Here is a 70,039-nt window from a genome sequence, read left to right on the forward strand (position 1 = left end):
GACCCTTCTTCAGACTGAAGGGTCTCGACCTGAAACTTCGCCCATTCCTTCCCTCCCGAGATGCTGCCTGACCTGCTGAGTTACTCCAGCATTTTGTGAACTCTCTTCGAGGAGTGTGTACAGTCCTTATTGCTGCTGCAAGTAAGCAATTTATTTGTTCCGTTGTTGGTGGCAATTAAACACTCTTGATTTACGGCAAGAGGTCTATAGATTGATAAAGTGCCCCACTATGTCTTCAACTGCATTTTTGTTGTTTTTCCGATTGGCTATACAAACTTAAAAGTTTAATTCACATCCAGATCAATAAAGAGACATTAGCTTAGAAATTAGGACCATTCACACCAAGTTTAAGGAAATGTTAAAACGTCTTGGATTAAATTTAAAACTACAAAAGTGAGATTGACATATGTGTTTTGCAGGGGTATTTAGGATTGCAGAACAAAGGTGGATAAATAGAGCACATATACACCCATAGCCTATTTGAATGGTTTGAGAACAGAACAAGCTCCTCAGTTAACTGTTTTCCAATGTAATTAGTCCAACTGCTGTTGGTATTGAAAAGTCATACTATACGTAGACTATCAAGCCATGCACAAGTACATGCAGAAAAAATATCAGAGTGCAGAATATATTGTTACAGCAATATAGCTATAAAGTGCTATAGATAAAAAAAATGCTTTCAAGCTTTTGAACTGTCTGCCTGATGGGAGAGGGGGAGAAGAGAGAATGACCAGGGGTGGAAGGTGAGGGGAGGGGGTGGTTCTTTATATTTTTGGTTGCTTTCAAGGCAGTGCAAAGTGTAGACAAAGTCAATGGTGGTAGGCTGGTTTGTATGTTGGAATGGTCAACACCCCTTGCAGTCTTGGGCAGAGTTGTTGCCAAACCAAGTTGTGATGCTTTCTATGCTGCATCTGCAGAAGTTGGTAAGAGTCGTTGGACACATTCCTTAGTTTTCTGAGCAAGTATAGGTGTTGGTGTGCATTATTTGCCATGGGTTCAATGTGGTTGGTCCAGGCCAAGTCGTTGGTGATATTTATACTTATAAGCTTGAATCTCTTTGTCATTTCCACTATGGCACCTCCTTTCCTGAGGTCAATAACTAGGTCCTTTGTCTTGCTGCTATTGCGGGGAAGGTTGTTGCCTTGACACCTTGCTACAAAGCTCTATCTCCTTCCCGTATTCTCTCTCATCATTGTTTGAGATCCGGCCACTACGGGTATCATTTGCAAACCTGTAAATGGAGTTAGAGCAGACTTTGGCTGCACACCCGTGAATGTATAAGGTTATTATTTAATTGATGTCTCTACTTGTGTAGTGATCCCTTAAATCAAATACAGCATAAGTCGACTTAATATGTCTTGTTACATGTTCCTAGTTACATGTCTTGTTAAGTATTTAACAAGGCATGTAACTGGGACTGAACTAGACAACAAACATCTTTTATTGAAGACCGTCAACAGTACCGGTACCCCCTGTATATGGGCGAGAGCAAGCGCAGGCTCGGCGATTGTTTCGCTGAACACCTCCACTCAGTCCGCCTTAACCTACTTGATCTCCTGGTTGCTTAACACTCCCCCTCCCATTCCCAATCTGACCTTTCTATCCTGGGCCTCCTTCATTGTCAGAGTGAGGCCCAGCGCAAATTGGAGGAACATATTTCGCTTGGGTAGCTTACGCCCCAGCAGTATGAACATTGGCTTCTCTAACTTCAAATAGCCCTTGCTTTCCCTCTCTCTCCATCCCCTCCCCCTTCCCCATTCTCCCACCGGTCTTCCTGTCTCTGACTACATTCTATCTCTGTCCCGCCCAATAGTCAATAGTCAATTTATTTGTCACATACACATAAATGCGCAGTAAAATGAAAGATTGTCCACCGTCCAACAATAAGACCAATAAAAATAAGCAATAACACACACAATCATAAACCAACACCAAACAAAAAGAAACATCCATCACAGTGAGTCTCCTCCAGTCACCTCCTCACTGTGATGGAAGGCCAGACTGTCTTCTCCCGCGGTCAGGCTGTTGAAGTTGCCACGTAGGGCAGTCGGGGCTCCCGACATTGAAGCCCCTGCCGGGCAGAGAAAATCCCGCGACCTATTCCAGGCCGCGCCGGACGGTGAAAGGTCCGCAGCGGGCCGACCCAAGCCCCGTGATTCGGGGCGGGCGAAGACGCTGCCGCTGCCGGAGCTCCCGATGTCGGCCCCCACCCAGGGGCCTGCGGGCTTCCGACGTGCCCGCGGCCGAAGCCTCCGGAGACGAGTCGCAGCCACTCCCGCAGCACCACCACAGCCTCCGAAGGCAGCCAGCTCCGCAGATGGTGAGTCCGGTCCGCGGGCTCTGTGAACCAGAGCCCAGGTGGTCCCAGGTGGAGGCCGCCAGCTCCAGGTGCATGGCCGGTGGTAGGCCGCAGCGGGAACGGAGACATGACACAGAAAACAAAGGTGCTGCCTGACCCGCTGAGTTACTCCAGCATTTTGTGTCTACCTTCGATTTAAACCAGCATCTGCAGGTCTTTCCTAAACAGTACCGGTTGGTACAATAGGGTATGAAAAGTCTCACCATAAGATATAATTCTTAAATGTGCATGCACACTCAGGTTACACTACACTACAGGAGCAAAGAGGTCCTTCTGCAGTTGTACAGGGCCCTAGTGAGACCGCACCTGGAGTACTGTGTGCATTTTTGGTCTCCAAATTTGAGGAAGGATATTCTTGCTATTGAGGGCGTGCAGTGTAGGTTTACTAGGTTAATTCCCGGAATGGCGGGACTGTCGAATGTTGAAAGACTGGAGCGACTAGGCTTGTATACACTGGAATTTAGAAGGATGAGAGGGGATCTTATCGAAACGTATAAGATTATTAAGGGGTTGGACACGTTAGAGGCAGGAAACATGTTCCCAATGTTGGGGGAGTCCAGAACAAGGGGCCACAGTTTAAGAATAAGGGGTAGGTCATTTAGAACAGAGATGAGGAAAAACTTTTTCAGTCAGAGAGTTGTGAATCTGTGGAATTCTCTGCCTCAGAAGGCAGTGGAGGCCAATTCTCTGAATGTATTCAAGAGAGAGCTAGATAGTGCTCATAAGGACAGCGGTGTCAGGGTGTATGGGGAGAAGGCAGGAACGGGGTACTGATTGAGAATGATCAGCCATGATCTCATTGAATGGCGGTGCTGGCTCGAAGGGCCGAATGCCCTACTCCTGCACCTATTGTCTATTGTCTACATCAAACTACCCATTTGTCCTGTAATAGGATTACAAGTATAAACTGACTTGTTAGTTAGCATAAATAAACATGTTGGTTAAGTGTTTGAGTAACTGGACAATATTGTAGAAGTCGAAATTCTACGCCTGAAGCAATGTGTTGTACTATCAAAGGTTTCGATTTCAATGGGATAGATAGCGCTCCTGTGCCATCACAACTGAGTTCCAGAAGGTATAAGATGTCCTCAAACGGGCAGCACAGGTGACCCGGGTTCGATCCTGGCTGTGGGTGCTGTCTGTACGGAGTTTATTCGTTCTCCCCAGTGATCTGTGTCGATTTTCTCCGAGATCTTCGGTTTCCTCCCACACTCCAAAAAAAAGTACGTGTTTGTAAGTTAATTGGCTTGCTATAAATGTAAATTGAGCTCAATGTGTGTAGGATAGTGTTAGTGTGCGGGGATCGCTGGTCGGCTTGGACCCGGTGGGCCGAAGGGCCCGTTTTTCCGCACTGTATCTCTAAAACTAAAACAAAGTCTGCTGTGAGAGATTTCTTGATGTGGCTGGAGAAGTATTTAGGAGGTAAAACGAATGAATTATTACCCAAAAACCCATTCAAGATAGAATAGAGACACCACACTTACCAAGAGAAGGACTGCTGGAATATTGCATAATTTCATTGGACACCCATTCCCAACTTTACTAACTGTTGGGCGGAAAGTGGGAAGATTCCACAGTGGCACTACTTGTTTAAAGAACTCGTTTTAAGATTTGTCCTGGACTCTCCTACAAGATGACTGTTTCTTTCTAGTTCACCCCCAAGTTATCTTCAAAAAGGAAATCGGCCTTTGAACGTTAGTGCACTCTTTGTCCGTTTACATCAATTTTCACTGTTGCCAACTCAGTTTCCCTCTTAATCAAAACTTCCCTCACCTACCCCTAGTTATCTTCAAAGCTTCTTCATCCACCCTGGAGAATTTTGTTTTAAGTACCTTGCCCACCTCAACTATGCAAACTTCAACTGTGTCCTGTCCTTTTTCCATATCCTGCGGGTTTTGGCTCCAGTGAACTCTGTTCTCTGTTCACCAATTCATCAACCTATCAACCAATTCATTGCTCCTCTCCCTGAACCAAATAAACCTGCAAACTCGCATTGAAAAGCATCTTCGAATAATTACATTGGACGCAGTTTCTAGCTACTTTCGGAGTTTGCAATTTGTTAGTTACTTCACCCTGGAAAAGTTTGGATGCTTTTCAATGCGAGTCTGCAGGTTTGGAGAAGATGCACTTAACTGTAGAGAGATTGATAGAATTAGATCATGTCCAAACATTTGAAAGCTTCATGGATACAATCTTATGTCCTGTGAGCACATCAAGGGACAGACAGTATTACAACAGGCATCCTGGGCACTTAAGAGAATAACTGACTATTTATACTTGAACTGCAAGGGAGAGGGTCCTGAGCCCAAGAACCAAAAATGTTGCAAACATTCAAGAGATCAGGTGGCATCTGTGAAAAGACACTTTTAATGTTTTTGGTCTGTGACTTTCATCAGTACTGTACTGGGAAAGAGAGAAAAACAAGTTGGGAGATGGGATGTGTAAAACAACGGTATCTCTGATAGGGTGTGCGTCTCTCCTCCACTTTATCCATTTTGTTTCAATGATTAACCATGCATTCTTTTAAGCCCCAGACAAGATTGCTCATCGGAAGCAATTTCCTCAGTTTTTTCAAGCCAGCGATCAAACTGGAGAACTTTTGCTGTATTATCTCAAAACCGAGTAATTGCTTCCAAACATGCAATGATGGAAACTGATTACGACACCCAGTCCTGCAATATTTTCTTTTTTTTGGACTGCAATTGCAACAAGGTTTAACAAACTGAAACGGCTGCTGTATTTTCATGTTAATTTTGGATTTCATTTATAAAATCAGACAAATTCCACTGAACACCTACATCGAAGATTTTCACCATTTAAAAATATGCTCTTTTGCTTTTCTTCCTTTTCTCCTGAAAATCTGTCTTGAGTGAATTATTAAAGTTCATAATTAGTGTTTGAACATTTTGAAAGATTATACCTAATTGGGAGATAAATAGATATGTAAAGGATCAATTGTGCCTTGAGTATTTTTCCAAGAGAAATGTCTAACTGGACATTTATGAATTTTCAGATGCCAATTTTGTCGTGAGATACAATGAAATCTGAAGTTGGAGTGAAAGTGTTGACCTGAAATTGGATGAGTGACAGAAATATAAAAAGCAATAGTGAAAAATAGTTATTCAGATGGCCAGTGATACCCACAAAGATCAATATCAGGTGTACAACGATTCATCCTATTTAATAATGATGTAAGTTATTTTCAAAAAATGGCAAGTTACATATCCCAGAGGTTAATGACACAAATGAAGGTGGACCTGCATGCAGTGTGGATGGAAGCACAAAATCATAAAAGGATATTAAGCAAATAAGTATAATCATGATTAATGGATTTAAATAAGTGGTTTATTATATTGTTTACAGTGTACACTGTTTACTTATTCTGTTGTGGGGCTGCATGTGAGAATTTCATTGTTCTATCTGGGACATATGACAATAAAACACTCCTGACTCTTAAATACAAAGGCAAGATCTAATTTGGACGTAAAAGAAAGATTGATCAAAGTTCTTTCTAAATAGTGCAGGTCAATGAGTACTGAAGAACGTTATTCCCTTATCATGTATCTATACACTGTAAATGACTCGATTGTAATCATGTATTGTCTTTCTGCTGACTGGTTGGCACGCAACAAAAGCTTTTCACTGTACCTCAGTACTCGTGACAATAAAACTAAACTGATTGAGATCAGAAACGGAGGGTTAATTAACATGCCATAAGAGGACACTGAAAGTAATCAAAAAGGATAGAATGCTGTCTAACCGCCCAGTGGACTTGGAGATCATTAAACCGCAGGGTATCGAGTTGCGTGCAGTATCTTTCGGAGAGCCACCTTACATGCAAAACTATTCTCATTTTTTTGTGCTGATACTTCAATGCGTGATATTTATAGAAAAATGTCACAACACATTTGCTACATTATGTTAATCACCACAAGATGTTGAACCTTGAGGGTCTCCATCCAGGTCATACTTCTTTGAAAATCTGGTTGGCGTTTTCGAAAAAAGCGGTGGGCAGAAGCTTGGTCAGATGTTGATTTTTATGTATGGAGTGAGTCTGAGCAATATACTATGCCAAAAGTTAAAATATTGATCTTGATTACCGATTGTCCCTGATATTTCCTTCCATAATTTGATTGTTGACTCTCTTTATTCATTATCTTCTGGTGTTCCAATAACCTAAAAAAAATATTCCAATAAAGGGCTGCCTTCGAGTGCCAGAGTTGCTGCCTTAGAGCACCAGAGACACAGGTTCAATCCTGATTATGGGTGCTGTCTGTACGGAGTTTGTACGTTCTCCCCATGACCTGCGTGGGTTTTCTCCGAGAGCTTCGGTTTCCTCCCACACTCCAAAGACGTACAGGTTTGTAGGTTAATTGGCTTGGTGTAAATGTAAATTGTCCCAAGTGTGCGTAGGATGGTGTTAGTGTGCGGGGATTGCTGGTCGCCATGGACTCAAGTGGACCGAAGGGCCTGTTTCTGTGCTGTATCTCTAAACTAAATGGCAACTTTACAGTTGATGTTGCAGTAACCATGATTTGAGAAATTGCACAGGTTTTGGTGATCACAACTGTCCAGAGGTTTGACTGTTGCATTTAATGTGTCTCCAAAGCGCCACAAAAATTCAATGTTCCAGTCACAGTGAATATGACAATTAAACGCTCTTGATATGGGATGTGAATTATTTGCACAGCCTCTCAAAATAAACTCCCAAACCACCAACAATGACAAAACTCTTGCTCATTCTTGGTTATTTCACAAGTTTGTAGTGTCTAAGCTTCCAAATCATCAGAACAATTTAACCCCAAGTTCAGTTTAAGATTTAGTTCAGTTTATTGTCACATGTACCGAGGTACAATGAAAACCTTTTGTTTGCATGCTATCCAATCAAAGAGTATACATGAATATGAACAACGAGCAGATTTGTTTTGACAGTTATGCTGTATATTAATGCATTTTGGGAGAATTATAAAATAAAATTGGAAAGAATATTTAAAATGTGGATCTTAATACCTAGTGCATGTTGGTGCAGTGGTGGCTCGGCATTCTTAGGCTCCTATTTTCTACTCAAAATCTACAAACGAAAAATACAAAAACACATTATATAGCTTCTTTGATGCAAGGCCTATGGAACTAAGAACAAAGCAATAATGACAACATAATATGGATTTAGTGATGGGGAATAAATGTTGATTGATACACCAGGGAGTAGTTTCCAGATCTACTTCTAATCACAGTGGGATCTTTTCCATCGTTTAAAGGGACACCTGCGTCCAGCTTTGAAGGGTCTCGACCCAAAACGTCACCCATTCCTTCTCTCCAGAGATGCTGCCTGTCTCGCTGAGTTACTCCAGCATTTTGTGTCTATCTCCAGCTGTGAACATCGCATTCAAATACCTCAATTTCCAATAGAAAAAGCGGTGCAAATACCATAAGTTAAAGTCTATTTTGGGGCGGAGGGGCTCAAACCTACAACCGTCTGGAACAGGCTCAAGGCATGCACAATTAAATCATTTTGGGGGATGTTATTGGTTCCATATGTCTGGAAATGCTAATACGGCAAGAGTTCCACCTGAAAGAACAAGTTAACAAGAATGAAAGGAAGCGGTAATTAAATTTAACTTGAAAGCAATGTTTCAAAACAAAAGAGGCAGGCGATCAGCCTCTCCGTGCTGCAAACCAGCCGCTTCTCTTGCCTTGCCCGAAAGGAGGGAGAGGTGCAAAAGCGCCATTATGTAATGGAGCCGCGACTTGGCGCCTAGAAGCAGCTCACTGACAGTGCAGCTCTCACTCTCCCGCCCACAGAGGCGAACAACTCCCCTCTCTGCCGAGGAAAGACAGAAGGGGAAGGAAGGGAGGTTCTCCAAAAAAAATCCCCAGACAGAGTCCTCCACTCCGGGATCATTAAAAACAAACTAACCCAACTGGGATCAATTTTCTTGCCGCTACTTAGTTTCGCTTTAAAAAAAAAAAATACACACCTCAAACAGCGGGGAGAGTACGCCTGTGCGAGAGAGAGGGAGGGGAGAGAGAGGGAACAGGGTTGCCTGTTGCATGGCGGGAGTTGTAGTCCTCGCACGCGGAGCCCCAGACGCTGCCGGGCGGGCGGGCGCTGGCGGCTGGGACTACGACTCCCGTCGGGCCCCGCGCGCCCGGCGCAGGCGCAGTGTCTCGGCGGGCTCCTGTCTGTGGCCGCGGAGGATGCACGGAGGAGATTAGACGCGGGCGAAGCAAGCGGCCGCTGCCTACGGCGCTGCAGAGCCGCGGGGGCCAGGTACACGCTCTCCCGTTCCTCTTGTGTCCGGCGGGTTGGGGTCGCCCAAGCCTGTGGGGTGGGGGTGGGGGTGGGGGAAGAGAGAGAGAGAGAGAGAGAGAGGGAGGGAGGTGTGGAGTTGGAGCACAAGGAATAGCGGGGGCCAAGCAAGTCCCGGTCGATACAATGTATCCAAGGGGCCGCCGTGTAACAAAGCGATCGCTACATTGTTTCGGATCCACTCTGGTCTCCAGTAACAGGGCGAATGTATCATTGTCCGCCTTGTTACAGCTCCAGTGTGTCGAGCTCGGGTAACCCTCCCGAGCCGTTGTTAGTCTCAACGACTAACCCGCGGGAGGTGGCTGTCCAGCCCGCCATCTTTTGTGGCCGCTCGGGAAAAGTGGGGAGGGAGAGAGGGGGAGAGAGAGAGAGTTGTTGGTGGTGGTGGGGCGGCGGTGGTGTTGGGAAGAAGGGAATAGGACACAGACGCAACTCGCGCTGCCGTGGAGGGAGGGAGGGAGGGTTTCCATACCACCGCCTGCTTCCTGGAGAATTGTAATCCGACTGGCCGTGGCGGGCGGGAAGTGGGTGGTCGGGCAATAAATAAATGAATGATGGATTCGGCTTGTTTGTATCCGGGATTGGTTACAAACAAACACACCTCGGTGTTTTTGGGAGGAGCAGAGGCTACTTTCTGCTCACGGCGAGCTCCCAGCATTAAAAACGGCATGAAACAAGACTTCCCTTGTTCCGATTGTTGTGGTTCCCGACCGACCGGATTGGTGAATAAAGCTAAAGGGAAGTTCCAGCGAATTTGAATGTTAGTAACCTTTTAAAGAACATCACACCGATAATCAATCCCTTTCCGTTTGTTGTGGGCGGGGCACCTACTTGTTTACTAAATTGTCCAAAGATAGACGCAAAAAGCTGGAGTAACACGAGCGGGACAGGCAGCATCTCTGGAGAAACACTCCTAGTGGGAAGCGTGAAACCCATCGGAGTATTTGGTATTGGTTCGGATCAATGCCAATAGCAAAGTGAATTGAAGCAGGAACTTTTCATTGCCACTCTAAAAGCGAGGATTCCAAAACTCACCTGGGCAGAAACAAACTGGTTTCAATCTGCAACTCGTTTACGATCTTATTGGTAAATATATCATTGTGAATCATTTATTTTAAAAAAAAGCTCTCTTCACTCTGCCCACCGCTCTCCAAATTGACGCTCTCTTTAACTGCTTGATTAATCTGGGCATAACTCCACGATGTTTATCTAAAAAGTTCAAGAAACGAGCTTACTTTTTGTTTAGAACGATGACAGATTGTAAGAACAGGTCCTTTCAATCGCTCTACAGTTCGTATGCATCTTTCTTGTCAAAGTAGGAAAGCAGCACATTTTTATTTCAAGCCGTTTTATCTTTCTTGATCAGATTCACGTTAACCTTGCAACTACTAGTCTGTGTGATCATTGAATACAAGTGGACTAAGGGAGGGATTGCAGTCCTTGTGAAGAGGATGGTTCCTTCTTAATGCAACTGGTGTCCAATAGTTTATCGACGGCAACGCCTTTGATTCACATCGGATGCAGTCCTGATGCTGTGTCTAATTGGAAAAACTCAATATACAAACAAACTTGTAAACTAAATCGGGAGATACAAACTGCATTCATTGCTTCAGATTCCGATTTATGCCTCCCTAGCCCAGACTTAAAAAATGTTGCACTTTTCCACTTTTATCTGTGAAGAAATGCCCCCTGATACCAGCTCAAAATAGCACGCTGTAATCATAAATGGGAGATATTGGAAATGCAACCGCGGGAGGAGAGACAGAATGAATATTTCAGGTTAGAGACCCTCTTCAGCAGCTAGTTGTAATTATAAGATTGTGTGTCCTGGATCACTCCTCCCCTCACCAAAGAGTTTCTCCCTCTATTATCAGTGATTTTAAAATAAAGTTATGCTGTTTAGAAACTTTTTTTTGGAAACATTGTTGAACCCAAAAAAAAACATGAGCAGTATTTTAACGACCCGCATCTAATAATTTAGTTAATGAGCAGAAGATGTGTTGTTTTTGTTCTGCTTTATGGAGCACGAAGCAGAACGGGGAGCCCTGGGACTTGTTTTGCATCCCGAGAGTACCTAGCTGACACCTTGCTTACTGACTTAGTTTGAAGGTTTGTAATGAATAAATCAGAACTCTACAGCGCTCATGTGAAACCATGAGTTTTTAAAGCTTTTGTTTGGGGATCGCATTCTAAGATTCCGAGTTCAATAGGACCTCAGATAATTCGGCATCATTAGCCTGGAATGTGAGCCGGGGGTCTAGAGTTGCCAGCAAGGTGTGTGGCCAAAGCCCAGAGACCGGACGGTGGGTCGTGTGTGGAGAAAGCCAGGGTTGGACCCTGGAACACAAGGGGTCAGGAATTGTGGATACCCTTATGGGTATCAGGGTCTGCATTCGCTTCTATATATTTTTTCGTGTCTTTTAATCTCACCTAGTTTGCAAAAACAATTATTATATCGTGTCGGAAGGAACTGCAGATGCTGGTTTAATCCGAAGATAGACATAAAGAGCTGGAGTAACTCAGCAGGACAGGCAGCATCTCTGGAGAGAAGGAATGGGTGACGTTTCAGGTCGAGATTATATCATTGGGTAACGTGATAGAAGAGAAATCAAGCTCTGTTTTGGTGATAGACACAAAAAGCTGGAGTAACTCAGCGGGTCAGACAGCATCTCTCGAGGGGATCAGCGTGAGAAGATGTTGCAGAACTCATCGGAGAGAGGAGAACTTCTTCAAAGTTGGTATACCTTGAGGAGGTTTAGCAGTGGAGCAGCCAGAATGTGTAGGAAGGATCTGCAGATACAGGTTTAAACTGAGATGCTGTCTGGCCCTCTGTGTTACTCCAGCGTTTTGTGTCTGTTTTGGTGTTAATAGGAGTAATGTTCAACCGCCTGGAACATCTGCCATTCTGGCATTAGCAGTCCCAAGAGTGCCGAATTATTAGAGTTTCACTGTATTTGGTTTTTAAGGTTTGGTTGGGATTTTGGAGAGGAGTGCAGATTATTTGTTTTTTTTAAAATCAGATATCAGAGAGGAATTTGGTTTGTCTGATGTTTTGTGGTTTACGTGTGTGTGTGTGTCTTTGCAGAGTAATGGGTAGCTTTATTGGATTTACATTAGTTGGTAAGCAACGGGTTGCATCTTTTTGGATATTTGATGTGTTCTAGGTGGTATCGTGGCTAACGTGGAGCTTTAAAAAAATTGTAATGAATTTTGTGGGGTATTGGATGGGTGGTGATGACTTTTGTGCTGCATTTGCCGGATGGGTTGTGGTTGTTTCTCGGGTGTTTGGTTTGTGGATATTTGAGTTATCAGGGTATTTGTGAGGTATTTGCATTGTAGCAGGGGATTGATATGTGAATAATTCTGACACTGCTTTCAGAGTCAAAGAGTGATACAGCGTGGAAACAGGCCCTTCGGCCCAACTAGCCCTCACGGCCAACATGTCCCAGCTACACTTGTCCCACCAGCCCGCGTTTGGTCCATATCCCTCCAAACCTGTCCTATCCGTGTACCTGTCTAACTGTTCCTTAAACGTTGGGATAGTCCCAGCCTGAACTACCTCCTCTGGTAAATTGTTCCAACACCCGCCACCCTTTGTGTGAAACCTTTGGAGCATTTTAAATGATAATGACGAAAGACGTCAGTGATAAACAACTTGCATTGTTACAGGACTTTTAAGATAAAACTTTCATGGTAATTCATTAGATCATTATTTTCTGGTTATGAGAGCTACCTTCAGACTAAAGTTAGTGTCATGATGTTATTGTATCATGTATGGCCGTAGAGCACTGCAACATGTCCTTTGGCCCAAGTTCATGCAACCAAGATGCCACATCTAAGCCTGTGTTTGACCCACTCCTTTTAACCCCTTCCTATCCATGTACCTATCCAAATATCATTTAAATGCTGTTACTTTACACGTCTCAACTACTTTCTCTGGCAGCTTGTTCCATATGCCCACCGCTCTCTGAGTGAAAAGGTTGCCCCTCGTGCTCCTATTAAATCTCTCCCCTCTCACCTTAAGCCTATGTTCCCTGGTTCTTCATTTCCCCTCCCCTGGGTACAAGATTCTGTGCATTCACCTTATCTATTCCACATGGTGTAGACATCAATGGCTTTTTCTTTGTTGGATAACAGCTTTAGTTTATGCTCTGTGAATGGTGTCAGTTCTCATATTTCCTAATGGACCTGTTGCTTTGTCATGTGCATTGAATGCCTTGTGAGATCAACAACCAGCCTGTAACATACTCTGAAGGTCCAGATATCATGAAATGCACTCCTGAAATCATTTATCTTTGATGCCCCTCTGACTCTTGACACAATGACCTGGATTATTTTGGTGCTTAGAAAACGTTGAATCTGATGGTTAAATCCAGTGTTCATTTCTAGATTTGTTTTCAATGTGTCCACCTTTCAGCAGGGAGCTACTTATTTCCAGGATTCTAATTGGGGTTTTTGGTCAAAGTTTTGAATACATCATGCATTGTTCAAAATGCTAATGGAATGTTCAGCTCACAGCTCACCAAAACAAAGAATTTCATAGTACCTAGGTACATGTGACAACAAAGTATGATTGAATCATTGAATTTGATGCATAAAGATGTCTGGTGTAAATTGGAAATAAATATAATGGAATAGGCAGAGGGAAATTAATGACTGGCATGTCTTACTTTATCGTTGAGGTCCAGACTGAAAGTAATTGAAAATGGCAATAGACAATAGGTGCAGGAGGAGGCCATTCGGCCCTTCGAGCCAGCACCGCCATTCAAGGTGATCATGGCTGATCATTCTCAATCAGTACCCCGTTCCTGCCTTCTCCCCATACCCCCTTACTCCGCTATCCTTAAGAGCTCTATCCAGCTCTCTCTTGAATGCATTCAGAGAATTGGCCTCCACTGCCTTCTGAGGCAGAGAATTCCACAGTTTCACAACTCTCTGACTGAGAAAGTTTTTCCTCATCTCAGTTCTAAATGGCCTACCCCTTATTCTTAAACTGTGGCCCCTTGTTCTGGACTACCCCAACACTGGGAACATGTTTCCCGCCTCTAACGTGTCCAACACCTTAATAATCTTATACGTTTCGATTAGATCCCCTCTCATCCTTCTAAATTCTAGTGTATGCAAGCCTAGTCGCTCCAGTCTTTCAACATATGACAGTCCCGCCATTCTGGAAATTAACCTAGTAAACCTACGCTGCACGCCCTCAATAGCAAGAATATCCTTCCTCAAATTTGGAGACCAAAACTGCACACAGTACTCCAGGTGTGGTCTCACTAGGGCCCTGTACAACTGCAGAAGGACCTCTTTGCTCCTATACTCAACTCCTCTTGTTATAAAGGCCAACATTCCATTGGCTTTCTTCACTGCCTGCTGTACCTGCATGCTTCCTTTCAGTGACTGTTGCACTAGGACACCCAGATCTCGTTGTACGTCCCCTTTTCCTAACTTGACACCATTCAGATTTGCGGGCGAAGAACAATTTTAGGTAGATAAATACAAAAACAACTAGCATTTAAAATGCTCCGTCGAATGGGCAAAATATGAGTCTTTCACCGAAAGAGTATATGTGCGATGGATTGAATAACCTCTGCTGCAATACAATGATGGTGCTTTTTTACTTCACTATGGTTTATGGGAGGTTTTTAGGTTGGAAACTATGTCTAACAGCCCCACAAGGGGTGGTGAGTGTTAGAAGCAGGATCATGACAGGTTGTGTAGGAAGGAACTGCAGATGCTGGTTTGCACTGATGATCGACACAAAGTGCTGGAGTAACTCAGTGGGACAGACAGCATCTCTGGAGAGAAGGAATGGTTGAAGTTTCGGGTCGAGACCCTTCTTCAGTCGACCCGAAATGTCACACATTCCTTCTCTCCAGAGATGCTGCCTGTCCCACTGAGTTACTCCAGCATTTTGTGTCTATCTTCATGACAGGCTGAATATCAAAGTGAAAAGTTGAGTTCCTCAAGGATAGTGGCACGAGGGACTGAAAGGGCTTTATTTACCTCGCTACATGTTCTTTTACCCGTTCAAATGCTGAGTATTTATTCTGTACACTCAGCCGCGTACACACCGATGGTGGTTGAGTGCAGATGGATGCAGTTCCAAGTACCAGCTGTCAATTAAAAAATTGAACCTCTGCGCTCTGCAGTTCAAAACTGTGAACTTTTATTGCTCGCCCTTCTTTTGCCCTCGAGCAGCCTTTTTGAACTGTTCCAGATTATTCTGGGTTAGATCATAAGACATTGGAGCAGAATTAGGCCATTCAGCCCATTGAGTCTGCTCTGCCATTCGATCATGGCTGAACTATTTTCCCCTCTCAACCCCATTCTCCTGCTTCCCCCCCCCTCCCCCAATAAAATTTGACACCTTTACTAATCAAGAACCCATCAATCTCCATTTAAAAAATACCTACCACCTTCTTTGGCAATGAATTCCACAGATTTGTCACCCTCTGGCCAAATAAATTCCTCCTTGTCTCTATTCTAAGACGTACAACACAGATTCTTAGGAAGATTGCATCTTCTCTGCACTGTTTTTCCAATCCTTTTTCTCTTTGGGCTTTTCTGTCTTTTGCCCTCTCTTCCATAACCTCTTTCCTGTATTTCACACCCCTGATGCCTGAATCACCTCAGATTAATGAACATCAGAGACGAGAATCTGGGGCTGAGATCCATCTGGTTGGGTTGGCTCTAATTCAAGGAAGACCTTTGAACTGCCTTTACTCGGACGTTATCTTGCACTCTATAATATACCCCTGTATCTGTACACTGTGGACGGCTTGATTGTAATCGTGTATTGTCTTTTCGTTGGCTGGATTCCTTTGGCATCCGTCCGTCTGCGGGAGACGATGGTGCGGTTTGGCATTGTCCTGCTTGGAGAGGGGGATCTTTCATCTGCGGTTACGTTTCTTAGTGTGACTGACTAGGCCGATCCGTGACGGGCAGACCCTTCCACAGTCTCCACGGGCGAGGTGGTCTCTGGTCGTTGTTCTGGGGATCGTGGCTGCCGTCTTTGACCACGCTGCGTCGTTGGCACCTGTGCTCCAGGGTCTTGAACCACATGCTCGGCTGGAGGTCCTTCCTCCACCTGCCACGGTCCTCAGTCGACGGGATAGCACGCAACAAACAAGATTTTCACTGTACCTCGGTGACAACAAAACTTAAACAAAACTAATTCCGGATGAATCTGTGTGTCTTCATTTCCTGCCTTGCCACAGACTTTGGGTCATTTTCGTCACGGTATTTCATAATCTTTTTAATACATGACCCCAATCGAAAAATTAGCATAAATTGGGCATGTGAAGTAACCTGCTAACAAATTTCATCACATAACCAGCTTGGTTTCCCTGTCAGTTCTTGTTGATAGCTGTGTGTTGCTGGCTGGGTGATTTATGGTGTATTAAGTAAGACAGGTCAGGATGGTCTCATCAACTTCCTTGTTGCTTTGGTCCTGGTTCAGTTTGTAAAGCCAGCAGTAAAGAGGCTCTAACTGCAAGCAACTGATGCCAGCACGGACTAACTTTGCACTTAACTAGTGGGCCTGGGATTTGCACATCTTTGGAGTTTACTGAGAATCGTGATCGTCACCAGAGTCAGTCACTGGCTTATGTCTGGCTCCAAGCTTGCTGCAAGCAAAACAATTCATTCGATTGCAAAGTGATTATTAATACTGTACCTTGGACAAAATTTCGTCCCAGCATCTTCCTTGCAGCAGATGAACTTTCGATGTCATGCTCAGTGCAAGCTGTTACACAAAAATTACCAGTTCAATCCAGTGGCAGCACAGTGGCGCAGCGGTAGAGTTGCAGCATCACAGCGCCAGAGATCTGGGTTCGATCCTGGCGACTGGTGCTGTTCACACCCCTGCAACAGTCTGTTCGAACTCCTTCCATCGGGCAGATGATACAAGGCCTTCTACGCCCGCACCTCCAGACTCAGGAACAGCTTCATCCCCAGGGCCATAGCTGCTATGAACCGGTCCTGTTGAGCCGGATGGTCACATCGCACAGTGATCCAGCACAGATCTACTTACACTTTATTCTGTTTTAAAACTGTTACAATTTGTTTCATTGGGTTGTTTAAATTAATACTGACTAGCTAATTAATTTATTGCATCGTATGGGAGGTGCATTCCCAATCTCGTTGTACCCCTGTACAATGACAATAAAGATGTATTATATTGTATATGGCCTTTGTACGTTCTCCCTGTGACTGCGCAGGTTTTCTCCGGGTGCTCCGGTTTCCTCCCACACTCCAAAGACGTACAGGTTTTCAGGTTAATTGGCATGGTATAATTGTAAATTGTCCCTCGTGTGTGTGTAGGATAGTGTTAATGTGCGGGGATCGCTGGTTGGAACAGACTCGGTGGGCCCAAGGGCCTAATTCCGTGCTGTATGTCTAAACTAAACGAAACAATCTCCAAAGGAACAACATCTCGCGTTGATGCTCGGTGCGAGGCAGCCTGTTTCACTTCACTTGGCCTCTTGACATCTGATTCTAACGCGACTTTTTAAAATATTTTGCAGGTTGCACCGTGAGCGAGAGATTGGAGATGGGATTTGAATCGACTCTGGGGACCGCTGAGCAAAAGAGAGAGTCGAGAGGTTGCCATTGAAGTGTAACGCGTCGCGGTGCCCACAGATGTCAGCAGTAGCTCCAGCTCCTCAGCCACTGGCCTCTGTTGGGACAGCTCTCGCTTCGTTTCCAGAGGTTATGAACCCCAACAAGCCTGGGCGAGTGACGAACCAACTGCAGTACATGCTGAAGGTGGTGGTGAAGACACTGTGGAAGCACCAGTTTGCCTGGCCTTTTCATGTACCAGTTGACTCGCAGAAACTTAACTTGCCGGTAGGTCACGGCTTGACAGAGACAGCGCAGTCGCCCACTGCAAAAGTGTCTTGATTAAACGCGACGTTTTACTTATTTTAGCTTCAGTGGTTGCTGGCGGGTTGGCCGCGTATGGGTGCGGGAGTCAGCGTGAGTTTCATCGTTCCGACCCCTCCAAGGTCTGCATTGCGCTGACAATGTCATGTGGGGGGGGGGGGGGGGGGGGGGAGATGGACACAGAGCGCTGGAGTATATCAGCGGGTCAGGCAGCGTCTCTGGAGAAAAAGGATGGGTGACGTTTCGAGTCGGGGGACCCTTCTTCAGACTGAAAGTAGAGGGGAGTGAACTAGAGGAAAGAAAAGGAATAAACTAGGGCGAGATGACCAAGGAAAGGTGGAGCCCACTGTTGGCCGGAAAAAAGGTGATAACAGGGATTCAGGGATGTGAACAGTGGAACTAGTAGGACATCTAGAGTGAGGGAAGGTGGGGGTACTTGAAATTAGAGAAATGAATGTTCATACCACTGGGTTGTTAGCTGCCCAAGCAAAATATATTCCAATGAGCGTGTGGCCTCACTCTGACAGTGGAGGAGGCCCAGGACAGAATGGTCAGTATGGGAGTGGGAGTTAAAATGTTAATGATACTGGGAGATTGCTTATAGAGGAGGAACCACCTGTGACTGCAGACATCAATGCTGTGGTTATGAAAGGGCGGGGTGATCCACTTATTGGCATCGTCTTGTGTCCAAAGGGAAAACAAAGCCAGGTGACCACTCCTGATCCCAATCTAGTATCCCGTTAGCAAAATAGAGGAGAAATCTGGCAGAATTGGTCTTCCTGGTCACCGTTCAGTAACTCTTGCCTCAGAGAATGGGGACATAAGCCAAGATCAATGTCCAGTGATCTCCTGGTTAGAGAGGATTATCACCTTGTCGTGGTGGAGAAGCTTGTGTGATCCTGAGATCCTGAGAGCGATGCCGTCTGGAGCTATGCTCCTGGTAGGGTCACCCACGGCGGTAAGGTCGAGGGGGTGGTCCCTGAGAAAGAGCAATCCAACCAAGACCTCAACGGTGGAACAGGCGGAGGATGATGGCTGACTTTAGTGGAGAGTCACGGCGGATGAAGGCTGCAACAGAAAAGGGTCCTCGGTCGTCTTGGAGTCCATGCCACTGGATCCTGACCCAGATCTGTCAAGGACCGTGTGGTGGCTGTCTGTGCACCAGTCTCCCCACGTTAAACAAAGTCACACACGGGCGTCCTTTCCGATGGAGAGGACAGTCATACTCGCTTTGAGTGACCGCCGATGATGATGAGATAGGAAGATTCCTGTTTCTGATCACCATCTGGTAACTTCTAGCTCAGCTGGAAAGGATAGTCCAGTGACTCTAGCTATGAAGTATATGTGGAGACAGGTTGAAGAATAAACCAGGGATGGAGACAATGAGATAGATGGGTGCTGTATCCTTGTAAAATACTGAAAAATAATGAGTCTGCTGGTGGACAAGGTGATCAAATAATAAAAAAAATATCCTTGCATTAATAACAGATAATAATGTGACGGGAAGGAAATGCCAATGTAGTTGCACATCTGATGGGGAAAATTGATTTGGAATTTTGTGATGATCTCTGGGGTCTTGGCTGGGAAGGGCAGTGACCCCAGAAAAAGCTCAGTCGTGGTTCTCAAGCTGCTGCAAAGTTGAACTTTGGTGAGAGGCTTCATACAGGTGTGGCTGTACCAAGAGATGAGGTGTTGAAGGTTGGTTTGACAAGGTGGGGCGATCTCACAGCAGGCTGATGGGAGGATGGTGGCTATGGACTGAAGGGTTGAGATACATTTTATTGGGTGTCCTCAAAACAGGAGGTTAGGATCCTCGATTAGTTTGCTACAAGGCATCTTCGCAGAATGTCCAGTGAGATTGTGGGACATTGTAGCACGAGCTTGGGTTAAAATTCAAACTGGGTTTTTGTGGAGAGCTATTGGAAAGTTTATGGAGAAAAGTGGGAGTTGGAATGACTAGCTTTAGTTGTGCATCTTGGATGATGTGACGTTGCCGGCCAAGGACATCACAATGCCAACTAGTAACTAGTAACTAGCACTGAGGAAACACTCAGCCCATCGAGATGGTAGATGATCGCGGTACCCATATAGTTCAAAGGTGCTTTTATTATCACGCACAGTGAAATTCTTTACCTACATCCAGTGCAGTAAAGTATTGCCATACCGAAGCACATTAGCAAAGTGCACAGGAATAGTCTACTTGTTTTGGCGCCATTTTCAAAGTCCAGTCTGCGCTCCAGGTCTAATGAGTGTTGCCCGATCCTGGCAAGCCCCAGGCTTCTGCCGGCCTCCAGCCATTGCCTCCCTTGGATGTGTGGTTTCTGAATACCTATGTTTACAATGAAAGTGTCGACTCCTTAAATGAATATCTTATTCCTCCTCGAAAGGAGATTGGACCCAATGAACCAATGAGAAGTTTGAGTTGGCACAAAATATGTTTACATAGCTGTGCAAGGGTGACAATCGCGTTGAATAATGGTATTTATTCACAAAATGCTGGAGTAACTCAGCAGGTCAGGCAGCATCTCAGGAGAGAAGGAATGGGTGACATTTCGTGTCGAGACCCTTCTTCAGATTGATGTCAGGGGGGCGGGACAAAGGAAGGATATCGGTGGAGACAGGAAGATAGAGGGAGAACTGGGAAGGGGGAGGGGAAGAGAGGGACAGAGGAACTATCTAAAGTTGGAGAAGTCAGTGTTCATACCGCTGGGCTGCAAGCTGCCCAAGCGAAATATGATGTGCTGTTCCTCCAATTTCTGTGGACCTCACTATGGCACTGGAGGAGGCCCATGACAGAAAGGTCAGACTGGGAGTGGGAGGGGGAGTTGAAGTGCTCAGCCACCGGGAGATCAGGTTGGTTAAGGCAGACTGAGCGAAGGTGTTGAGTGAAACGATCGCCGAGCCTGCGTTTGGTTTCGCCGATGTAAAGAAGTTGACATCTAGAGCAGCGGATACAATAGATGAGGTTACTATGCCTCAGTACATCGTTAGATGTGGAGGCTGGTTGGTCAGTATCTGTGGGGTTAATGCATTCATGTACAATAAGTGTACAGAATCATGAGAGGAATAGATCGGGTAGATGCACAGAGTCTCTTGCCCACAGTAGGGGAATTGAAAACCAGAGGACACAGGTTAAAGATTTAATAGGAACCCAGGGGGTAACATTTTCAACCAGAGGGTGGTGGGTGTATGAAACGAGCTGCCGGAGGGGGTAGTTGAGGCAGGTGGTATCGCAACATTTAAGAAAAATTTAGACAGGTACATTAGTTAAGACAGGTACAGAGACGTGCAGGTTTGTAGGTTAATTGGCTTGGTAAATGTAAACAATTGTCCCTAGTGGGTGTGGGATAGTGTTAATGTGCGGGGAACGCTGGGCAGCGGGGACCCGGTGGGCCGAAGGGCCTGTTTCTGTGCTGTATCTCTAAATCTTAAATCTAAAAAACTAGAGGGATTTAGGCCAAATGCAGGCAGGCGGGACTAGTGTAGATGGGACATGTTGGTCGGTGTGGGGAAGTTGTTTCCACATATATGACTCTACGACTTTAATAAGCGTTCTCAGTTTTCTTGCAGGATGTTATATTATTTTCTGAATATTCTTACTTCCAGGATTATCACAAAATCATCAAACAGCCCATGGATATGGGCACGATAAAGAAAAGGTTAGAGAACAACTATTATTGGAGTGCGAGTGAATGCATGCAGGATTTCAACACTATGTTCACCAACTGTTATATATACAACAAGGTAATGCATCACAATGTATTTTATAGACATATCCTTATTTCCCATTGATTATCTTCACGTTCTTTTCTTTCTGTATCCGTCCCCTGTTGAGTAGGCGTTAAGAGTCTTCTGCCGATCCACTCGGTGACTAACATTCAATATATTCAATTCTGGATTATTTCGCTTTAGGGGGAGCTTAGTTTAGTTTAGAGATACAGCGTGGAAACAGGCCCTTCGGCCCACCGAGACCGCGCCGACCAGCGATCACCCTGCACACTACCCTACGCACCCGCGACAATTTCCAATTTTTTTAAAACCCAAAGCCAATTAACCTACAAACCTGTAAGTCTTTGAAATGTGGGAGGAAACCGGAACTCCCACGCGGTCACGGGGAGAACGTACAAACTCCGTACAAACAGCGCCCATGGTCAGGATCGAACCCGGGCCTCTGGTGCTTTAAAGCAGCAACTCGACCGCTGTGCCCTGTCCTTTAAAGAGAAGGAAAGGATAAATTCACTAACTGTGAAAAGTCTCCCTTGGGCTTCCTGAGCATTTCACACGAGAGAGAGAGAGAGAGAGAGAGAGAGAGAGAGAGTAATGAATAATCCATGCCAGTCCATTAAAACCAGAGTGCTGGGAATATTCACTCTGTACCATCGTCTCAGAGGGGGGAAGCCTCTTGAAAGTTGCTAACCTTCTGTTTTCTTTCATTTGCTAACAGATTGGCTACATCTTTCTAGAATATGCCTTTCTTATTTTGCAGTAACAAAAAAAAAAGCAGCACGTTTGTTGATTTCTGTCTGACATTCTGGATGGGGTGAATTAATACACTTAAGGATACTTCTCCAAAGTGGAGAGCAAATTAGCGGTAGATCTTGGTAGAAAATCATGAAGGATTTTTTTTTTAAGTGGCAAAAGGCAAAGAAATCAGAGCGAGGATTAAACCAAGTGGGTAGGAAAATAACTGCAGATGCTGGTTCACATCGAAGGGAGACACAAAATGCTGGAGTAACTCAGCGGGTCAGGCAGCATCTCAGGAGACATGGAATGGGTGGCGTTTCAGGCCGAGCGAGACCCTTCTTCAGACTGAGAGGGTTGTCAAGTGGGTTGTTACAATCTGGTGTGCAATTGTTGAATGAATGATGGGTTTAGTTTCAATAATACGGATTCAAAGTAATTTGGATCCATACTTAAAATCCAGCAAGGAACGGGATGAGGTTGAATAGTAGATCCTAAGGGCTTGTAAACATGTAAGAAAGGGGAACAGGAGGAGACCATCTGGCCATTTGAAATTAATCTGTCATTCATCAGACACAGCTGAATTTTCACCATGTTTTTGCGCTGTTTCCACATCCCAGAAAATCTGTCAGTGTCTGTTTTGGATTGTCAAGGAATTGACTTAAAGAGTCACTGCTGGAACCAGAATTCGAGGATTGCGAGAGGTTTCATTAACAGGGAGCCTGACTCTCTGTGATATCATGTTAATAAAACCTCACAACCTCCAAGTCTGGTTCCGGCAGTGTTTCTTTAGGTAAATTCCCCGACAATCTGGCGTAGTCGGCGGGATCCTTATTAAACGGGATCCAAGAAAGTGGTTTTAAAGAAAAAACTACAATGTAAAAATTAAATGTAAAATTTTAAATGTTACAATTTAAAGTAGTTTAAAAGAGAAATACAGAAAGAAAGAAAAGAAAAAAAGTTACATGGGACGCTCAGCCCCATTGCGTTTCTTTAAGTATATTACATGACATGAATGAACGTAATGACTAAGTTCCACAGCTATTCGTGTAAAGAATTCCCAACTTCCGTCAGGAAAAAAATCTCTATTTTGGTCTTAAATGACCTACTTTATTTACAGACTGCCTGTGCTGGTCCCAGATTCTGTGGCCGGGAAATATCCTCACTGCAAGTGACCTGTAAAGCCCTTTCAGAGTTTTATGAATTTCATTGTGCTGAACTCCTTTAGGTTTAGGTATTACTAGACCAAGTGGACCCGTAGGGCCCAAACCTCTCCTGCATTGGTGCAGCACACTCTCCTCCCCCCTCCTCCTGCCCCTCTCCTCCCCCTCCCCTCTCCTCCCCCTCCCCTCTCCTCCCCCTCCCCTCTCCTCCCCCTCCCCTCTCCTCCCCCTCCCCTCTCCTCCCCCTCTCCTCCCCCTCTCCTCCCCCTCTCCTCCCCCTCTCCTCCCCCTCTCCTCCCCCTCTCCTCCCCCTCTCCTCTCCCTCCCCTCACCTCCCCCTCCCCTCTCCTCCCCCTCTCCACCCCCTCCCCTCTCCTCCCCCTCTCCTCCCCCTCCCCTCTCCTTTTTTTCTTTTAAAATGTTTCTGCAAGTTTCTGCCTATTAAAATGGCGCCATGACATGCTACGGTTTTTAGGGTTGAGTGGTCTATCTTGCTCTGCTCTATTATCTTTGATAAGAAGACAAAACTCTGCACAGCATTGGATCGTGTCACTAAGGTCCGACGCAACAGCGATAAGACTTCCTCTCTCCCATAATCAAACACTCTTTACAACGGAGTATATATATTATGTGCCTCCAAATTGTTAGTTCCACTGCTTGTTGCCTTGCAGAAACTTGTGTTCAAGCAGATGTGACCATTTAGCACTATCTGACTTCTCGCCATTTGACAAATGGGAAGGTCCATGCTAAAACCATTTACTGTGTAATAAGGTAGTATGAATCTCAACTGCACGCTGCACCCTCCATGTTCACAGCCTGCTCCTCCCTTGCAGCCTGGTGATGACATTGTGTTGATGGCACAGACCTTGGAGAAGATATTTCTGCAGAAGGTTGCTCAGATGCCTCAGGAGGAGGTGGAACTGATGCCCTCGATACCGAAGGGCAAAGGCCGAAAGCACCCAGGTATGCTGAAGTTTACACATGGAGATTAAATACTTGAACATAGAAGTTGGGAGGTCATGTTGGGACTATATAAGACGTTGGCGAGGCCACATTTAAAAAGTATTTTGTTCATTTTTGGCCGGCGTGTTAGAGGAAAGATGTTGTCGAGCTGGGAAAGGGTGCAGGGAAGATTTACGCGGATGTTGCCAGAACTGGAGGGCTTGAGTTATAGGGGGAGATTGAGCAGTCTGGGACTTCATTCCTTTAAGCGTAGGAGGTTGAGGGGTGATTTAATCAAACTTGATCTTATAGAGGTATACAAAATCATGAGAGGATTAGATCGGGTAGATGCACAGGGTCTCTTGTCCAGAATAGAGGAATCGAGAACCAGAGGACTTAGGTTTAAGGTGAGGGGGGGAAAGATTTAATAGGAATCTCAGTGATAACTTTTCCACACAAAGGGTGGTGGGTGTATGGAACGAGCTGCCATAGGAGGTCATTGAGGCAGGTACAATTGCAACATTTAAGAAACATTTGGACAGATTCATGGCTAGAATAGGTTTAGGGGGATATGGGCAAACCACAAGCAGGCGTGGCTAGTGTTGATGGGGCATGTTGGTCGACGTGGGCAAGTAGGGCCGAAGGGCCTGTTTCCACACTGTGTGACTCTATGATTTGGCAATAATGTTGCGCCCTTGGGATCAAGTTAAAGGCAAATGGCCCTTTGCCTCTGGTTTCTCCACCATACCAGAAAGTTTCATCATCCCGCCCCGGTCTCATCAGATCACAGGGCATCCATAAGCATTCAAACCCATTGCCTAACTCAGATACGTAACTTTGATCTTGTTTTGCTGTGTAAGTTATAGTTAAGGTTTTAGTTCAGTTTAGTTTGGAGATACAGCGTGGAAATAGGCCCTGTGGCCCACCGGGTCCACACCGACCAGCGATCCCTGTTACACTAGCACACACTAGGGACAATTTACCATTTTTACTGAAGCCGATTAACCTACAAATTTTTGTACGTCTTTGGAGTGTGGGAGGAAACTGGAGGACCCGGAGAAAATGAATGCAGGTCACGGGGAGAACGTACAGACTCCGTACAGAGAAGCACCCCAAGTCAGGATTGAACCCGGGTCTCTGGCGCTGTAAGGCAGCAACTCTATCGCGGTGGCATGGTGCTCGTGTGTGGCCTTCTGTGGGGTGCCAGTTCTGTTGGCCATGCATAGAGGAGCAGATGGTAGGTTGGTTCTCAGTGCCAGGCATTGACTGGTGGTGAGTCAGTTCCAGCAATAGGGATGCGGTTCCCAGTCCTGGCTTCGTGTTTGTTCCTCCTGATGGGACAGCCTGATTTTTGACACTCGACCTGGCTTGGAACTCTATCGCGGTCGGCATGGCTGGGCATCCGATCCTGTGCTGGGACGAGCAGGCGAGGTCAGTCTTGGGTGTTTCGATGAGATACTATGTCTGACTGAGCCACAACACTGTGTGTGGAAACACACTTACAATGATTGTGCAATGGGTGTGTAGTGAATAGACAATAGGTGCAGGAGTAGGCCATTCGGCCCTTCGAGCCAGCACCGCCATTCAATGTGATCATGGCTGATCATTCACAATCAGTACCCCGTTCCTGCCTTCTCCCCATACTTAAATGTTTAGTTTAGAGATACAGCGCGGAAACCGGCCCACCGGGACCGCGCCGACCAGCGATCCCCGCACATTAACACGATCTTATACCCACTAGGCACAATTTTTTTTTACATTTACCAAGCCAATTAACCTACATACCTGTACGTCTTTGGAGTGAGGGACGAAACTGAAGATCTCAGAAAACTCACGCAGGTCACGGGGAGAACGTACAAACTTCGTACAGACGGTAGCCGTAGTCGGGATCGAACCCGGGTCTCCGGCGCTGTAATCGCTGTAAGGCAGCAACTCTACCGCTGCGCCACCCTAAGATACTCGGAGGACATTGTTCTTGGGGTCAATATTGAAAGGCTCCAAGTGCCAGAAGGTGTGATGTGTATTTAAAACTCTCCCTGGTTTTGGTCTGGGGGTTGCTCTGCTCTGTAACCCATTGTGCTGGCGCTCGTTCTCCACAGGAATGCAGCAGGTGGCAGCAGTATCTTCGGCCAGCGAGCCCACGCCTTTCCCAGAGGCTCCTCCCGAGGCCTCTCCAACTCCCATCATCATCTCCACACCGGTGCCGACCACCCTGCCAACCCAGGTCACGGCAGCTCCTGCTCAGTCTTCCAGCCTCATAATGTCGGTGATCCCACCACCAGTCCAGCCTGTTACCAAGGTAAAGCCCTTGCCTTGTTCGAGAGTCTTTCAGCGCTTGTACAGCGATGGGTTTGAACAGGTCCTGTGTCCAGGCAGCCCGGGGCTTGGACACAGCCTGGTATTTAATAACATGCACTGAAGAATATTTCTGTAAGTTATGTAGTACTGAACTAGGTAGAACAAAAGCCTTTCACTGTACCTCATTACACGTGACAATATACTAAACAATAGATCTCGTTAGCACCCATTTTGTGGGATTTAGTGTGTACGCAGATACTGGTTTAAACCACAAAATGTTGGAGTAACTCAGTGAGCCAGGCAGCATCTCTGGAGAGAAGGAGTGGGTGACATTTCTCAACCCGGAACATCACCCATTCTTTCTCTCCGGAGATGCTGCCTGTCCCGCTGAGTTACTGCGGCATTTGGTGTCTCTCTGGGATTCAGTGATGGGTCTGACCATGTGTTATGTACTCTGGCCTCTGGGTCAAGTCCATCATCTCGAGCCTACAATCCTGGCTTATTTTTGCAGTGCAGAACTGAGGGACTGCTGAACAGTGGAGGGGTGAAGGGTGTGAGTGATTGCTGGACTTGATGGCAGTTTTTATTTGAGAGGAATAGATCGGGTAGATGCACAGAGTCTCTTGCCCAGAGCAGATGAATCGAGGAACAGAGGACACAGGTTTAAGGTGAAGGGGAAAACACTTAATCAGGATCTGAGGGGTAACTTTTTCACACAAAGGGTGGTGGGTGTATGGAACAAGCTGCCAGAGCAGGTAGTTGAGGCACGGACTATCCCAACATTTAAGCAACAGTTAGACAGGTACATGGATGGAATAGGTTTGGAGGGATTTCGACCAAACGCGGGCAGGTGGGCAGGTGTAGCGGGGACATATAACAGAACTTTATTGTCATTCGGTATAAATACCGAACAAAATTTCAGCAGTCACAAGACACAGCAAAAAATAAAAGAAAAGAACACAGGACACACGACCCCAACACAAACATCCATCACAGTGACTCCAAACACCCCCTCACTGTGATGGAAGGCAACAAAACTTCCACTCTCTTCCCCCCCGCACCCACGGACAGGCAGCTCGAGCCCTACCGAGGCAACCGACACGCACAGCCCCCGCAAGGGGATGGAAGGCCCCGCGGCCGAGCCGCCCCGGGCACCGAAACGTCCCGCGGCCGCACCGGGCGATGTTAAGTCCAGCGGCCGAGCCGCGCCGGGCGATGGAAGGCCCCGCGGCCGCTGCTAAGTCCCGCGGCCGAGCCGCACCGGGCACTGAAACGTCCCGCGGCCGAGCCGCGCCGGCGATGTTAAGTCCCGCGGCCGAGCCGCACCGGGCACTGAAACGTCCCGCGGCTGAGCCGCACCGGGCACTGAAACGTCCCGCGGCCGAGCCGCACCGGGCACTGAAACGTCCCGCAGCCGAGCCGCACCGGGCACTGAAACGTCCCGCAGCTGAGCCGCACCGGGCACTGAAACGTCCTGCGGCCGAGCCGCGCCGGCGATGTTAAGTCCCGCGGCCGAGCCGCACCGGGCACTGTTAGGTCCCACGGCCGAGCCGCGCCGGCGATGTTAAGTCCAGCGGCCGGGCCGAGCCGCGCCGGGCGATGTAAAGCCCCGCGGCCGATGGAAGGTCCCGCGGCCGAGCTGCGCCCCGGGGAAGAGACCTAATAAAAGAAAGGTTTTCCCCCACCCTCACACCCACACCCACACATACACAGCCAAAAACAGAAACAAAGACCATCCCAACACCGACACAAACAAAAAAAAGAAAAAAAGACAATCAGACTGCCAGAGAGCCGCAGCCGTTAGGTGCAGCCACGTGACCAGGTGACATGCTGGCCGGTGTGGGCAAGTTGGGCCGAAGGGCCTGTCTCCACACCGTATCACTCTATGACTCTATGCAATGCACCTGTCACATTCTATGTGTTAGTATAGATTGACCGAGAGTCCATCTATTTCTTGCTGTGTCTTTTCTGAGAATATTCATGTTACAGTGTAGAGGAAGCTTTAGTCTAAAGTTAATCTGTGCTTCCCATGCCCGAGGTCTGGCGGATGCAGCAGCTCATTCCTGTGCGGCATTTATCTGAGGAGTTTTTTAATAGTTCATTCGGGAATACAAAAATGCATTTGTCAGTTTGAACCCCTGCATTACATTGACAGAAATTCAACCGGACTGAATTCACAAATCAACTGCCCAAAAAATTAAGATGTACAGAACAAATTTGTTACTCTGGAATTTATGTGAGGGAAAAAAAAGTAAACAAACACAATTCATTTTTACTTTTTAACTCGCGTTTCCTGACACAGCTGCGGAGTCCAGTTACGTAAGGCAGGGTTCATCTGTGTGTAGCAGTCTTATCAAATGGACAGAGAATACAATTATTGGCAGTTGTTAACTTGGAACGGTAGATAATTGTGGGGAAAAAAGGAAAGTGCAGATGCTGGAATCTCGAGCCAAAACACAATGCTGCAGGATCCTCAGTGGGGTTGTTGTGGCTTTGGGTGGCAGTGGTTTGTTAATGGACACTGCTTTTGATAGTAACAGTAGGCAGTATTTCTGCCTACGATTAGTAGACTGTTCGGTGAACTTTTGTAACTTTGTCGATGCAAAGACTTGCCGACACTTGTGTACTGCCTGGGTCGGGTCTGCCGCATGATGTTACCGGGTTGCATGCCAAAACAAATAATTTTTAATGACAGACTTAGGTACATGCGACAATAAAGTATCGTTGAATGACAAAAGCCCCTCTTTGTGTTTCAGAAAAAAGGTGTGAAGCGGAAAGCAGACACCACGACTCCCAGTACCTGCGCCATCACCACCACGACCACCAGCAGCTCCGAGTCCCCTCCCCCCTCCTCGGAGTCCAAGCCCGGCAAGTTGGCGTCGCGGCGGGAGAGCGGGCGGCCGATTAAGCCGCCAAAGAAAGACCTGGAAGAGGTGGAGCTGCTGCAGCTGCCCTCGGGCAAGAAGGGGAAGCTGACAGAGCACCTGAAGCACTGCGACAACATCCTGAAGGAGATGCTGTCGAAGAAACACGCGGCCTATGCCTGGCCCTTCTACAAGCCCGTGGACGCTGAGGCGTTGGAACTGCACGATTACCACGAAATCATTAAGCATCCAATGGACCTCAGCAGTGTGAAAGTACGTCAGCTACCCTCTTTGTCCGCCCGCCCGCCCTCTGGAGTGCCAGAGATTGAGGGGAGACCTGACAGAAACCTGGTAGAGGTTTACTATTATGTTCATAAGTTCTACGAGCAGAATTATGCCATTTGCCCCATCAAGTCCACTCCACCATTCAATCATGGCTGATCTATTTTTCCCTCTCAACGCCATTCTCCTGTCTTCTCCCCATAACCCCTGATACTTTTGCTAATCAAGAACTGTGCCTTAAAAATACCCAATGACTTGCCCTCCACAGCTTTTTACAGAGTCTACAGATTCACCAGTTAGATTTTTTTTCTGACTAAAGAAATCCCTCCCCATCTCTTTTCTAATGGTACGTCCTTTTATTCTGAGGCTGTGGCCTCTGGTCCAAGACTCTCACTAGTGGAAACATCCTCCCCACATCCACTCTAGCTTTTTTTTTGGATGGGATCAAATCAAATCAGATAATGCAGTGCGTAAAAACAATCAAACCAAACTCAAATATAATAGGTAGAGTGAAGAGAAAGATACAAAGAGCAGAATATAATTCTCAGCATTATAGCGCATTAGTTCCAGAATTTGATGGTGCGTGCTTTTATGCTTCTGTATCTTTTGCCTGATCCGAATTTTAATATATAAAACTATAAGAGGCATGGATACAGAAGAAGCTGTCAGAACATTTCTCCCAGGGTGGAATTGTCAATGACCAGAGGGCAGACCTTTAAGGTGAGAAGTGCAAAGTTTGAAGGAGATACGGGTGTCAGATGTGTCATGGGGGGGGGGGGGGGAGGGGCAGGAGAATGGGTTTAGGAGGAAGAGATAGATCAGCCATGATTGAATGGCGGAGTAGGTTTGAATGGCCTAATTCTACTCCTATCTCTGATGATCTGCGGGACAAGGTTTATTGCATAGACAGTGGTGGATGCCTCCAACATGCTGCCACGGGTTGGACAAACTGGAATTGTTTTCTCTGGAACGTTGGAGGGAGGTTGAGGTAAGACCTAATAGAAGGATATCAAACTTATCAGAGGCAGAGATAGGGTGGACGATTGGAATCTTTTTCTCCACGGTTGGGGCTGCACGGTGGCGCAGCGGTAGAGTTGCTGCCTTACAGCGAATGCAGCGCCGGAGACTCGGGTTCGATCCTGACTACGGGCGCCGGAGTTTGCACGTTCTCCCCTTGACCTGCGTGGGTTTTCTCCGAGATCTTCGGTTTCCTCCTACACTCCAAAGACATACAGGCTTGTAAGTTAATTGGCTTGGTATATATGTAAATAGTCCCTCGTGTGTGTAGCAGAGAGTGTGTGCAGGGAATCACTGGTTGGCACGGACTCGGTGGACCGAAGGGTCCATTTACACGCTGTATCTCAATACTAAACTAAAGTTGGCATCATGTTCGGTACAGACATTGTGGGTCAGGGGGCTTGTTCCTGTGCATTGCTGTTCTACGTTGTACGTTATGTAGGTCGGTTTAAGTGATGGCAGAGGTGTGTGGTTGGAAACTCATCCCAGGCTGTAAAAGCACTGGAAAGACTAGTCCAGCCACAAATCTGCCAGGCTGGAGTTGGTGGCTCAGGAACAGGGTTTGTCATGGGGATGGAAGACTGAGAGGGATGGAGTTTTGTTCGGTACGGTCACTAAGGAAAATAGAATTTAGGCAGATAAATGGGATTGAGACAGAGGTCAGATATACTCTGACTGAAGATAGACGCAAAGTGCTGGAGTAACTCAGCGGGTTAGGCAGCATATCTGGAGAGAAAGGATGGGTGACGTTTCGGGTCGGGGCCCTTCTTCAGACCGGGTGACCCGAAACGTCACCTATCCTTTTTCTCCAGGGATGTTGCATGCCCCGCTGAGTTACTCCAGCACTTTGTGTCTATTTTTGGTATAAACCAGCATCCGCAGTTCCTTTCTACACGCGTTCTGACTGAAGGTCAGAAGAGATTCAATTAGATGAGCAGCTGCTTGGTTGCAGCTCCACAAGCAGCTTGTTCCATTCACACACCACCTTTTGTGTGAAGAAGTTACCCCTCAGATTCAATAGACAATAGGTGCAGGAGGAGGCCATTCGGCCCTTCGAGGCAGCACCGCCATTCAATGTGATCATGGCTGATCATTCTCAATCAGTACCCCGTTCCTGCCTTCTCCCCATACCCCCTGACTCTGCTATCCTTAAGAGTTCTATCCAGCTCTCTCTTGAATGCATGCATTCAGAGAATTGGCCTCCATTGCATTCTGAGGCAGAGAATTCCACAGATTCACAACTCTCTGACTGAAAAAGTTTTTCCTCATCTCAATTCTAAATGGCCTACCCCTTATTCTTAAACTGTGGCCCCTTGTTCTGGACTCCCCCAACATTGGGAACATGTTTCCTGCCTCTAACGTGTCCAACCCCTTAATAATCTTATACGTTTCGATAAGATCTCATCTCATCCTTCTAAATTCCAGTGCATACAAGCCTAGTCGCTCCTGTCTTTCAACGTATGATAGTCCCGCCATTCCGGGAATTAACCTAGTAAACCTACGCTGCATGCCCTCAATAGCAATTCCTAATCACCTTAATCTTTTCCCGTTCACCTTAAACCTATGTCCTCTGGTCCTCGATTCACCAACTCTGGGCAAGAGATTTTGTACATCTAAAAGATCTACATGAACCTTGATTTACCAACTGATTAATCTTTTTGTATGTTTTGTTTTTTTGTTGCATTTTCTAGTCTTTCCAATTTTGCAGAAATCAGTTTTCCTTCTGTTTTTCTTTGTGACTGTCTTCAAACTAGAATGTTAAAACCAGAATTTACACATTTGACTGAAGAACCAACGGGCTAACTTGTAGTTTTGCCCACAGTTTATTCTGGGTTTGATTCAGCCACATGTTTCCTTTAACAAGACGTGGAGGGATGGTAGAATCCCAAAGAATATCCTGTAGCTGCCCTCCGAAAACCCTTCTTGAATTGAACGGAAGCTGGAGATCCTTTATTCTGCTGGAAGTTGTAGGATGTACGGAGCTGTACGGAACGAGCTGCCAGAGGAGATAGTTGAGGCAGGGACTATTGCAACGTTTATAGACAATAGACAATAGGTGCAGGAGGAGGCCATTCGGCCCTTCGAGCCAGCACCGCCATTCAATGTGATCATGGCTGATCATTCTCAATCAGTACCCCGTTCCTGCCTTCTCCCCATACCCCCCTGACTCCGCTATCCTTAAGAGCTCTATCCAGCTCTCTCTTGAATGCATTCAGGGAATTGGCCTCCACTGCCTTCTGAGGCAGAGAATTCCACAGATTCACAACTCTCTGACTGTAAAAGTTTTTCCTCATCTCAGTTCTAAATGGCCTACCCCTTATTCTTAAACTGTGGCCCCTTGTTCTGGACTCCCCCAACATTGGGAACATGTTTCCTGCCTCTTAACATGTCCAACCCCTTAATAATCTTATACGTTTTGATAAGATCTCCTCTCATCCTTCTAAGGAACATTTGGACAGATACATGGATAGGACAGGTTTAGATGGATATGGGCCAAACGCAGGCAGGTGGGACTAGTGTAGATGGGACGTGTTGGTCGCTGTGGGCAAGTTGGGCCAAAGGGCCTGTTTCCACGACTATGATTCTGCGTTTTGTAATCAAGTGTCCACTTGGGAATGTTTAATGGTACTTCCTTTTGCAGAAAAAGATGGACGGTCGGGATTACGGTGATGCCCAAGGATTTGCTGCCGATATCCGGTTAATGTTTTCCAACTGTTACAAATACAACCCTCCGGACCACGAAGTGGTGGCAATGGCCAGGAAACTGCAGGTATGGTTGCCTTATATTGATGGTATGATGGCTGTGGCCATCACTTCACTGTGAAGCAAGCTTGCAATCTTGCATTCCACAAGTGTAGCATGCCCACAATCAATCATGCACCGTAATGAATAGACAGACAACCCAGTATCCATTTTACCATTACTTTGCTTGGGCTGCATCCAACCCAGCGGGATGATTTCTCTAATTTCAGGTTATCCAAGTAATTTTAAGTAATCCTTACGTTCCCTATCCCTCCCTCCCCCAGCGGTCCTACTAGTTCCACTGTTCTCATCCTTGTCTCCCTTCATCACCGCCTCTCTCCCGAGCCAACAATGGGCCATGCTGGAGAGAAGGAATGCGTGACGTTTCAGGTCGAGACCCTTCTTCAAACGGTCAGAAGAAGGTTCTCGGCCGGAAACTTCACCCATTCCTTCTCTCCAGAGATGCTGCCTGTCCCGCTGAGTTACTCCAGCATTTTGTGTCTATCTTTGGTGTAAACCAGCATCTGCAGTTCCTGCCCACACACAACAATGGGCCATTATGGGCCCATTCCTTGGTTATCTGTGCCGGCCCTGAATTGTTCTGGCCTTTTCTTGCCTCCATTTCGCTCCCCTCCCCTCTACTTTCAGTCTGAAGAAGGGTCCCGACCCAAAATGTCACCCATCCTTTTTCTTCAGACATTCTGCCTGACCCCCTGAGTCACTACAGCACTTTGTGTTTATCTTCGCCTATTTAACGTTTCCTTTCAGAAAGGTGTCCGTTGTAAAATTCATCTGTCTTTGTTTTGTTAGCAATTGGCAATCCCTTTGTCCCAATCACCCTCCCTGGCCAACTGTACCTCCATGTCAGGGGTTATGGGGAGGAGGCAGTCAAACGGGGTTGAGAGGAAAAGATAGATCAGCCATGATTGAATGGCGGAGTAGACTTGATGGGCCTATTTCTGCTCCTATGACGTATGAATTTTGACATGCCCCCGTCTCGTAATCCACGCCCCTATATTTTCCACTGACGGCACACAGACAACTCCGAGCTGTTTAGTTAGAGATGCTGCTTGTAAACCGGCCCTTTGGCCCACCGAATCCACGCCAAACATTGATCACCCGTTCTTCGTTATCCCGTTTATGCATCTACTCCCTACACACAAGGGACAATTTTACAGCGGCCAATTAATCTACAAACCCCCCCCCCAACGTCTTTGGGGGGTGTGAGAGGAAACCGGAGCACCCGGAGGAAACCCACGTGGGTAACAGGGCGAACATGCAAACTCCGTGCAGGCAGCACCCGAGGTCAGGATGGACCCCTGGTCTCTGGCCCTGTGAGGCAGCAGCTCTACCAGCTGTGTCGCCCTTGAGCTGTGTCCCTGAGACGAATGAGTAACCTTTCACCCCAGTCTGACTGAATTGTTTTGAACGTAGACACGTTATGCTGGAGTAACTCAGCGGGTCAGGCAGCGTCTCTGGAGAGAAGGAATGGGCAACGTTTCACCTCTTCATGCCCCACCGAATTAATTTCCACTTACCTCGACCCCATCCTATCCCCCCCCCCCCTGGTCCAGTCCCTCTCTGCCTATGTCCAAGACACCTCATGCGCTCTTTGTCTCCTCGATGACCCGGTTTCCAGGCCCCCACTCCCTCATCTTTACTATGGATGTCCGGTCACTCTACACCTCCATCCCCCACCAGGAGGGGCTTAAAGCCCCCCGTTTCTTCCTCCACCTCACCCACTCCTTCTCTCCAGAGACTCTGCCTGACCCGCTGAGTCTCTACAGCATTTTGTGTCTACCTTCGATTCCTACTCGCTATGAATTGTTTTATCCCGTTTTAGGACGTGTTTGAAATGAGGTTCGCCAAAATGCCGGACGAGCCCGCGGACGTGTCGCCGCCGCCGTCCCTCCCGCCACCGGTCGTTGCCAAACCCAAACCGACGTCGAGCGACAGCAGCCGGGAATCATCGTCCAACTCCAACAGCTCCGATTCGGAAGAGGAACGGGCAAACCGACTGGCGGAACTGCAGGAGCAGGTGAGTGTCATCCCCGCCGCACGACACAGATCGCGGTGGATAGACGTGCATGTGTTCCCTCGCGCTTATCCATGTAGCTACGGCGCCACTCAGCACACCGAGAATGTTCCTGCCGACAAAGCTGCTTCGGGGCATGGGTACAAGTCTATTGCAGAGACCCCTCTGCAGTTCAGGGCCCCTTGAGATAGACAATAGACAATAGGTGCAGGAGGAGGCCATTCAGCCCTTCGAGCCTGTACGCGCCGCCATTCAATGTGATCATGGCTGATCATTCTCAATCAGTACCCCGTTCCTGCCTTCTCCCCATACCCCCTGACTCCGCTATCCTTAAGAGCTCTATCCAGCTCTCTCTTGAATGCATTCAGAGAATTGGCCTCCACTGCCCTCTGAGGCAGAGAATTCCACAGATTCACAACTCTCTGACTGAAAAAGTTTTTCCTCATCTCAGTTCTACAATACAATACAATACAGAATTTTATTGTCATTCGGTACCGAGATACCGAACGAAATTACATTTCCAGCAGTCACAAAACACAACAAAAACACACAGGACACACGCCCCCAACATAAACATCCATCACGGTGACTCCAAACACCCCCTCACTGTGATGGAAGGCAACAAAACTTCCACTCTCTTCCCCCCACGCCCACGGACAGGCATTCGAACCCTACCGAGGCGACAGACACGCACAGCCCCCGCAAGGGGCTGGAAGTCCCCGCGGCCGAGCCGCACCGGGCGCTGCTAAGTCCCACGGCCGAGCCGCGCCGGCGATGTTAAGTACAGCAGCCGAGCCGCGCCGGGCGATGGAAGGCCCCGCGGCCGAGCCGCGCCGGGCGCTGAACCGTTCCGCGGCCGAGCCGCACCGAGCGATGGAAGGCCCCGCGGCCGTACCGGGCGATGGAAGGCCCCGCGGCCGAGCCGCACCGGGCGCTGAAACGTCCCGCGGCCGTACCGGGCGATGGAAGGCCCCGCGGCCGTACCGGGCGATGGAAGGCCCCGCGGCCGAGCCGCGCCGGGCACTGTTAGGTCCCGCGGCCGAGCCGCGCCGGCGATGTTAAGTCCAGTGGCCGAGCCGTGCCGGGCAATGGAAGGCCCCGCGGGCGATGGAAGGCCCCACAGCCGAGCCGCGCCCCGAGGAAGAGACCTAAAAAAAGAAAGGTTTCCCCCCCACCCCACCCCCACCCCCACACATACACAGCCAAAAACAAAAACAAAAACCATCCCAACACCAACACACAAACAAAAAAGGAAAAAAGACAAACAGACTGCCAGCAAGCCGCAGCCACACAACCCCACACAGCCACACTAAATGACCGACCCCTTATTCTTAAACTGTGGCCCCTTGTTCTGGACTCCCCCAACATTGGGAACATGTTTCCTGCCTCTAACGTGTCCAACCCCTTAATAATCTTATACGTTTCGATAAGATCCCCTCTCATCCTTCTAAATTCCAGATCTTGGGATAACACGGTGGCGCAGTGTTAGAGTTGCTGCCTTACAGCGCCAGAGTTCCGAGTTCAATCCTGACTTTTGGTGCTCCCAAAATCCCTCATTTTGTTTTTAAAGGAGCGAAGTGATAGATCAAATAGGATTTCAGCTTGGCAGTACTTCTGAGCAATGGCCTGTTTGAAGGTGCATCACACTTCCCTCTCTACTGTCCCAGTGGCAGTGCAGTGCTATCTCAGTACTGGCCCAGTCCCAGTGGCAGTGCAGTGCTACCTCAGTACTGGCCCTGTCCCAGTGGCAGTGCAGTGCTACCTCAGTACTGGCCCTGTCCCAGTGGCAGTGCAGTGCTATCTCAGTACTGGCCCAGTCCCAGTGGCAGTGCAGTGCTATCTCAGTACTGGCCCTGTACCAGTGGCAGTGCAGTGCTATCTCAGTACTGGCCCTGTCCCAGTGGCAGTGCAATGCTACCTCAGTACTGGCCCTGTCCCAGTGCACCTCTTCATCAGCAGCATTCCTGCTAATAGTGTAGTCCTTTAGTTTAGTTTAGTGTGTAGATACAGCGTTGAAACAATCCCTTGGGCCCACCAAGTCTGCGCCGACCAGGGATACCTGCACACTAGCACAATAGGGACAATTTGCAATTTTACCAAGCCGATTAGCCGATGAACCTGTAAGGGAGGAAACCAGAGCTCCCAGAGAAAACCCACTCGTGTCACGGGGAGAACGTACAAACTCCGCACACACAGCACCCCTAGTCAGGATCGAACCCGGGTCTCTGGCGCAGTAAGGCAGCAACTCTACCGCTGCGCCACCTGGTAATACACAGATAGAATAGAATAGAATGCCTTTATTGTCATTGTACGAACAGTACAACAAAATTAAAAGTGCTACATCTGAAACAGTGCGACAGTGCAAACCTTTCAAAAACAATCGCACAAACATAGGAACCAATACAATAAGTACCAATATCAATAAAAAACAATAATAAATAATAAATGAGTTTTGCACCTAAAATGCTGTATATTTAAAAAAAGTGCAAAGTAAGTGAAAGTTACATCAAATCAAGTATTTCCATTCACAGTTCTTATGGCCCAGGGAAAGAAATTGTTTTTAAGTCGGTTTGTTCTGGTCCTTAGGCTCCTGTAGCGCCTCCCAGAGGGCAGGAGAGCAAACAAGTCAAGTCAAGTTTATTTGTCACATACACATACACGATGTGCAGTGAAATGAAAGTGGCAATGCCTGCGGATTGTGCAAAAAAAGAATTACAGTTACAGCATATAAATTAAAGTTAATACAGAAAAGACAAAATTTAGTCCCTGGAGTTATAAAAGTTCACAATCCTGATGGCCTGTGGGAAGAAACTCCGTCTCATCCTCTCTGTTTTCACAGCGTGACAGCGGAGGCGTTTGCCTGACCGTAGCAGCTGGAACAGTCCGTTGCTGGGGTGGCAGGGGCCCCTCATAATCTTGCTTGCTCTCGATCTACACCTCCTGATGTATAGGTCCTGTAGGGGGGCGAGTGTAGTTCCCATGGTGCTTTCTGCTGAACGCACTACTCTCTGCAGGGCCTTCCTGTCCTGGGCAGAGCTGTTCCCAAACCAGACTAATGTTGCTGGACAGGATGCTCTCTAAAGCCCCAGAGTAGAAGCAATGAAGGATCCTCAGAGACACTCTGAATTTCCTCAGCTGTCTAAGGTGGTAAAGGCGCTGCTTTGCCTTACCCACCAGTGCGGCAATGTGCGTTGCCCATGTCAGATCCTCTGTGATGTGGACTCCCAGGTATTTAAAACTGCTCACCGTATCCACAGTAGACCCATTTATCTCCAGTGGCGTGTACCTCCTTGGATGTTGAGCCCTTCTTAAGTCCACAATCAGCTCCTTAGTTTTAGTGACATTCAAGAGGAGGCTATTGTCCTGACACCAGAGTGCCAGATCAGCCACCTCCTCCCGGTAGCCCTTCTCATCGTTGTCGGAGATCCGGCCCACCACCACAGTGTCATCAGCAAACTTGATATCCTGGGTGTGTTTATATCCTAGGTGAGTGCTGTCCTTAATTATATTTCTGGCCCTGTTTAGACAACGCGAGCTGGAGATGTCCTCTAGAGAAGGCAGAGATGAAACAGATTGCTACCCTGGGAGCCTTATCAGTAATGTGCACACTTACATCTGGTGTTGGGGTGAAGTTACATTGTGCCCCCATCAACAGCTTCTCTGGGGCTGTAGAGAGCATCCTGTTCGGCAACATTACAGTCTGGTTTGGGATCAGCTCTGCCCAGGACAGGAAGGCCCTGCAGAGAGTAGTGCGTTCGGCAGAACGCACCATGGGAACTACACTCGCCCCCCTGCAGGACCTATACATCAGGAGGTGCAGATCCAGAGCAAGCAAGATCATGAGGGACCCCTGCCACCCCAGCAACGGACTGTTCCAGATGCTACGATCAGGCAAACGCCTCCGCTGTCACGCTGTGAAAACGGAGAGGATGAGACGGAGTTTCTTCCCACAGGCCATCAGGACTGTCAACTTTTATAACTCCAGGGACTAAATTTTGTCTTCTCTATATTAACATTATTGATATGCTGTAACTGTAATTCTTTCTTGTGCACAATCCGCAGTCATTGACACTTTCATTTCACTGCACATCGTGTATGTGTATGTGACAAATAAACTTGACTTGACTTGACTTGGCTGTTTTCAGAATTGCCATTGACGTACTATGTGCTGAGCTGGGGTCCTGTACTGGTATCAAAGTTTCACGATTAGTTTGCACGTTGAGGGTAGTGATATTATCTGCACATGTTTTCCCCGCAGCTGAAAGCTGTGCACGAGCAGCTGGCAGCGTTATCCCAGGCTCCTGTCAGCAAGCCGAAGAAGAAGAAAGAGAAGGAGAAGGAGAAGGAGAAAGAGAAAAAGGAGAAAAAAAAGAAGGAGAAACACAAGGTGAAGGTTGAAGAGGAGAGAAAGGGGAAGTCCTCACAGGGGACGAAGCAAGTGCAGTCCAAGAAGCACGGCAACAAGAAGCCAAGCAGTGGGAATGCTGTACCCAGGTGGGACGCACGTCATCGTCTGTCATTGTGGACGCACACACACGTGGCAAGGCTAGATAGTATTTCTGCATAAGCCCAGGGTTAGGCCCTGTTGTAGCACTGTATATACTGGGCAGCACACTTTGGGAGGGTCTTGGAGAGAGTAAAGGAGAGATTTGCAAGGAATTGGAGAGGGGTGGCAAGTGGGGGTTAGTGGAAGGAGAGTGGAGAGGGCGAACAGAGTGGGAGAATGATGGGGGGGGGGGCAGAGTGGGTGGATGGGGAGGGTGACAATGATTGGGGGGTGCAGCGTGGGTGGAGGGGGAGGGGAGCAGAGTGGGAGGAGGGTGATGAGGGCTCAGAGTGATCATGTGATCGGAGCAGAATTAGACTATTTGGCCCATCAAGTCTACTCTGCCATTCCATCATAGCTGATCTATCTCTCCCTCCTAAACCCGTTCTCCTGCCTTCTCCCCAGTGGGAGAATGATGGGGGGGGGGGGGCACAGTGGGAGAATGATGGGGGGGACAGGGTGGGAGAATGATGGTGGGGGGGGGGGAGAGAGTGGGAGGATGATGGGGGGGGGGGGGAGAGAGTGGGAGGATGATGGGGGGGGGAGAGAGTGGGAGGATGATGGGGGGGGAGAGAGTGAGGATGTTGGGGGGGGGGAGAGAGTGGGAGGATGATAGGGGGGGGAGAGAGTGGGAGGATGATGGGGGGGGGGAGAGAGTGGGAGGATGTTGGGGGGGTGGGGAGAGAGTGGGAGGATGATGGGGGGGGGAGAGAGTGGGAGGATGATGGGGGGGGAGAGAGTGAGGATGTTGGGGGGGGGGAGAGAGTGGGAGGATGATAGGGGGGGGAGAGAGTGGGAGGATGATGGGGGGGGGGAGAGAGTGGGAGGATGTTGGGGGGGTGGGGAGAGAGTGGGAGGATGATGGGGAGGTGGGGAGAGAGTGGGAGGATGATGGGGGGGGAGAGAGAGGGAGGATGTTGGGGTGGGGAGAGAGTGGGAGGATGATGGGGGAGACAGAGTGGGAGAAGGGTGACTGGGCAGGGCGGTGACCTGAAGAAAGGGTTGTCGCCAGGGGCTACAACGTGAGCTGCAGTGAGCCCCTGAAGAAAGGCTCACCGGTGAAGACCAGCGGCAATGGCGCCTGATTGTAAAGTGACGCGACACAAAGTGCTGGGGCAACTCAGCGGACTGGATCAGCGGTCTGAGACAACCGGAGCCGCTGAATTACTCCAGCACTTTGTGTCCTTTTGGTGGGTGAAGAAGGGCTTGCAGGTGCACCTTGCGAGTCGCGAGTGGGGTTGGAACGGCCGGGGGAAGGTGGGAGCCAAGGATAGGTCGGCAGGTCATTCCATTCACATTCAGTTTACATTTTATATTTGTTTTATTGAAGTTTCTGGCACTCCATGTACTTTAGAGACACGGGAGGGGCAGCATTAGCATTAGAGGCAGGGGTGCAATGTTGTTTCATTATCACATGACCTCTGTTAGTCTAGGAAAACGGATAATCCAGGAAAGACTCTGGAACTGAGTGCTGGAAAATCAGTGTTCAACCTGTGCTGTTCTTTCCTGGGTCTTTATCTCACCATTTAATCATCTCATTGAGTGAAAAATTCCCGCTCTCCAATCAAAGTAAATCCCTGTAGTTCATTTTTATTCCCCTCTTAATATTCCTTGGCATTCAAACCCCTTAACTGTAATAAATGACTTGTTCTTCAAAGTTGCCGGTTGTTTAGTGAATGTGTTGCGTGGACAGTAAGTTGGCGCAGCGGTAGAGTTGCCGCCTTACAGCGTCAAAGACCCGGGTTCGACCCTGACTACGGGCGCCGTCTGCGTGGAGTTTGTACGTTCTCCCCGTGACCTGCGTGGGTTTTCACCGAGATCTTCGGCGTCCACCCACACTCCAAAGACGTGCAGGTTTGCAGGTTCATTGGCTTGGTGCACGTGTAAATTGTCCTTAGTGTGTGTAGGGTGGTGTTAGAGTGCGGGGATCACTGGTTGGTGCGGACTTGGTGGGCCGAAGGGCCTGTTTCCGCGCTGTCTCTCTAAACTAAACTAAACCTAACTGGCTTCGCTTACTTGAAAAATTGTCCCTAGTGCATATCGGTTGGTGTATGGGGCTGGTCAGTGCGGACACGGTTGGCCAAAGAGCCCTGTTTCAGTGCTGTATCTCTAAACTAAACCAAAAGTGATTTAGAAACATAGAAAATAGGTGCAGGGGAGGAGGCCATTCGGCCCTTCGAACCAGCACCGCTATTCATTGTGATCATGGCTGATCATCCACAATCAATAACCCGTACCCAACTTCTCCCCATATCCCTTGATTCCACTAGCCCCTAGAGCTCTATCTAACTCTCTCTTAAATCCACCCAGTGAATTGGCCTCCACTGCCCTCTGTGGGAGAGAATTCCACAAATTCACAACTTCCTGAGTGAAAAAGTTCCTTCTCACCACAGTTTTAAATGGCCTCCCCTTTATTCTTAGACTGTGTGGCCCCTAGTTCTGGACTCCCCCAACATTGAGAACGTTTTCCCTGCATCTAGCTTGTCCAGTCCTTTTATAATTTTATACGTCTCTATAAGATCCCCTCTCATCCTTCTAAACTCCAGTGAATACAAGCCTAGTCTTTTCAGTCTTTCCTCATATGACAGTCCCGCCATCCCAGGGATCAATCTTGTGAACCTACGCTGCACTGCCTCAATTACAAGGAAGTCCTTCCTCAAATTAGGAGAACGAAACTGTACACAATACTCCAGATGTGGTCTTACCAGGGGCCCTGTACAACAGCAGAAGAACCTCTTTACTCCTGTACTGAAAGCCTGTAGACTAGGCTTATACTCTCTGGAATTTAGAAGACTGAGGGGGGATCTTATTGAAACATATAAAATTCTTAAGGGGTTAGAGAGGCTAGATGCGGGAAGATTGTTCCCGATGTTGGGGAAGTCCAGAACCAGGGGTCACAGCTTAAGGATAAGGGGGAAGTCTTTTAGGACCGAGATGAGAAAACATTTCTTCACACAGAGAGTGGTGAGTCTGTGGAATTCTCTGCCGCAGAAGGTAGCTGAGGCCAGTTCATTGGCTATATTTAAGAGGGAGTTAGATGTGGCCCTTGTGGCTAAAGGGATCAGGGGGTATGGAGAGAAGGCAGGTACAGGATACTGAGCTGGATGATCAGCCATGATCATATTGAATGGCGGTGCAGGCTCGAAGGGCCGAATGGCCTACTCCTGCACCTATTTTCTATGAAATCCTCTTGTTACGATTTGTTCTTCAAAGTGGCCGGTTGTTCAGTGACTGCGTCGGGAGAACCTGGGGTGTTGAGTATGAAGCTGCTCTCCTTTACCATCGCCCGTTCATTCCCTTCCTTGTGTTCAGAACCCTGAAGAAGGCAGCGAAGCAGGTGGTTCCGGCCCACGACTCTGACGAGGAGGAGGAAGCTCAGCCCATGTCGTACGACGAGAAGCGCCAGCTGAGCCTGGACATCAACAAGCTGCCAGGTGAAAAGCTCGGGCGTGTGGTGCACATCATTCAGTCCAGGGAACCCTCCCTCAGGGACTCCAACCCCGATGAGATTGAGATAGACTTTGAAACGTTGAAGCCCACAACTCTGAGGGAGCTGGAGAGATACGTCAAATCTTGTTTACAAAAAAAGCAACGGAAACCGTACAGTAAGTGAGAAGATTTGGGATTTGTGGAACGGCAGTGGATTTGGTGTACGTGAACTGTAATAGCCATATGAACCATAAGTGTATGAATGACATGGTTGCATTTCTCATTCATTCTCCTCTCACCCCACCCCCCCCCCCCCCCCCAATCCTCTTAAAGTGTTCCTTTTCCATGCCGCTCCGCTGCTTTGCCTGCTCACCATTTTCCACGTGTCACCGCTCAGTGAGTGCGATGCATTCAACATTGATGGCCATCTTGTCGTCATTCCACCATTTTGCATACAATGGAGTCATTGCAACGTGATCAGGACAGGGGAGCGCACGCATTCTCCATCCTCCGCTCCATCCCCCGAGAGCTATCAGGGTCCAGATATCTCCCTGCCTTGGCATCTCCCATCCTGTGTGATGCTGATGCTGATGCTGTCTGATGGTCCACCTCCAAACACAGTGACAGCAAAGAGTAGGCCAAGCAGAGCCTTGGATTAACCTGGAGCAAAGGGTGAATAAACCTGCCCTGAGGTTTGCACATGTTGTTTCTGTCTCAGTAAATATGCAAGTAGAATGCTGGAGCTGATTCCGGGTGATCAGCGTACAAACGCATGGCTTTGCCTGCATAGCGCGCAGGTTTTGATTGAATGGACCAGATATTTTCCGTGGAGCGCAGTTCATTTGATGGCCACAGGGGACACCAGGTGGTGAAGAGCAGCTGGCCAGACTGGGTTGGTGTTGTGTGGCCTTGGGCAGCCCTTGCTCTATGGTAAGGCAGTAGGGATGGGTGTTACAGGGTGTGGGGCGAGCGTTGTAGACCATCATTACATAGAGTTGTTGAATGGCAGGGAAGGCAGGGTGGGCTGATTTGGCATTTAAAGGCTTGTTGATTGTTTGTGTCCAGTTTTGAGAAATGTGGAGGCTCGAGGTTGCGACCCTGGAAATTTATCGAGGACCAAATGCACCCTCGCTCTCTTCTTGCAAGCTTCCCATACATAACTGATGGGCAGGAATGGAGCACTGCTCACGACCAGCTTGCCTCGCCACAATGCAATTTCTATGGACTATTTTCTCTCGTGCCCTGACCTCAGGATAAGGACTTTAAAAGTGTTCCTTGCTCTCAGTCCTGTGGCCTCTGAAACCATGGTGATTGTATCTGACGCCCAGTAAATGTAGTTTAAACGGACATCATTGTGGAGTCAGGTGAATGATGGAGTCCCACAGGTTGCGGCATTAGTGTCCTAGTTCAAATCACCACTAAACAACGTGAGTTTAAACCGCACTGCGGCAATTTAAATTCGGTTAAAAACGGAAAAAATAAAAAGGTTGGTCTTGGTAAAAGTGCGACTGTAGATAATCTAAAAATAAAACTGGGTTCTTTATTACTCGTTATGTTCAGAAGTTAGAGGGACAGAATTAGGCCATTTGGTCTATCAAGACTCCTATCCCCCTGACACCCTTGCTAATCAAGAAGAAATTAAGGAAAAGAATCCTCAAAAAGGATGAAGGGATTAAAAGTACCATTAGCAAATTTGCAGTGTGAACTGTGAGGAAGATGCTATGAGGTTGCAGGGTGACTTGGACAGGTTGTGTGAGTGGGCGGATGCATGGCAGATGCAGTTTAATGTGGATAAGTGTGAGGTTATCCACTTTGGTGGGAAGAATAGGAGGGCAGATTATTATCTGAATGGTGTCAAGTTAGGGAAAGGGGACGTACAACGAGATCTGGGTGTCCTAGTGCATCAGTCACTGAAAGGAGGCATGCAGGTACAACAGGCAGTGAAGAAAGCCAATGGAATGTTGGCATTCATAACAAGAGGAGTTGAGTATAGGAGCAAAGAGGTCCTTCTGCAGTTGTACAGGGCCCTAGTGAGACCGCACCTGGAGTTTTGGTGCAGTTTTGGTCTCCAAATTTGAGGAAGGATATTCTTGCTATTGAGGGCATGCAGCGTAGGTTTACTAGGTTAATTCCTGGAATGGCGGGACTGTCGTATGTTGAAAGACTGGAGCGGCTGGGCTTGTATACACTGGAATTTAGAAGGATGAGAGGGGATCTTATCGAAACATATAAGATTATTAAGGGTTTGGACACGTTAGAGGCAGGAAACATGTTCCCAATGTTGGGGGAGTCCAGAACCAGGGGCCACAGTTTAAGAATAAAGGGTAGGCCATTTAGAACGGAGATGAGGAAAAACTTTTTCAGTCAGAGAGTTGTGAATCTGTGGAATTCACTGCCTCGGAAGGCAGTGGAGGTCAATTCTCTGAATGCATTCAAGAGAGAGCTAGATAGAGCTCTTAAGGATAGCGGAGTTAGGGGGTATGGGGAGAAGGCAGGAACGGGGTACTGATTGAGAATGATCAGCCATGATCACATTGAATGGCGGTGCTGGCTCGAAGGGCCGAATGGCCTACTCCTGCACCTATTGTCTATTGAATCTGTACCCCGTGCCTATTCCCGATCTGCGTGTGACTCCAGAATTTGCACATAAACGCTTCAATCTTAACTGCTGTCAGAAGTCATCCCCAAGAACAACACCTTGCATGTCAATTGTAGTACAAAACTTCAGGGATTGTCACAGCCAGTCCTACTAATCAATCTGTCAGAAGTCCCCGTGCAGGATGCATTGAATTGAATTGAATAAATTTTATTAGCCAAGTATGTACAGTATGCATACAAGGAATTTGCATTGGTGCTTTGCTCGCAAGGTTAACGGCACGACATACAGTAAACAATTAAGAATAAAGCATAAAACATTAAGATTAAAACATTGTAGTTTAAACGTGTGAATAAAACATGATAGTTTAAACATGTGATAAAACATTGTAGTTCAAACAGTAGTATCAAACTGTAAGAATGCCACTTCACCTGTCAGCTCGATTTCCAGAGCAACTGGAAGACCGGGCATTAAATGCCAGCCTTGCCCCCCTCAGTGCCCACAACTCAAAGGTGATGGTAGAACAACCGATATAATTGTCTGATGTTCAAAAATCTTGGAAAACTCATTTGTGTTGCTCGTCGGTCTCACGGCTGGCGGAGAATCGTGTGCTGTGATACCTGGTCCTTTCTCTTTACTGCAGCCTTCAGCATATTCGCAGCTGGTGCAACGTTACAGCGATAGGCTGTGTATTGTACACATGTAATTTTACAATGGTGTAGGACGGAAGTGCAGATGCCGGTTTACACTGAAGATAGACACAAAATGCTGGAGTCAGTCCGAAGTAGGGTCTCGACACGAAACATTCCCTCTCTTCAGAGTTGCTGCCGATTTACTCCGGCATTACTGGAGTTCCTCCAGCATTTTGCGTCAATCTGATTTCACAATGGCCTGTGCATTTGTAACAGGCGTGTAGTGTTACATTGGCTTGCACGGTTATGTCCACACATAGCTTTGTGTTAGCTCATGGGCTCTTAGATTTGAGCCCAAGTGCCTTTGCATCTGGATCTGCTTATAATCTGTTTTGTTTTCTCACCTAAGATCCTTTATCTTTGTTTCAACCACAAACTTGCAGACAATTCCCCCGAAACGTTCATTGGTAGAGGTGGTGAGGAACAACAGCCCCAACACCGACCCCTGTGGGACTCCACTAGTAACCGGCCCCCATTACCAGGTATACACTGCGAACCGGCTTAACTACCTCCATCAAACTGGTCAATTCCTCCAAGAGATATTTAGTCCGTTTGCTAAGATTTAACCTTTTCTCCTCCAGATGTCATTTTTGGGAGTCTCAACTTACCTTGAGTAACTTCTTATCGGTTCATGTTCAGGTGAGGAGTCGAGAATCATTCCTTTTAGTCAGTTTCCAAGTTCTGATTTTACAATAGACAATAGACAATAGGTGCAGGAGTAGGCCATTCAGCCCTTCGAGCCAGCACCGCCATTCAATGCGATCATGGCTGATCACTCTCAATCAGTACCCCGTTCCTGCCTTCTCCCCATACCCCCTCACTCCGCTATCCTTAAGAGCTCTATCCAGCTCTCTCTTGAAAGCATCCAACGAACTGGCCTCCACTGCCTTCTGAGGCAGAGAATTCCACACCTTCACCACTCTCTGACTGAAAACGTTCTTCCTCATCTCCGTTCTAAATGGCCTACCCCTTATTCTTAAACTGTGGCCCCTTGTTCTGGACTCCCCCAACATTGGGAACATGTTTCCTGCCTCTAATGTGTCCAATCCCCTAATTATCTTATATGTTTCAATAAGATCCCCCCTCATCCTTCTAAATTCCAGTGTATACAAGCCCTGAATATTAGGTCTTTAGCTTTAGGGATACAGCACGTTGCACATTTAAGTCCTCAACGTTGCACGTTTATGTCCTTCTGTATGTTATACAGAATGCCCTTCAGCCCACCGAGTCCTCGTCGACCATCGATCACCCGTTCACACTGGTCCTATGCTGTACCACTTTCTCATACGCTCCCTGCTCACTGGGGCAATTTGACAGAGGCCAATTAAACTACAAACCCACCGTTCTGGCATGTGGGAGGAAACCAGAACGCCCGGAGGAAGCCCACGCGTACACATGGAGAACGTACGAATTCCACACAGGCAGCACTGGTGGTTAGGATGGAATCCGGGTCTCTGACTCTGTGAGGAAGCAACTCAGGTAGCTGTGGCACTGCGCTGCCCTTATCCATCTGTCTCAACAGTTAGTCTTAGCAGTCTGTTCGGCTTTCTCTCATTCAGGGAACAATCCCACACCACATCAAACTGCTGAAGTGCCCAATTCTTTAAATGGTCTCAGAGAAATGGCACTTGTAGTCCAGACTGTACTCCTTGTTAAGTACTACAAGAGTACCAACCATAGGAGGTGTCATGATTGAGGCATTAAACTGAGGCCCTCTGCCAACAAAGTTGGATGTAAAAGGTTCCATTCATCTATTCTGAAGAAATGGAAAACATTGAGTGTCTGTCAGCCTCCGAGCCAATATTAATCTCTCTGATAACACTGAGAATTATATTTTAGCTCGTTAACACATTGTGGTCCGTAGGATTTTACTGTGTTCAAATTGGCTGCTTTATTTCTTACATGTACGATAAACAGTGGGTGTAAAGGACTTAGGGGGCCCATCCTGTGGCCATGAAAGACGTTGTGCATATAATACTCTCTGTCTTGGTCAATTATTCTACTGGGTACCCAATGCGGTTTGTTTAAAAGGAAAGAGAAGGAAGAAAGTCAATTCCTGGTGCTTCATCGGATCTGGAGCCAGAAAATAGCTCTAGTTGCCATTGCTGCTGAACCTGTGAGTTTGAAGCAAGAACAGGTGCCATGGTTTTGTCCGGCCGATATTATCCAGCCCTGGGGGAATGGCCTTAACAGATCAGTACAGGGGGTAGCACCCAAAGCATGCTACTGGTGAGAAACGCCATCGAAGGTTTGTTCAAGAACTATTCACCTTCAAAGTTATGCATCCTCTGTCATGCTTCACATCCCTGTCGGTGTCCGTCAGATTTTCCATTAAAGTGTAGCTTTTAATCCATTGCACACTTATAATTTCATTCATCCATTTCATACAGTTCCTCTTCACAATCCTTCGTCAACAGGCATTGACTCAGTGGGGTAAGAATTTAAGGGGCATTGACTCGCTGGACTAAAGGTTCAAGGGGTACTCTCAGAAGTACCCTACTTCTGGTGAGCACTCGTGGTATTTCCCCTCTGACAGCACAGCCTTTTCTTGGTTTTACACATCTGACGTCGTGATGTGCTAAGGATGCAGCCGTTGAGGTGTGCTCATTAGCGATAGGAGCAGAATTAGGCCATTCGGCCCCATCACGTCTACTCCGCCATTCAATCATGGCTGATCTATCTCTCCCTCTCAACCCGATTCTCCTGCCTTCTCCCCATAACCCCTGACGCCCGTACTAATCGAGAATCTATCAATCTCAACCTTAAAATATCTATTGACTTGGCCCCCACAGCTGCCTGTGGTAACGAATTCCACAGATTCACCACCCTCTGACTTAAGAAATTCCTCCTCGTCTCCTTCTTCCTAAAGGAACGTCCTTTTATTCTGAGACTCTGGCCTCTGGTCCTAGACACTCCCACTTGTGGAAACATCCTCTCCACATCCACTCTATCCAGGCCTTTCACTGTTCGGTAAGTTTCAATGAGGTCCCCCCCCCCGCCCCAATCCTTCTAAACTCCAGAAAGTACAGGCCCAGTGCTGTCTAACTCTCATCATATGTTAACCCAATCAACCCTGGTGTTGATCCACTGGAGAGTTTCTCATTCTGATGCTGCAGCACGACCCCAGAGCCAGCCCAACCAGTTCCACACCCCTTCTCGTCATTGACATCGTTTACCTGGATTAAGAGCTGAAGTGTGTGTGTGTAATGGCAACTTCCAGACTTTTTCCGATGGCTTCTTTTCCAAAATGCCAGTACTACACAGGGAGTCGGAGTGACCTTACACAGACCCAACAGAACAGATCTTCCAGTCGTTATTTCCAGTTTAATTAGTTGTTTATTGAAGTAGTTGTACAAACAAGGAGACGAACATACCAGGCTATACTTATTTTGCGTACAAGTCGTAGCTGGCTGCTCTGTCCCCTGGTCTGGTCCCAGGTCTCCGGTCTGTCCAGTCGTTGGTCTGTCCAGGTCTGGTGAGAACTGTATGCTCTCCCTCCCTGTATCTGGCCACATCCTGTCCCTTATGCCCATATATATATACACCACCCTGTTCATCTAACAACCGCTCCCAAGTGTCCAAAATAATATGGCAAAATATATCCAGACAAAATAATATAATATGCCAACAGTAGCTAGCCTAAACATAAATGGCTCCCACAGTGTGACACGGTCTCGGTCCCACCAGCCTCCCCATGATCTCTTCACTAAGATGCAAAGAGTGGCGTGGAACTGAGTGGATTATGAGGGCTTTCCTAGTTAACTTGGTTTGTTCCTTCTGCTCTACAATCTGCTTTTTAAAAAATAATAATTGGCCGTTGTGATTCAGCTACGTCGTCAAAGAAGAGCTTGGGGAAGTCGAAGGAGGAGCTGGCTCTGGAGAAAAAGAAGGAGCTTGAAAAACGGTTGCAAGACATGAGCGGTCAATTTAACCACAGCAAGAAACCCAACAAAAAAGGTAACGGCTCACTTGCAACTTGAGGGAGGCGCGGACATCAGTTCATGGCAGCAACCTCGGGGTCTGGGCTTGTTAACAAAGCGTATGGAACACGAGCAGAACAAGCTAGAGCGGCTGAAAGTCCTTGGTCGAGATGGGGCTAATTTTGGGCCCCATATCTGAGGAAGGATGTGCTGGCGCTGGGGAGGGTCCAGAGGAGGTTCACGAGAATGATCCCAGGAACGAGTGAGTGGGGGGTTAACATAAGACGAGCGTTTGGCCTCGACTAGCTGGAGTTTAGAAGGATAAGGGTGGGGGGTGGACCTCTTTGAAACTTACCGAATAGTGAAAGGTTTGGATAGAGTGAACGTGGAGAGGATGTTTCCCACCAGTGGGAGAGTCTGGGACCAGAGGTATCCTCAGAATAACAGGACGTTCATTTAGGAAGGAGATGAGGAGGAATTTCTTTAGTCAGAGGGTTGTGAATCTGGAATTTGTTGCCACAGAAGGCTGTGTAGGCCAAGTCAGTGGATATTTTTAAGGCAGAGGTAGATAGATTCTTGATTAGTCCGGGTGTTGGGGGTTGTGGGGGGATAAGGCAGGAGAATGGTGTTGAGAGGGAGTGATAGATCAGCCATGAGTAGACTTGATGGACTGAATGGCCTAATTCTGCCCCATGGACTTATGAGCGTCTTTGGGATGTGGGAGGAAACCCACGTGGTCACAGACAGAACGTGCTAACTCCACACCCATCGCATCCAAAGTCGCGATCGAACTTGGGTCTTTGGCGTTTGGGACAATAGACAATAGGTGCAGGAGGAGGCCATTCGGCCCTTCGAGCCAGCACTGCCATTCAATGTGATCATGGCTGATCATTCTCAATCAGTACCCCGTTCCTGCCTTCTCCCCATACCCCCTGACTCCGCTATCCTTAAGAGCTCTATCTAGCTCTCTCTTGAATGCATTCAGAGAATTAGCCTCCACTGCCTTCTGAGGCAGAGAATTCCACAGATTCACAACTCTCTGACTGAAAAAGTTTCTCATCTCAGTTCTAAATGGCCTACCCCTTATTCTTAAACTGTGGCCCCTTGTTCTGGACTCCCCCAACATTGGGAACATGTTTCCTGCCTCTAACGTGTCCAACCCCTTAATAATCTTATATGTTTCGATAAGATCCCCTCTCATCCTTCTAGCGGGTCTCCCAGCTGCACCACTGCGGTCCTGAATTGTACGTTGTCGGATTCTACGCTAACATTTGGGTGTTCTCTTCCCCCCCCCCCAACAGCGGATAAGTCCGACTCCGGGCAAGGAGGGGGCCCATCTCGTCTCAGCGGCAGCAGCAGTTCCTCCTCCGACACGGGCAGCAGCAGCTCCAGTGGTTCCAGCTCCTCGGACACCAGCGAATCCGAATAGCTGTGGTCGGGTCCGGTCCGGTCCGGTCTGGTCTTGCCTTGCAACCTGGGTGCTGGATGTACAGTTCAGGCGCAGAGGACTTGCCCTGCCGCCGGCGTGCACAACCTGAACCATACCTCAGCAGATTCTAAGGCTGTGCTATATATATTTTAATGGCTGAACTCGCTGAAAGGGGACCCTGACGAGCACATTCCATCAATGATCATTGACCCAGTGGGTGCGAGTGGGTGCGCGTGCGTGTGTGGCTGCAACTGAGTCATTGGCTTGAGTGCAGCTTGTGTGACTGCGAGGGTGCAGGCTGCATGGCGTGTGCGTGCGTGCGTGTGTGTATGTGTGCGTGCGTGCGCGCGTGCGTGCGTGCGTGTGCATCAACCTAATTTATTGACGTCAGACAAACAAATCAACTTGGAACCAATGGAAGAAGATGGCAAGCGTTGGATTCCATTGCGTGGGTGGCCGATGGTGTGAGATTTGTCACCTTTTTATTCAGGCAACACACAGGCCCGTGCTTAGTCACTTTGGGTGCCCGATTCAACCTGTACTTTTCTTAAGAGACTTTTGTTGTTTAATTCAGGGGGGGAGGGATGTGGGACAGGGAGGGTTGGGGGTGGGGGGGAGGGGGGGGTGCGGGGGGAGGGGAAAGTGTACAGTGGGAGTGTTAAAAAGTTAGGGATCAGGGTTTTTTTTAAAAAACACAATAATTTCAGGTTCTTTTACCTCTTTGGGAAATAATTAGGGAAGGCGAGGAGGGTGTTTTAAGATCAAAAGATTTGAAAATCATGGCTGTGTTTTTGTCCTTTGTGGGTTTTCCGAGTGTGTCTTGTAATCGGGTATTTTTTTAATTTTTACTTCAAATATTTTATTCTCTTCAGCAAAGAGCTTTGAAGCTCAGTAATCCTGATGACAGGCTGATGCCGATGGCTAGGACTGATTCTGATTATGAGCTACGCTATCTCTTGGTTAATGACTTCTTGCTCTCCCCCCACCGCCCCCTCTCCCCCCACCGCCCCCTCTCCCCCCACCGCCCCCTCTCCCCCCACCGCCCCCTCTCCCCCCCACCGCCCCCTCTCCCCCCCACCGCCTCCTCTCCCCCGTCGGCCCCTCTCCCCCCACCGCCCCCCTCTCCCCCCCACCGCCCCCTCTCCCCCCCCACCGCCCCCTCTCCCCCCATTGGCCCCTCTCCCCCCCACCCCCTCTCTCTATCCCCCCCACCGCACCCCCTCTCTCCCCCCCACCCCCTCTCTCCCCCCCCACCCCCTCTCTCTATCCCCCCCACCCCCTCTCTCCCACCAACCCCCTCTCTCCCACCAACCCCCTCTCTCCCCCCCACCCCCTCTCTCTATCCCCCCCCACCCCCTCTCTCCCACCAACCCCCTCTCTCCCACTAACCCCCTCTCTCACCAACCCCCTCTCTCCTCCCCACTCCCTCTCTCCCTCCCACCCCACTCCCTCTCTCCCTCCCACCCCCACTCTCCTCCTCCCCCCACCCCCACTCTCCTCCGCCCCCCACCTTGTCTATCTCTGCTACAAATTACTTATGTTGTTACTAATTGCACCCACTGACTTATTTAATGACTGCTTGCTGCGATTTTACATAATAACCCTTCTCAACAAATTTCTTGATCAATTATTGGTTTCTTTTGTTAATGCATGCCCTGTGCCTCTGAGCTTTTTACTCATTCTCCCAATTTGTAGAGGTCCAATGTCTGTCCGGGTTTTTGGACATAAACTTAATCATTGCACCAAACCCCTTTGGTTTGGCTTCTGAAATATTTTATTTTCCCTTGGAAACTTGCCTTTTTATGTATTGTGCATGCAGGTTTATGGCAAATCCTAATATTTTTAATGCTGTTTACAGTTATAATTTTAAATTCTGTTGATAGAAAATGTTGATGTAGTGATTGCTTATTGTACAAAGCGATGTGTCAGTACTGCCTGCTCAACAGAAACCATCTACTCAATTATCGTGTGACCTCTTATTCTTTTGATTCTTTGTGGACATTCAGAGGAGGGAATAATGTGGTCCCATATTGCAGGGTTCGGAGTTTTCATAATAAATTCGAAAAGTGTTTACAGATGTTTTCAGATTGTTCCTCTCTTGTTTTCTCTCTGGCCTCATCTGTTCTCTGTTGTACTTTTTGCAGTCTCCGATCATTAGTTTAGTTCAGAGACGCAGCGTGGAAACAGGCCCTTTGGCCCACCCGTGCCCACGCCAACCACCGTACACCAGTTCGATCTCATTCCAATTTTACATCCGACACACTCGCGGGCAATTTACAGAAGCTGTTTTGCCTGCAAACTTGCACTTCAGTACGTAGGAGGAAACCGGAGCACCCGGTCACAGGGAGAATGTGCGTACCTCGTACACACAGCACCCGTAGTCAGCATCGAATCCGGGTCTCTGGCACCATGAGGCAGCAGCTCTACGACTGAGCTACTGTGCTGCCAATCTGTTATAACTCTGGCACTACTTGCCCCCATCTCTAACCTCATCTTTCCTGCAGTACCTAATGAATCGCCACAAAAACATTTGTGTAGAAAGTAACTGCCGATGCTGGTTCGTACCGAAGATAGATATGAGGTGCTGGAGTAATTCAGCGGGTCAGGCAGCATCTCTGGAGTAAAAGGATGGACTATGTTTCGGGTCAGGGCTCTTCTTCTGGAGAACAAATTCTTCAGAAGATTCAACAGTGATGTTGCCTGACCCATTGAGTTACTCCAGCACTTTGTGTCTATCTTTGACAAAAGCTCCAGTATTGTTTAAAAAAAATGTCTGTACTTCGTCAAATGATGTGGACTCATCCTCATTGAGCACTATTACACCCAGACATCGTGCTTCTCCCTCCCTCCCTGACATCCCACTTCTCCTACCCTGTCGTGTGTATGTTCTGAATATAACATAATCTTCTATGGATCCCTCATTCTCCTGCCTTCACTGTCTCTGGCCCCAACTCCAACTGGGTTTAATGCTGGGATAAAGTTGAATGAGGGGCATTATATCTTGTGTTCACTCGATATATATTAATGTGGCAATCTTGTATTAACTGTGGGTCACTGGATGAGGAACAGGAGGCTTATGTCTGACTCCATCTGCCTTTTGTAACGTGTGGAACGAGAGTTTCTCCCGAGTTGTGGAAAGTTTGTCTTTCACAAATCCTCAAAAGAGAAGAATGAGAGGAGAGAGGGAGGGAGGGAGGGGAGGGAGGGAGGGAGGGAGGGAGAGAGTGTTTAGGTGGGACAGAAATAAAAGAGGCAAAGAGAAGCTAAAGGGAAAGGTCTGGCAGCAAACACAAAGTGGAATATAAAAATAGTCTATAAACATTTATTCATGCTTAAAGTTTTCTGTGAACTTTATTGTTTATAATAATATATTTGATGAGTATGTAAATGGTGTGATTAGTGCTGTGATTTCCGTTGACTAGCTCAGCACGCAACAAAAGCTTTTCACTACCTCGTTAAACGTGACACTAAACTAAACTAAAACTAAAGTTTGCAGACAACTAAATAGTTTAGAGAAACGGTGTGGAACAGGCCCTTCGGCCCATCGAGTCCATGCCGACCAACAATCACGCCATACACTAGTTCTATACTACACACTACGAACAATTTACAGAAGCCAATTAACCTCCAAACCTGCAGGTCTTTGGAGTGTGGGAGGAAAACGCAGCACCTGGGGGAACCCACATGATCACAGGGAGTACGTGCAAACTCCGTACAGACAGCACCCACAGTCAGGATCTAACCCGGGTCTCTGGCGCTGTAAGGCAGCAACTCCACCGCTGCGCCACCGTACGTCGGTAGATTTGGGGAGAGTGAAGAATGTTGTCTAGGGGTTTTGTAGGACATGGATAGCTGGAAAAGATGGGTGCAATGGTGCTGGATGGAAGTTAAGCCAAACATGTGGGAGTAAAGCATCTTGTGAAGTCAAATTCTGGTAAGACGTGTAGGGACCGAGGAGCTTTGATGTACAGAGACACCTTGGGATGCAAGTCCACAAATCCCTGAAAGCAGTGTAGGAAAATAACTGCAGATGCTGGTACAAATCGAAGGTATTTATTTCACAAAATGCTGGAGTAACTCAGCAGGTCAGGCAGCATCTTAAGAGAGAAGGAATGGGTGACGTTTCGGGTCGAGACCCTTCTTCAGACTGATGTCAGGGGGGCGGGACAAAGGAAGGATATAGGTGAAGACAGGAAGATAGAGGGAGATCTGGGAAGGGGGAGGGGAAGAGAGGGACAGAGGAACAGTCTAAAGTTGGAGAAGTCGATGTTCATACCACTGGGCTGCAAGCTGCCCAAGCGAAATATGAGGTGCTGAAAGCAGTGATACATGGAGTTGGGTTAGCAAAAAAGGCATTTGGTATGCTTGGAAGATGGGTGCAAAATGCTAGAGCAAGGCTGTCTTGGGTGTCAACAGCATCGGCAGTTCCTTCCTGCACATTTGGTATGCTTGCCAAGATAGGCCAAAGTGTGAGTATAATGGATGAGTTGGGATGTCATCATGTACCCACACAAAACATTGGTGAGTCCAATCTGTAGTTTTGCTTGCTACACTGCAGGGTGTGACTGAGATAGGGCGAGTGTGGGAAGATTGACGAAGATGTTGCTTGGAGTGGAGGCTTTAAGGTGTGTCCCTGTGCTGTACTGTTCTGTGTACTTCAATAGGACTTTGGTGAGGCTGCATTTAGAGTGTTTGCAGTTCCAGTTGCCCCGATACAGAAAGAATGTGAAGGCTTTGGAGACGTGAATATAAGATGCAAAAAGCTGCAGTAACTCAACAGGTCAACTTTGGAGAAAAGAAATAGGTGACGTTTCAATAGACAATAGGTGCAGGAGGAGGCCATTCGGCCCTTCGAGCCAGCATCACCATTCAATATGATCATGGCTGATCATTCTCAATCAGTACCCCGTTCCTGCCTTCTCCCCATACCCCCTGACTCCGCTATCCTTAAGAGTATCTAGCTCTCTCTTGAATGCATTCAGAGAATTGGCCTCCACTGCCTACCCCTTATTCTTAAACTGTGGCCCCTGGTTCTGGACTCCCCCAACATTGGGAACATGTTTCCTGCCTCTAACGTGTCCAACCCCTTAATAATCTTATATGTTTTGATAAGATCCCCTCTCATCCTTCTAAATTCCAGTGTATACAAGCCTAGTCGCTCCAGTCTTTCAACATACGACAGTCCCCGCCATTCCGGGAATTAACCTAGTAAATCTACGCTGCACGCCCTTAATAGCAAGAATATCCTTCCTCAAATTTGGAGAACAAAACTGCACACAGTACTCCAGGTGCGGTCTCACTAGGGCCCTGTACAACTGCAGAAGGACCCCTTTGCTCCTATACTCAACTCCTCTTGTTATGAAGGCCAACATTCCATCGGCTTTCTTCACTGCCTGCTGTACCTGCATGCTTCCTTTCAGTGACTGATGCACTAAGACACCCAGATTTCGTTGTACGTCCCCTTTTCCTAACTTGACACCATTCAGATAATAATAAGCCTTCTTATTCTTACCACCAAAGTGGATAACCTCGCACTTATCCACATTAAACTGCATCTGCCATGCATCCGCCCACTCACACAACCTGTCCAAGTCACCCTGCAACCTCATAGCATCTTCCTCACAGCTCACACTACCACCCAGCTGTCGAGACCCTTCATGCTGCTTGTATTGAATTGTATTTGCTACAAGGAGAGGTGGGACAAACTTGGCTTGTTTTCTCTGGAGCGTTGGAGGTCGAGGGGAGATCTGACAGAAGTATATAAAATTATATGGGAGGCATAGATAAGATGGACAGGCAGAACCTTTATTCCCCAGGGTGGGAATGTCAAAGGCAGGAGGGCAAAGCTTTTAAGGTAAGAGTGGTATCATTTGAAAGAGATAAGTGGGACAGGATGCAGAGGGAGTTGTGGGTGCCTGGAACGCACTGCCAGGTGGAAGCAGATGCGATAGTCAGAGGCAAGTGACTGTGCAAGTGATGGAGGGACATGGATTGTGTGCAGTCAGAGGAGATTAGTTAAAATTGGCATTATATTCAGCACAGACATTATGAATCGTTACTACAAGAAAATAACTGCAGATGCTGGTACAAATCGAAGGTGTTTATTCACAAAATGCTGGAGTAACTCAGCAGGTCAGGCAGCATCTCATAGAAACATAGAAAATAGGTGCAGGAGTAGGCCATTCGGCCCATCGTGCCTGCACCGCCATTCAATATGATCATGGCTGATCATCCAACTCAGTATCCCGTACCTGCCTTCTCTCCATACCCCCCTGATCCCTTTAGCCACAAGGGCCACATCTAACTCCCTCTTAAATATAGCCAATGAACTGGCCTCAACTACCTTCTGTGGCAGAGAATTCCACAGATTCACCACTGTCTGTGTGAAAAAAAACGTTCTCATCTCGGTCCTAAAAGACTTCCCCCTTATCCTTAAACTGTGACCCCTTGTTCTGGACTTCCCCAACATCGGGAACAATCTTCCTGCATCTAGCCTGTCCAACCCCTTAAGAATTTTGTAAGTTTCTATAAGATCCCCCCTCAATCTTCTAAATTCCAGCGAGTACAAGCCGAGTCTATCCAGTCTTTCTTCATATGAAAGTCCTGCCATCCCAGGAATCAATCTGGTGAACCTTCTCTGTACTCCCTCTCTGGCAAGAATGTCTTTCCTCAGATTAGGAGACCAAAACTGTACGTAATACTCCAGGTGTGGTCTCACCAATGCCCTGTACACCTGAAACGTCACCCATTCCTTCTCTCCTGAGATGCTGCCTGACCTGCTGAGTTACTCCAGCATTTTGTGAATAAATACCTTCATTATGAATCGTTGAACCCTTTCCCATTCTGTACATTTCTATGCTTTTTTCTTGTGCTTCAGATACCCTGTGTAACTTGCTAAATATTACCAGCATAATTCCTATGTGGGAGAGAGAAACAGTCAGCACTTTACACCAACGGCCTAGCGCCGGGATGCATCAGAACAGCCAGTTGCTTCAGAAATAAGACCCCAGCCACTCAGTATTTGCTGTTTTTATTTCAGGTTTTCAATATTTGCATTTCATTTTTTCGACCTGTTCCAGACTGCCAGAGTCTCCATTGACAGCCAAGTCTCGGATAATATTAATACTGAACGCGAGGCGTCCCTGGAATGCAATACTGTGTCGTCAAATACTGACATTTAGGTCGCTAATGTCAATCAATGAATGCTTCACCATTTACAAAGTTGCCAGTAGCGAGTGAGTAGCGAGTGAAACAAAAAATGCAAAAATACCGTAGTTGCACAAAATACTATAGATTTCATATTTGGAGAAAAAAACCCACAGCGATTATAAAATATACTTTGAACCCCACGGTGGAGCCGTGCTTCATTGCTGTGCTTGTCTGAACCACAGACTGAAAGATTCTAGTGCTTCACACCTGACTTTCCCTTGCTGTCGTCGCTTTGTATTTATTTTGTAATACCTCCAGTTCCACACGGCCTCTTGTAGTGGGGCAGCCGTTCAGTGGCAATCTACAAATAAATAAATAGACACACACACAGATAAATAAATAAATACACAGTTAATAGCAGTTGCTGGGTGGATGAACAGGGAGGGTTTTGCTCTGGGTGTAGTTTCTGATTAGCTGCAGATTTCCTGAAACCCACTGACCATTCATTTCTGAGCCAATGGAAGGGTTCTAATCCGAAGCCAACGACCAGGGCGATGTCTGTCGATTGATGAGTTGGAACGGGTCGTGTGCTTGATCCGGAACACAGAGTGACCCAGGCACGTTACTCCAGGTGCTGGTTGATCCCCGGTGTGATCACTGTGTGTGTGTGAGATGGTCCTCTGATGTGAAGACCCAAATGACCAGCTCATTCCGGGGGCGGAGTTGTTTCACTTGATGCCAGACAGAGACAGACGCAGAATGCTGGAGTGACCCAGAGTAACGTCTCTGGGGGAACAGGACGAGGTGACCTTTGGAGTTGGAGACCCTTCGTGGCCGGCTGTCCGGATCCAGTAACGCCACTGGCTGACTGAGTGGCCGGGTGGGTTGGTTGCTTTGCAAGAGAGCAGGTTGTTTCCCTGGTCGTGGACGAGCCGAGGCCCAGGTGAAGACCCACCTCTCCTCTCACATAGTAAAGCCGGGATTGGTTCACATGAGCGAACAGAACTGCGAGCGGGCCGGGCCCGGGACCGGGACCACTTTGCTCTGCTCCTGGATCAGTACGGGTTGGTTTCCATACTGTCTGTACCACATGCTCTGGCTCCGGCCCAGGAAACTGTCCGCCCCGGGTCCGGGGCCCGAGCCCAGCGCCCTCTTCTCCAGCTCCTGCTGCTGTTGAGTCCAGATCACCAGCGACGTGTCGTTGTAACGGAGCCGCCCGTAGGACTCGGACAACGCCTTGTCGGCCAGCGTTGGCCTGTGGCCTCTGGTAGCCCCGCTCATCCTCCTACCCCGGCCCCCATCGCAAACCCCGTCCCCCCCCCCTCCCCTCGTCAGTCAACGCACAGAAACGGCCGGGCCGCGGGTACCATAGCAATCAATCCCAGCCCCCCACCGCCTCCGCTCAAGCCGATCCCTGGCAACCTGACACACTCAATCCACGGAAATGCCCGAGTCCCCGCGACTATGGCAACGCATTGTAGCATCAATGCTTCCGAAAACACCCGAGCAATGGCCGGGCAATCACAAACATTCATTCATTCATTCATATATACATACAGCGCGGAAACAGGCCTTTTCGGCCCCTCCGAGTCCGTGCCGCCCAGTGATCCCCGTACATTAACACTATCCTACACACACTAGGGACAATTTTTACATTTGCCCAGCCAATTAACCTACATACCTGTACGTCTTTGGAGTGTGGGAGGAAACCGAAGATCTCGGAGAAAACCCACGCAGGTCACGGGGAGAACGTACAAACTCCGTACAGACAGCGCCTGTAGTCAGGATGGAACCTGAGTCTCCGGCGCTGGACTAACTCAGCGGGTCAGGCAGGCAGCATCTCTGGGGAGAAGGTATTTATTCACAAACACGCTGGAGTAACTCAGGAGGTCAGGCAGCATCTCTGGGGAGAAGGTATGGGTGACGTTTCGGGTCCAGACCCTTCTTCAGACTACACCAACATCTGCAGTTATTTTCCTACAACCAGTTATTACAGTTATTACAGTTATCTGCAGTTATTACAACCCATTCCTTCTCCCCAGAGATGCTGCCTGACCCGCTGAGTTACTCCAGCATTTTGTGATACCTTCGATTTGTACCAGCATCTGCAGTTATTTTCCTACCCTCCATGGCAACCCATTGTCGCCTCAATGTTTCCGAAAACACCCGAGCAATGGCCGGTCAATCACAAACATGCTGGAGTAACTCAGCGGGTCAGGCAGCATCTCTGGGGAGAAGGAATGGGTGACTTTTCGGGTCCAGACCATTCTTCAGACTGAGGGTCACCCATTCCTTCTCTCCTGAGATGCTGCCTGACCTGCTGAGTTACTCCAGCATTTTGTGAAATAAATACCTTCGATTTGTACCAGCATCTGCAGTTATTTCCCTACACTACCGGTCAAATTACCGGTCAGTTTCTGGAAACACCAGTGACACAAAATGCTGGAGTATCTCAGCGGGTCAGACAGCATCTCTGGAGAGAAGGAATGGGTGACGTTTCGGGTCGAGACCATTCTTCAGACAGCACCAGCATCTGCAGTTATTTTCCTACAACCCATTCCTTCTCTCCAGAGATGCTGCCTGATCCCCTAAGTTACTCCAGCATTTTGTGATACCTTCGATTTGTACCAGCATCTGCAGTTATTTTCCTACACTCCATGGCAACCCATTGTCACCTCAATGTTTCCGAAAACACCCAAGCAATGGCCGGTCCATTACCGGTCAGTGTTTGGAAACACCAGTGACACACAATGTTGGAATTTCTCAGTGGGTCAGGCAGGCAGCATCTCTGGAGAGAAAGAATTGGGCGACGTTTCGGGTCAAGACCCTTCTTCAGACTGAGAGTCACGGGGAAGGGAAACGAGAGATATAGACGATGACGTGGAACAGATAGATATTGAACAAATGAATGAAAGATACGCGAAAAAGCAACAATAATAATAAAGGAAACAGGCCTTTTGTTAGCTGCTTGCTCGGTGAGAACGAAAAGCTGGTGTGACTTGGGTGGGGGAGGGATGGAGAGTGAGGGAAATGCAGGGGTTACTTGAAGTTAGAGAAATCAGTCTGAAGAAGGGTCTCGACCTGAAAGTCACCCATTCCTTCTCTCCAGAGATGCTGCCTGGCCCGCTGAGTTACTCCAGCATTTTGTGTCCATCTTCAGAAAATATTCATACCCCTGGGCTGTAAGTTACCCAAGTGAAATATGAGGTGCTGTTCCTCCAATTTCCATTTGGCCTCACTCTGACAATGGAGGAGGCCGAGGACAGAAAGGCCAGCATTGGAATGGGAAGGGGAACTGTTTAGCAACCGGGAGATCAAGTCGGTCCAGGCGGACTGAGCGAATCTCTGGAGAGAAGTAATGGGTGAGATGCTACCTGTCCCGCTGAGTTACTCCAGCATTTTGTGTCTATCTTCGGTGTAAACCAGCATCTGCAGTTCCTTCCTACACATCTAGAAACACCAAGACTGTGTGAATCACGGCCACGCAGTGGTGTCTCTGGAAAGACCTGAATCCCCAGGAACTGGATGTGAAGATGATGTTTCCACTAGTGAGAGAGTCTAGGACCAGAGACCATAGTCTGAGAATAAAAGGACGTACAGTGAGTGCCCTCCATAATGTTTGGGACAAAGACCCATCATTTATTTATTTGCCTCTGTACTCCACACTTTCAGAAAAAAAATCACATGTGGTTAAAGTGCACATTGTCAGGTTTTAATAAAGGCCATTTTTATACATTTTGGTTTCACCATGTAGAAATTACAGCAGTGACATTTTCTGTTTCAAATCTCAAATTGTGGAGTACAGAGGCAAATAAATAAATATTTATTGGGTCTTTGTCCCAAACATTATGGAGGGCACTGTACTTTTAGGAAGGAGATGAGGAGGAATTTCCTTAGTCGGAGGGTGGTGAATCTGTGGAATTCATTGCCACAGGTGGCTGTGGAGGCCATCATTGGGTATTTTTGAATGTGGAGTTTGACGGATTCTTGATTAGTGTTGGAAGGAACTGCAGATGCTGGTCCCGCTGAGTTTACTCCAGATTCTTGATTAGTACCGGTGTCAGGGGTTATGAGAAGGCAGGAGAATGGGGTTGAGAGGGGGAGATATATCAGCCATGATTGAATAAAGGAATAGACTTGATGGGCCGAATGGCCTAATTCTGCTCCGAGAACTTAAGAAATTATGAGTGATGTTTCGGGTCATAGAAACATAGAAACATAGAAAATAGGTGCAGGAGTAGGCCATTCAGCCCTTCGAGCCTGCACCGCCATTCAATATGATCATGGCTGATCATTCAACTCAGTATCCTGTACCTGCTTTCTCTCCATACTACCTGATCCATTTAGCCACAAGGGCCACATCTAACTCCCTCTTAAATATAGCCAATGAACTGGCCTCAACTACCTTATGTGACAGAGAATTCCACAGATTCACCACTCTCTGTGTGAAAAAAAACTTTATCATCTCGGTCCTAAAAGACTTCCCCCTTATCCTTAAACTGTGACCCCTTGTTCTGGACTTCCCCAACCTCAGTCTGAAGAAGGGTCTCGACCCGAAACCTCACCCATTCCTTCTCTCTGGAGATGCTGCCTGTCCCGCTGAGTTACCCCAGCATTTTTTTGTGTCTACCTTCGGTTTAAACGGCCATCTACACACATTGAGAAATGATGAACGATGGCAACAACATTGTCACTCAATGTCTCCTGGGAACCACTGCCGCTCCAAGCCTACAGAGACACCGAGGGGATCGTGGGGACCGTGACAATCGCTGTCCCGGGAAATACCCGAGCCCTTGCAATACCCGAGGAAGGGGGTCTCTCTCTCTCCAGCGGCGACGTCCTCGGAAGCCGAGGCGCGGTTCACGGACAGTCCGGCAGGCGGCGCTCACTTCCCAGGATAAAGCAGCAACTAACCCGCCAACGACCTGCCTTGTGTAGGTAAGCAAGCAACTGCAGATAGATGCTGGTTTGGTTTGCACCGGAGATAGGCACAAAGGTTACGGGGGAGGATGGGGGGGGGTATTGAAGGCAGGAGAATGGGGTTGGGAGGGGAAAATAGATCAGCCACGATCGAATGACGGAACAGACTTGATGGGCCGAATGGCCCAATTCTGCTCCAATGTCTTATGACCTAACCCGGAATATTTTGGCACAGTTCAAAAAGGCTGCTGGGGGGGGGGGGGGGGGGGGGGGGGGGTAAAAGAAGGGGGAGCAATAAAAGTGCACAGTTTTGATGGTTCGATTTTCCATTGAAGCTGGTCCTTGGAACTGCATCCTTCTGCACTCAACCACCATTGAGCTCAGGATACAGAACAAATACTCAGCATTTCAATGGGTAAAAGAACATGTAGCTTGAGTTAAATAAAGCCCATTCAGTCCCCTCGTGCCATGATCCTTTAGGAACAACTTAGTCTTCCACTGTTGTTGTCCTTTTATCGGTGCTACATTGAGAGCATCCTAACATACTGTGTATGCGTATGGTACACCAGCTGCACAGCGGCTCAGAGGAAAGCGCTCCAGAGGGCCATTGACAACGCCCAGAGGATTGTCGGCTGCCCTCTACTTACCTTGGAGGACTTACACAGTTCCCGCTGCATCAAAAAATCCCAGATTATTATAAAGGACATTTCCCACCCCGGACACTCCCTGTTTGAACTGTTACCGTCAGGCAGACGGTACAGATCTACAAGGACAAGGACAAACAGACTTAAAAATAGTTTTTACCCCACTGCTATAAAGGCACTAAATGTAGCCGCCAAGGAACGCAGGGGCGATACATAATAAGAGACTGTGAAATCGACAGAAGGATGTAGGGTTGGGTGTTTATGCGTGCTATTTTCATGATATTTATTTTAGTTGTTTATCTTTTTTAAAATATTTTACCTTGTATGTATCGTTAGCTTTTAGAAATGTTTGAATGGTGCACTGACTGGCTGACATTTTACAATTTCGTTGTACATGGCTCATGTTACAATGACAATAAAGGAACTATTCTACATCCAACCTCTCATAAAGATAGACACAAAATGCTGGAGTAACTCAGCGGGTCAGGCAGCATCTCTGGAGAGAAGGAATGGGTGACGTTTCTGGTCGAGGCCTCACTTCTGGCTATGTGCTGCCTGGCCCGTGTCGTGATGCACGGATTTCATTCACATAGTGCCCGCCTTCACCCCTCCTTGGAAATGACTCCAAGCGCATCGCTCATAGAGTCATGATATAAGAAAATAACTGCAGATGCTGGTACAAATCGAAGGTATTTATTCACAAAATGCTGGAGTAACTCAGCAGGTCAGGCAGCATCTCAGGAGAGAAGGAATGGGTGACGTTTCGGGTCGAGACCCTTCTTCAGGACTGATCATAGTCATAGAGTGGTACATCGTGGAAACAGGCCATTCGGCCAACTTGCCCACACCGGCCAACATGTCCCAGCTGCACTAGTCCTACCTCCCCTCGTTTGGTCCATATCCCTCCAAACCTGTCCTATCCATGTATCTGTCTAACTGTTTCTTAAATGTTGGGATAGTCCCTGCCTCAACTACCTCCTCTGGCAGCTCGTTCCATACACCCACCACCATTTGTGTGAAAAAGCTACCCCTCAGATTCCTATTAAATCTTTTCCCCTTCACCTATGTCCGATGGTCATCGACTAAGTTTGAGGCACAGGTTCCAAACATAGTCCGAACTTTAAATAAACACCGAAGAAGGGTCTCGACCCGAAACGTTGCCTATTCCTTGCTCCCTTTCTGCCTGACCCGCTGAGTTACTCCAGCATTTTGTGTCTACCTTCTGTGTAAAGCGGGATCAGCAGTTCCTTCCTACACCGCTGGAGTTACTCCTGAAGTCAGATAACATTTGCAAAAGGAAAAATGGTGTTATTGTTTCAACAGAACTTGTAAAAACCTGTAGATAGACACCAAAAGCTGGAGTTACTCAGCGGGACAGGCAGCGTCTCTGGAGGGAAGGAATGGGTGGACGTTTCAGGTCGAGAACCTTCCACTGTAAACAATATGGGCTATAACATGATGAAAGAATGGGTCGACTGGGCTTGTATTCACTGGAATTTAGAAGGATGAGAGGGGACCTTATAGAAACATATAAATGCTTAAAGGATTGGCCAGGCTAGATGCAGGAAAAAATGTTCCCGGTGTTGGGGGATTCCAGAACAGGGGTCACAGTTTAAGAATAAGGGGTAGGCCATTTAGGACTGAGATGAGGAAAAACGTCTTCACTGAGCGAGTGGTGAATCTGTGGATTTCTCTGCCACAGGAGGCAGTGGGGCAAATTCACTGGATGTTTTCAAGAGGGAGTAGATTTAGCTCTTAGGGCTAAAGGAATCAAGGGATATGGGAACGGGGAACTGATTTAGATGATCAGCCATGATCATATTGAATGACGGTGTAGCCATGATCATATTGAATGATGGGCCGAATGGCCTACCCCTGCATCTATGTTTCTCTGTTTCTACGTTTCTCTAAGGTGTATAGACAATCGACAATACGTACATGAGTAGGCCATTCGGCCCTTCGAGCCAGCACCGCCATTCACTGTGATCATGGCTGATCATCTACAATCAGTACCCCGTTCCTGCTTCTCCCATACCCCCTGACTCCGCTATTCTTAAGAGTTCTATCTAACTCTCTTTGAAAGCATCCAGGGAATTGGCCTCCACTGCCTTCTGTGGCAGAGATTCCACAGCTTCACCACTCGCTGAGTGAAGAAGTTTTTCCTCGTCTCCGTTCTAAATGGCCTACCCATTGAGAAGAGAGGATGTTTACGAAGTCGCACGCAGTAGAGATTAAAGACTAAGCGGGAGATGGCGCAAGGCAACGTGTGGTTACAGGAAGAAAAGATTGTGCTTGCAAAACGGGAAAGGTTACTGATTGTTTTATTATATTTGTTCAGTCTAGACGGACGCAATTGAAAGGCGATGACAATTGGGATGCTACTGAACTAGGACGCCTGTCAAAAAGATACAAAGTGCTGGCGTAGCTCAGCGGGTCAGGCAGCATCTCTGGAGAACAGAGCTTCGGGACCGACAGAAGAAGGATCCTGTCCTGGTTCCATGTTCTCCAGAGATGCTGCCCGACCCGCCGAGTTACTCCAGCACTTTGTGTCTCTTTTGTAAGCCAGCATCTGCGGTTTGGCTAAGGAGGAGACAACTGGTCGAGATTTTACTTTGAAGGGCGTTCAACGCTAACGCCGCCAGACGTTATTGCGAAAGTTATTGTACAGCGTTAATGTCAATTTATTCAGAAGCCACAGGCAAATTAAAGAGCAGGCGAAAGCGGAGTCACGCCAAAGGGTTTAGTGACGCCTTCTAATAAATGCTCTTTATTCACAAAATGCTGGAGTAACTCATCAGGTCAGGCAGCATCTCAGGAGAGAAGGAATGGGTGACGTTCGGGTGTACAGGGCATTGTGAGACCACACCTGGAGTATTGCGTACAGTTTTGATCTCCTAATCTGAGAAAGACATTCTTGCCATAGAGGGAGTACAGAGAAGGTTCAGCAGATTGATTCCTGGGATGGCAGGACTTTCATATGAAGAAAGACTGGATAGACTGGGCTTGTACTCGCTGGAATTTAGAAGATTCCTTCTCTCCTGAGATGCTGCCTGACCTGCTGAGTTACTCCAGCATTTTGTGAATAAATACCTTCGATTTGTACCAGCATCTGCAGTTATTTTCTTATACTAATAAATGCTCTAATACATTTACCCGGATATAACCAACGTGCACAGGATAATTGCAATGGAATTAAACGAATGAAATCAATCGCATTCAATCACAGCCGAACTTTTTCCAGGGACGATTGACAGTGGAATTATCCAATCGCCTCCACTCTCCTGAACATATAACGCTGGCAAGTGCAACGTTTTCTTCGCTGGTCGCCTCGTCTTGTCTGTGCGTGGTGATTTTCCACATGTGTGCTGAAAAAGAAACGCCTCACTACCTCCGCTCTCAACTCAAAACACCCTTCACTGTCGAAATTGTCAGACTTCCTGTTACTGGATGGGGAAAAAATCTCCATGGTTCAATGGTTTCTTTCAACTCCAACTAAATCTACTCCAACCAAAGGCAGTGGGACGTGGAATGGGGAAGAGTTCAGCATAAGAATAGGCCCTTCGGCCCACAATGTTTCTGCTGCCTCAGTGTTACATCTGCCTGTGCGTCTATTTCCTGCTCTTCCATGTGATGTGCCTATCTAAAACCTTCTCAAATGCCATTATCACATCTGCCTCAACCGCCACCCCCGGCAACGCCTCTCACATCTCTGTTAACCCCCCCACCCCCTTCCATCTCACCACACAGCCATGGCTTTAGTGTTGGACATTTCCACCCTGGGAGGAAGATTCTGACTGTCTACCCTTTCTACGCCTCTCACAATTGTCTGTCCTTCTATCAAGCCCCCTTCAGTGGAGGCCAATCCCTTGGATGCTTTCAAGAGAGAGTTAGATAGAGCTCTTAAAGATAGCAGAGTCAGGGACGTGGGGAGAAGGCAGGAACGGGGTACTGATTGTGGATGAACCTCCGGCGTTCCAGAGGTTGCCCAATGCCAATGATATCTGTTACTAACTCTACCCTTTGCAAACCCAGTCTCAGCATTGACCAAAGTTGATCTCTTCCACAAATCTTATTTTTCGTTCATACCCCCCATGCATAGCATTATACACCTCTGCTCTGTTCAGCCCATCTGTTGCTGACACCCTGACTGTCACTTGGGCCGTTAGAGCATGTTGAACCGTCTAATTTGTCACGTTATTAATTAAAACAAACACAGAAAATACTGGGGGAAAACCTGACTGCATCTGTGGAAAGAGCAACAGTTAAAATTTCAGGTCGAAGATCCTTCATCAGAAATTAATTTGTCCCATTTCTGGACACAAACGAGACTTTGGATTCTTAAAATATCGTGGGACAATAGACCATAGACAATAGGTGCAGGAGTAGGCCATTCGGCCCTTCGAGCCAGCACCGCCATTCAATGTGATCATGGCTGATCATTCTCAATCAGTGCCCCGTTCCTGCCTTCTCCCCATACCCCTGACTCCGCTATCCTTAAGAGCTCTATCCAGCTCTCTCTTGAATGCATTTAGCGAATTGGCCTCCACTGCCTTCTGAGGCAGAGAATTCCACAGATTCACAACTCTCTGACTGAAAAAGTTTTTCCTCGTCTCTGTTCTAAATGGCCTACCCTTATTCTTAAACTGTGGCCCCTGGTTCTGGATAGTTGCTTCATAGAGAAAAAAAAATGTACACAATTTGGAAATAGGCGCACAATGCTGGAGTAACTCAGTGGGCCAGGCAGCAACTCTGGAGAGAAGGAATGGGTGACGCTCAGAGCTGCTGTCTGTCTGACCTGCTGAGTTACTCCGTCTATCTTCGGTGGAAATCAGCATCTGCAGTTCCTTCCCATACAAAATCTGGAAGCAGTTGTTGTTCAGTCAATATCAGAAAAGCAGAATGGCTGGAGGAAAGAAGGTTCTCGACCCGAAACGTTGCCCATTCCTTCTCTCCAGAGATGCTGCCTGACCCGCTGAGATACTCCAACATTTTGTGTCTATCTTCTATAACATAGTTTATCCCTATGTGTCTATTGCGTTTTTTAAACGTATATCTTCAATTTGCTTATTTGTTAGCGGGGCATCTATTTATCTTCCGTAACACCACCAACTTCTCCCCCGCAAGGGGCCACAGTTTAAGATAAGGGGGTAGGCCATTTAGAACTGAGATGAGGAAAAACTTTTTCAGTCAGAGAGTTGTGAATCTGTGGAATTCTCTGCCTCAGAGGGCAGTGGAGGCCAATTCTCTGAATGCATTCAAGAGAGAGCTGGATAGAGCTCTTAAGGATAGCGGAGTCAAGGGGTATGGGGAGAAGGCAGGAACGGGGTACTGATTGAGAATGATCAGCCATGATCACAT

General features: G+C 47.7%; 3 protein-coding genes across 6 annotated transcripts in view; 2 read left to right on the top strand and 1 right to left on the bottom strand.

Annotated features, from left to right (window-relative positions):
* The first annotated feature begins 8,530 nt into the window (after positions 1-8,530).
* On the top strand, positions 8,531-53,062 carry LOC144608296 (bromodomain-containing protein 3-like). 4 transcript variants are annotated; one of them, XM_078425911.1, is made up of 13 exons: positions 8,531-8,630; positions 17,195-17,516; positions 21,159-21,296; positions 24,010-24,139; positions 26,218-26,417; positions 29,173-29,553; positions 33,221-33,349; positions 35,165-35,359; positions 39,615-39,850; positions 43,215-43,507; positions 47,003-47,101; positions 50,448-50,576; positions 51,841-53,062. In XM_078425911.1, the coding sequence occupies exons 2-13, from the start codon at positions 17,310-17,312 to the stop codon at positions 51,966-51,968; spliced, it is 2,265 nt and encodes a 754-aa protein (XP_078282037.1). In that variant the 5' UTR covers positions 8,531-8,630; positions 17,195-17,309; the 3' UTR covers positions 51,969-53,062. The 4 variants fall into 4 exon arrangements, with proteins under 4 accessions (XP_078282037.1, XP_078282038.1, XP_078282039.1 ...); XM_078425912.1 differs by lacking the exon at positions 47,003-47,101; XM_078425913.1 differs by lacking the exons at positions 50,448-50,576; positions 51,841-53,062 and adding an exon at positions 48,651-49,571.
* Positions 53,063-58,971: 5,909 nt separating this feature from the next.
* On the bottom strand, positions 58,972-60,439 carry brd3os (BRD3 opposite strand). The gene is made up of 2 exons (XM_078425915.1): positions 59,618-60,439; positions 58,972-59,478 (listed from the first exon to the last, which is right to left on the bottom strand). The coding sequence occupies exon 1, from the start codon at positions 60,396-60,398 to the stop codon at positions 60,105-60,107; it is 294 nt and encodes a 97-aa protein (XP_078282041.1). The 5' UTR covers positions 60,399-60,439; the 3' UTR covers positions 58,972-59,478; positions 59,618-60,104.
* A 6,491-nt stretch (positions 60,440-66,930) lies between these two features.
* LOC144608283 (guanine nucleotide exchange factor VAV2-like) overlaps positions 66,931-70,039 on the top strand; it is a 152,802-nt gene continuing 149,693 nt past the window's right edge. Inside the window, 1 exon segment of the mRNA XM_078425899.1 lies at positions 66,931-66,989. Within this exon segment, the coding sequence (XP_078282025.1) occupies positions 66,931-66,989 (59 nt within the window).

This window comes from Rhinoraja longicauda, chromosome 31 (assembly GCF_053455715.1).
Source record: "Rhinoraja longicauda isolate Sanriku21f chromosome 31, sRhiLon1.1, whole genome shotgun sequence".
Classification (NCBI taxonomy): Eukaryota; Metazoa; Chordata; class Chondrichthyes; order Rajiformes; family Arhynchobatidae; genus Rhinoraja; species Rhinoraja longicauda.

Coding starts and splice junctions, on each gene's coding strand:
- LOC144608296 (XM_078425911.1), top strand. CDS start 17,310: ATGTCAGCAGTAGCTCCAGCTCCTCAGCCACTGGCCTCTGTTGGGACA. Junction 26,418..29,172: donor CAGTCCAGCCTGTTACCAAG/GTAAAGCCCTTG, acceptor TTTGTGTTTCAG/AAAAAAGGTGTGAAGCGGAA. Junction 50,577..51,840: donor CAAGAAACCCAACAAAAAAG/GTAACGGCTCAC, acceptor CCCCCCCAACAG/CGGATAAGTCCGACTCCGGG.
- brd3os (XM_078425915.1), bottom strand. CDS start 60,398: ATGAGCGGGGCTACCAGAGGCCACAGGCCAACGCTGGCCGACAAGGCG.